The sequence below is a fragment of the Ipomoea nil genome, unplaced genomic scaffold, assembly GCF_001879475.1.
Source record: "Ipomoea nil cultivar Tokyo-kokei standard unplaced genomic scaffold, Asagao_1.1 scaffold2701, whole genome shotgun sequence".
NCBI classification, from domain to species: Eukaryota; Viridiplantae; Streptophyta; class Magnoliopsida; order Solanales; family Convolvulaceae; genus Ipomoea; species Ipomoea nil.
Genome location: NW_017619129.1, coordinates 756803 through 828891, shown reverse-complemented (window position 1 = coordinate 828891; position 72089 = coordinate 756803). Strand labels below are relative to the sequence as shown.

The window sequence follows — 72089 nt, the reverse complement described above, 5'->3', positions numbered from 1 at the left end:
CTCAGGTTCGGGTGGACGAGCGAATGGGGGCCTAGGTGGTATCTTTAAAAGAATACAGTACTTATCAACATCGTTAAGATAGTCACAACGGTAATAACTCAAAGGATCGGGAGATTCACAATCCTTATCTGTCTTGCATGGCAAACGATGAAAATTCTCTGCTTCACCACCACTCCAAATACCTGCAATCATTATATCAACATACAATATTACTGTTTTCACAAATCTTATTGTAATCTAGGACTGGCGGGCTATAATGCACATTACCCAAATCACACTAAAAGATTAAATCCAATCAATTAGACAGTCTAATCATATATATGTAGTCTTATAAACTCTCTTATATTTTTAATGTAGACTCTTAAAATATATCATTATGAAGTTGAAGATCAGATTTTACCAGAGAAATTAATTTAATGTCGGTATATGATATACCCATAGTAAAATATTTTATGGGTGAAAGCTATAAAAGATGAATGAACTTACATGAAGCAACCACCAACAGAAGGAAGAGACTTGAAAAGAGTTTGGAAGCCATGAAGAAGATGATATTGGTCTGAACAGATTGATAGTGATGATAATATATATATTGGTGAATATTTTGACTGAATTGGTAAAAAAAGATATATTTTTAATTTGGTAACAATTTAATTGGAGGAATTAATTAAAACGAAATCGTAAAGGATATATTTTTAATTTGGTAACAACTTAATTGGAGGAATTAATTAAGACGAAATATGTATTCAGGCAAAAAAAAAAACCCTAAGATAAAGAAATAAATAAATATATATATATACACGATCATCAATCCATAAAAAGGATTGACCAATACAAGCATAATAAAAGGGAGGAGGGAATCTAAGATTTTTTTCATATGTAGATGAAATTTTGAGGGATAATACTTTTGAATTATCATATATTTGAATAATATAGTGATCAAAACAAACAAAAAAAAAATTTATAATAATAATTTACAAATAATACTAAGCTAACACCCACATATATACACATATATAATTTAACATTCATATAAATATTTAATTAAAATATAATTTATAGTTAATTTAATTGTTATATGATAATTTTAATAAAATGATAATTAAAAATAGGAAAAAGATATGATAGATGTAGTTGTATGGTAAGATTGGTGGACATATTAAATATTAACGGTGTTATAACGGTGTAAGGGTGATTTTCTCCAATACAAGTGAAATGTACAACAATTAAAGCAAAATATATATATATATTTATTAGCATATAAAAAAAAAGGGATAAAAATCAAGAACATAACTTGTATTGATACATATTATGTTTATATATATATATATATATATATATATATATATATATATATATATATATATATATATATATATATATATATATATATATATATAGGCTTCGAATCCGATGCAACCCCTATGATACATGAGATCATGAGATCTCATGATATCCATTGATTCATTTTCCATGAATGATTGAGATTATAAGAGATTCTTAAAGTAATTAAGGATATATTGATATCAAAAGGATTAAATAGTAATTGTAGTTATTTGTTTAATTATGAACATAATTGAATTAGAATCTTCTGCACTTTATTAGGGAGATTATGAATGGAAATTGATATATAGAATTATTCTACCACCTCTGTTGAACATAAAAATTGTGTGAAGAATACAGTGGGGTGAAAACGAACGGGTGCGACTGCAGAAACAACCAAGAAGCACACTTCAAGAATGACTTGTGGCAACACAGGTATGTGCATATACGTGTTCAGGCGTGTGCATATGTTGAGGATATTGGGTGTGTGCGTTTTTGTATAGGTGTTTGCATTGTAGTGAAAAGTAAGAGCTTAGTAGATATAGTATTGCACATGGAAAATTTTTTATTGTACTTTCATGCGTAGGTGTGTGCATGTTAATAGTTAATGCTATTGGGGTGTGTGCACGATTTAGGTAAAAGGTATGATGGTGTGTGCATTGGTGTAGTATGGCGTGTGCAAATTACAGGGCCTGTGGACTTTGCAACATGTCGGTTTTTTGTTTTGTTTTGTTTTGGTGTGTACGTGTTTCATGTCGTTTTTTTTTGTTTTCTATTTTTTTTTAGAATCTAAAAGCACTTGGTTTGTGCACACTTCATACCGTGTGGGGGCGTGTATGGGTATATGGTTTTGTTTGTTTGGTGTGTCCGTTATTTCATCCGAGCATGTTCATAACATTGTGTTTTATGAAGGCATTGCAACATTGAGCGTGCTTTTTTTTGCTTTTAGGTTTGTGCAAGTTTATTGCAATTACGTAACCAACAAAACCCAACTATATGACTTTGAGTTTTGTATAGGCTTTTGCAATTTCGGGTTTTTTTTTTTTTTTAATTTGATGCGTAGGTGTGTGCACGAATTAGTGGTAGCGTGTGCGTTAGCCTGTCAAAGGAACTTTGCATCGTGTCGATTATTTTTTTTACGGTGGTGTGTGCATTCGTGTGGTATAACGTGTGCAAATTTCTGGCAATGGGACTTTGCATCTTGTTGTGGTCTTTTTTTTAAAAAAAAAAATTATTTCTGATGGGATGGTGGTTGCATTTATGTAGGTGGGTGTGTGCAAAGTCTAAGAGTGATTTGATGAGTTGTGAGTGTTTCGTGGGGGGCGTGTATGGGTATATGTTTTTTGTGTGTGCGTTACTTCATTCGGGCGTGTGCATAACAAAGAAAATTTCTGGAAGAAGAAGAATTGTAGCTAGTCTAATACAATTTATTAAAACCTGGAATGTTTCTGTTAATTAAACTCATCATAGCTCATGTAGCTTTTATTGAAACAGTGATCACAAATAAAATAAAATCTGCTCCATTCCAACTAATAATGTCAGTAAACCATGATATAAGGTATCCATTGCAATAAATCATAAGAGAGACAATATGTTAACAGTTTAACTTATGAATTCAGTTTTATATGCCGGGTGTCCACTGAAAGCTAAAGCTCAAGAATAACAAGTCTTGAGCATAATACTTAAATGGTGTGACATATGGAAAAAGGGGAAGCTCAGAACATATGCAAAGCCTGAGCTCAAGTTATTAACTTCATTTTACAATAGCAAGCTTCACATCACATACTGGTTCAACTCCAAAAATACAATGTTGGCCACCTAGTGAATTTGTGAAGGATTTTGTTACTGTCAGAATTGTACACAAACCATTCTATTACCCAAGAATAAATAGAAAAATGAAATTAGGAGTAATGTTACAAATGGCACAAAACCTTGGTCCACGCATACTGGTTCAACTCCAAAGTAGGGATGTCTCCAGTGGAATTTGCATAATTAATTCTCAAAGGACCTTCAACAAAACATAAACGCCAGGTTTGTTTGAGAGTTTTAATAATGTAAACATAAACGACATACCACACCTGTGCACACACCATGGTCAACATCTAACGCACTCACCTAATTCACCAATGCACCAACCGCACAACACACATGCACACACATAAGTCATTCATACTTCTACCTAAAATTAAATCCAAACATGCCTCCCCTAATTTCCACAAGATTATTCTGTATTCCTTACAAGCTCTGTATACCATAGTTTGCAGGAAAAGAAATTAAAATTAAAGCAGGAAACACATAGTTTGCATGAAAAAAAATATAGAATTAAGAATTATTTGAAGTATACTTAAGATGGAAAATAATCATGCTCAAATTAATGGGCGAAATTCCATTAATACCCTCCCATTTAATAGATTTTTAACCCCAAACCTAACGGAGGACTAAAATGGTTAACATTTTCAAAGTCGAGGACTTCATTGGATAAAAAAAATTGTCGAGGACCAAATTAGTAATTTCACAATAGTCGATGGACCATTTCGGTAATAAACTCTTTTTTTTTATTAATTGCCTTTTGCCCTTCCCCCATGAATCAAAGAAGTTAATCTATCATAAAACAATTAAATTAGTGGTATGAACTGATGCTAAACAAGAATCAAATGAAAGAACACTACCTTTTATACTCAGTCCATGTTCCATGAGCAAACATCCGAAGCAAGTCGAGGTAAATAGAATTCTCAGCTCCTTCGAGCTGCATACATAAATCAACAACTATGAATCAGAAATGAAAAAATCTAAAATCACCAAAACTAAAATGCAAAACTAAAATAATATGTTATGGATGAATAGTATGTAATTTTAAAAAAATATATAAAAAATGCAATGGGTCATATGTCGGGTTGGAAACCTCTAGAACGTTGGGAACGGAGAGAATCTCGGAGAAACCGAAAAGAGAGGGATGAGAAGTGGCATCCGCGACGACTGTGGCTAAGGCAGAACCTTCTGACACTTGCTTCACGAAGTACTCTATATGCTTCGCTTGCCTAGCTTTCTTCAATATCCATCTTCCAATTTCCAATCTTCTGCAAACAAATAAAACTAAATCTGTATACAATCGTGGATGATGACTAACAATGGCATTTCATTCTTTACTTGTTTCTTCTACAGTGTAAACCAATTTATTAAAAAAAAAACATGAACCCTAGCAACAAAATCCTACATTGGTACTCAATCAACGAAGCACAAACGACGACCACTGCCGGCGCCAGAGGCCGATAATGCCGGACTACACATCAAAGAACTACAAACCCAAGAGAAATACAAAATCCTAAAATCCAACCCAAATCCCTTCGGAACAGAGCAAACCAACAAATCTCCCAGAAAAAAAAAATCCCCCAAAACAAACAAAAAAGGGAAAAAGAAAAAATAAAGAATCGATGAAAATAGTACCGGTAGTGGAAGCAGAAGAGATGCCCCTAAGCCGCTTAGACTGTCTCCTGTTGGAACCAGACATGAAGAATACTTGGATGCCGTGTATACCGGAGGGATGAGGCGACAGGAAGAAGAGCGGGCTGCGGAAACGAAGAGACTGCACAAAAAAGCTCTAGAAACCGAGTGCAAGTGGAGAGAAACAAAAAACCACTCCTATTTTATCTCCTCACATAGGCAAATTAACGGCGCAAATAAAGACTTCTCACAATAAAGACAAAGATGAATTACAAAACAACCCCTGCCTACCTATAAACCCAGCGCACGTGTGTTTAATTACCACACCATCTGAACCGTTAAAAAAACAACATCAACGATCAGGGAGTATGCTTACGGACTCGGGTAACTAGGGGGTGTGCACCGGATTCAAAATCTATATATATATATATATATATATATATATATATATATATATATATATATATATATATATATATATATATAGGGAAGGGATCAGGTGCATTTGTGGCTTCCCGTGCGGATGTGCGGTGGATTAATGTGTGTGAGGTTTATACTTAATGTGCGTGAGATTTGTACTCAATGTGCCTGAGATTTGTACTTAATGTGTGTCATGTTAATATGCGTGAGTTTTGTACTTAATGTGCCTGAGTATTGTGTTTAATGTGCGTGAGATTTGTGCTTAATGTGCGTGAGTATTTCAGAATTACGAGCTCAGAAGGAAGCAGAACAGAAACTCACGCACATTAACGCCCAAACTTCTTGTTACTTCTTCCTTCAATTTGGTCATGGATTCTGGATTATCAGCTACCTTCAATGCAGTTGAATGTTTATATAAATGACGCACGCACAGTAAAATTTGCACAGCATCTAAGTGTGGATTTCTATTGTATTATTCCCATAATTCTGAACCACCATAGCTCGTCTCCGCATTATCATCATCAGGGAGGGGACAAATGGCTACTGGGGATGGGGAAGAAGCTGACATCAATATTTTCTGCTACATTTTACACATTCACGCACATTAAGTACAAATCTCAGGCACATTAAGCACAACACTCACGCACATTGAGTACAAATCTCACGCACATTAATCCACCGCACATCCGCACGAGAAGCATTCAACCGCACTGGAACCTTTCACTATATATATATATATATATATATATATATATATATATATATATATATATATATATATATATATATATATGTATGTATGTATGTATGTATGTATGTATGTATGTATGTATGTATGTATGTATGTATGTATGTATGTATGTATGTATGTATGTATGAAAATTAGGGGTGTATATGAGCCAAGAGGTTCGGTCAAAGCTTGGCTCGAGCGCGGTCAACTTTCGAGCCGAACTTAAGCTGGCTGGTTTCGTAATCGAACCGAGCTCAAGATCAAATATTTTTGGCTCGTGGCTCGTCGAGCCCCCCCCCCCCCCCCCACACACACAGACACACACATACAGGGACGGAGGGACATTGTAAGTCCAGGGGGCCTTGCCACCCCCCCCCCCCCTCCTCCAAAAAAAAATAGTAATAGTAGGGGCGGAGGATTTAGAGAAATATATAGTAACTGGGGGCCTTGGGCCCTTACCACCCCCGCGCTCCCCCCCCCCCCCCTTCCCCCAAATTTTTTATTTTTTTAGTTTTTCACCTCTTTGTGGAAGGAATAACAACTTTTGTGTGAATTTTGAACCTTTTGCTATATTCAAACGAGATGCATTCTGTGTTTTTATTCAGTCGTATTCACAAGATTTACAGACATATGTTCACCAAAGCGAATGCATAATCAAAGTATATATTTGGCCGCCCTATCAAAGTATTTGCCGTCTCCAAACAAAAACTTTTAGAATAAGTTTTCAAAATCTTATTTGATTTGCAACTGGCCCTTTTGCCAAAAATATAATTTCTTCTTCTTGAACATACACGATCAAATATTGTCTAAGAGGCTCAAAATATCTTCTTCTTGAAATATGTATAAGCCAACAAATTTTATACATATTTCTTATTCCTTTTTTTTTTTGTTTCCCATATTCATTTTTCTAAAATTAATGATTTTTTTTCTTATTGATCCACACTTTTGATATAAATTTGTTTAAAGGGTTTTGACAAATTAAAGTTTATATGTGAATTATCCATATTTAAGAAATGTTTGCTCTTTGGTGAATGGTGATTCTTTGTTGGCTCACGGCTCACGGCTCTTGATTATTGGTTGGTGAAAATTAGAAAATCGAACATTTATCCTCTTGTGTTCAGAGTAGTAACTTTCATTCTCACACTTTTAGTATCTACAACTACTACAGAATGATTTTTTCCTGCCATGAATATAGTAAAGACTACACTTCGTAACAAAATGGAGATGAATTTCTTAATGATTATTTGTTAGTATATATTGAAAAACAAATTGCAAAACAATTTAGTATAGATTCAATTTTATATATATATATATATATATATATATATATATATATATATATATATATATATATATATATATATGATTTTCGTGACATGAAACAAAGACATTCAAAATTTTAGTAGATTTGTAATATAATGATGTGTTTTGGAATATGTTAAATGAATGTTAATGAATTTTATTATCTCTCTCAAATTGTGATTGGCCCCCCGCACCTTCGGATCCTGGCTCCACCCCTGCACACACACACACACACACACACACACACACACACACAAACACACACACACACACACACACACACACACACACATATATATATATATATAGAAAAAAGTTCAAATGCGGCGGTGCGGCGGAATTTTTGAATACACCAACAATGTTAACATGTACCAACAGTGTAAGGAAACACACCACAATGAAATGTAAAAATACACCAAAAAATACATAACAGACCCAAAAATATACCATATAACTCACCACCCCCAATGGTGTATTTCCGAACAATCGTGTTTTTACTCACACCTAATGATGTGTTTTTGGTGATGCGTACCTAATTTGTGTGTTTTTTTTTGCGGGACCAACTGTTAGACATAAATAATCTAACTATACTGAATAATAATACGAGATACCTGACCTCGTATAAGCGGAAGCGATAGTCGTGTTGATCTCCAGTAACAGTTGATGTTCTTAATGTGTTGCCTCTTGAACGGTAGACCGTTAGCCATATGTATTTTCCTAACGTTGATGGTGTATATTTGTAGAACTATTGGTGACGCCGCACCATAAGACACCGCGGCACTTGAACCTTACTATATATATATATATATATATATATATATATATATATATATATATATATATATATATATATATATATATATATATATATATATATATATATATATATATATAGGGATGCACTCAGGTGCGAATAAGTGCTCAGGAGGGAAATGCGAACGAATCAGCGCGCGACACGTGTCCAGATCTAATAACTTAAAAAAACGCGGTGGCATTTTCGTAAATAATTGAACATCGAAGTGCAAGTAAAATCACTTACAAGTGCACCTACTTTCACCTATAAATGCATGTAATTTTGCCTTGTTAGCATTCACTTTTCGCAAACATTCATGCACCTGTGTGTGCTTATAACTATTTGTGCAACTATTTATAACTATAGGTGCAACTACTTATAACTATAGGTGCACCTACTTTCACCTATAAGTGCATGTAGTTTTGCCTTGTTAGCATTCACTTTCCGCAAACATTCATGCACCTGGATGTGCTTATAACTATATGTGCAAATATTTATAACTATAAGTGCAACTACTTATAACTATAGGTGCACCTACTTTCACCTATAAGTGCATGTAATTTTGCCTTGTTAACATTCATTGATCTGAGTTCAGTTGGTAGTAATACCCCTGAAAACCACTCGCAAACATTCATACACCTAGGTGCAACTACTTATAACTATGTGTGCAACTACTTAGAACTATAGGTGCAACTACTTAGAACTATAGGTGCAATTAAGTATTGATGCTCAGTGTAAATTTTTACTTGCACCTATAATACATTTTACATGCACTTGTAATACATTTTACTTGCACTTCGATGTTCAATTATTTACGAAAATGCCACCGCATTTTTTTTTAAAAAATCAGTGTTTCTCATCCATTAGATCTGGACACGTGGACGAACAGAATTCATTCCTATTTCGCGTCTGGGCGAAGCATTCGCACCAGAGTGCGATTCTATATATATATATATATATATATATATTTATTTATTTATTTATTTATTTATTTATAGCCGAGCAGTTCATGAGCGGCTCAGTCAAAGCTCGGCTCGAGCTCAATCAACTTCGAACTTGAGCTGAACAGGGCCGGATTTTAGGCTGTGCAAGCTGGGCTACCGCACAGGGCCCCCAGTTTTAGAGGGGCCCCAAATTTTAGAGGTCCAATATTTAATATTTACTGAGCTAGTTTAGATATAAAAATTAAAAGTTTTCAATTAAACTTAAAAGGTTCTATGAAGAGATGATAGTAATGTGTATTTATTGTATTTTTACTGGGAGGTTAAAGGTTCGAAACTTGCATATTAAAAATTATGATTTTGGAGGGCCTCAGTTATTTACCAGAACAGGGCCCCAAAAACCTAAAATCCGGCCCTGGAGCTGAACTCAAGCCGGCTCATTTCATAACCGAGTTGAGCTAAGCTCAAGCTCCAGCCTACCTATTATATTTATCAATTTTGAGCTTGAGCTTGAGCTCGGCTAGGCTTGACTTGTTTACACCTAAGGAAAATTAATCATTGAACGTACACGAAACATATCTAAGCATTGAAAACGCTGGTTTTAAGGTTAACGTTTATCTTCGGGGGTTGGGGGGTCAGAGATTTAATTTGTTCAGTTCCTTAGGAGTACAAATTGTTTTGCGGCCATTGAAAAACCTGAAAGGAATTTATAGAAATGGTAGATCAGAATATCATGCGACGCAACCATATATGGATCGGATCAGATAACACTTTTTTGATTGGGTCAGTGTTTTTATTCCATTTCTCTTACTCAACCCACTTTTCTGACCAGGTTCATGCTTGCAATTGTATTTTACCAAGTTTCTTGCTCTAAAATAGTTTTTTTTTTTTTTTTTTTTTTTTTCTGCAATTGAGAATTGAGTATATATAGCAATCCTTCCTGAATCAACTTCCCAAACCTAGAAACTAAAAACAACAAAAATCACATAAAAATACATCAAGTTTTCCATTGAGTTCCCTTGAGCACTTCAATATGCATATGCCTTACTGGAATTTACGAGAAAGGGCATATTGGTAGCCTACTGAAGTGTTTGGGGGAACTCTGTGGACTACTTGACATACACAAATGTCCTGATTGGGAAATTAACGTGTTTGTTTGCTCATATAGGCGAAATTCTCTTACTCCTGGACCCTCAATTCAACAAGATAATAGAGCGATAAATTACGATGACTTAGCAACTTATTAGATGAGAGGACTAGTGTTTAGTGTCCACAAATTAAGAGCCCATCATGTTGAGTGTAACTTTTACACTATGGCTGTTCGAGCTCGATCTTGTATCTTTATTGACAAGCTATCCTCCACGGAGATATAACAATCTTCATCAGCAGTGGGTACTAATTCCATCTTCATTGCAATTAAGTAAAACTCTAACCAAAATGGCTAAGGATACAAACTTGTAACCACAAGGTCAAGAGTTCAAATCCATATCCTAACCTTATTGGTTTGAGTCTGTCAGTTATGGACAACCTGACTGATTTAATTACCTCTTTATAGTTCTTTGCTGACTAAGATCATAAGACAGGATTTAGCTAAGCTGTGTGGTCTTTTGCCGACTAGGGCCGGGTCAGAATGCGGGGTTTACTTGAATTGAGTTTCCCTTGTCACCCAAGTAAAACCCATTACTTGTTGAAGTGTTTGGGGAACTCCTGGGCTCATTTGTTACATTGAAGAATTTTACGTATTAAAAATCTCAAGTTACTCTCTTGGTGAATTTGTCATAAAAATAACCTGAAAAATTTGATATCTTCTTGTATTTCAAAAGTTATGGTTTGATTACCATTATGTTTAGTAAGGGAAATCAGAAACTTTTAGGATTGTGTATTTTACATGCTTGAAGAAAATGATCAAGTGTTCTCTTGTTTGTACTGAGTCACAGGTTCCTTATACGAGATTCAGGTTACTAATAAGTCATACAAAGATTATTAAATTGCTTTTGGAATTGAAGAACCTTGAAATAAAATGCTAGGAAGTCGAAAATAATGTTGCAAAAGTGGTTTCAATATTTGAAAGTGAATAAAATGTGAATTTCCTACTTTACCCCTAAAATTTTAAATATTTTTTAATTTTTTCGTCTGTTTTAATGGTCGGGAACCAAATGCGCCACTTCGCTCATAACTGAGGGACTAAAAATGGAGACGGTCATAACTCAGGGACTGAGTTGTCACTACCATTATAACTCAAGGACCAGACTCGTCATTTTCCCTAAGGGAAATTATAATAATTTTGAGAATAAATGTAATACTTTTTACATGCCAAGTACCTTATGCTCAGATGGCATGTAGTGACTTTCCCATATGGGAGGTCATGAGATCGGCCTCAGTAGAGGCGGTGTTTAGAAAGTATAGATGAACATATACTACAATAGATTTTAGAAAAGTAATACTTTTTACATTTTGATGTAAAAGTATTACATTTTTTCATCAAAACTATTATATTTTCTCTTATAAGTAATATTGGTAAATGTGTGTTACTTATAAGAAAAAATGTAGTACTTTTAAATTAAAATATAAAAGTATTACATTTTTTTTTTCAAAAACATTACACTTTCTCATATAAGTAATAAACATTTTATTTCTTATTAATATTACATTTGATTTTGACGACCCAGTCCGTCTTACAAACAATGATTCGTGAAACGGCCGCACACAAGTTATGAATATTTAAAAAAAAAAATTAAATACATACATACATACACTTATGCACTATATGAATCATACAAAAATTGAATGCTACTTTTTTAATTTCTAAATGTAATTTTTTAATTATAAATCTATCAATATAAATTATAATTAATGAAATTATATTATAGAATTTTCCTATATACATATTAATAAATATTACTTATATAATTAATGAAATTATTATAGTAGTTTCCACAATATTTGGTAATTATAATTAATATAATTAATAAAATTGAGAAATATAATATTTCTTCCGTTGCAATATTTGTGACAATTTTATTAAATTATACGGAATATTTAATAAAATATGAAATATAATTAAAAAATGAAATTATAAAATTAACAAAATATGTGTTAATAAATAATTATAAATTTAATTAAATCCATACATACATACACTTATTCAATGTATTAATTATACACAATTTAAATGTTAATTTTTTAATTTCTAAATGTAATTTTTTAATTATAAATCTATCAATATAAAATATAATTAATGAAAGTATATTATAGAATTTTTCCAATATATATATTCATAAATATTGTGTGTATATACAATGTATTGTACAATTGTATAAGAAAATACGTTCAATTACAATTTAAACTTACTCATTAAAAGTTTAAAATTACATTTTTATTGATATCTAATTATAATTCTCTTAGTTATTATTCATATTTTTAGAATTATAATATATATGAAATACAATTAGGAATAAATCAACTTAATTATGTGAATTTTTACTATAAATTTATCTAAATATGTAATAGAGATTATATTAATCATATAAAATTTAAATTTAAATTTTGTATGTTATGAAAATAGATACTTACCAAATATATAGAAGTCCAATTATATTATTATATTGTACATTTTAACATCTTTTCATTTTTTTTGTTTTTAATTGTAAATTCATAATAAAAAAAATTCCGTGCAACACTCGGGTAAAACACTATAGTTTTAAAAATACAATTTGATAAACATTATAAATTAATTACTAAAATATCATTTATGTTTATAATAATTAAAGAGAAAAAAAATTCAAATATTTGAACCAATGATTTCAAAATGAAATTAATATACCGTTATAAATATATCTTGATTAGATTTACTTTAATTAGATCTAATTTCCTTAATGAAATGACTTTTCTTTATCAGGTTTTGATGATAGACTAAGAGAATGTTTGGGATGCTGAAAAATATTTTAAAAATAAAAATACTTACTGAAAAAAATAATTTTAAAATATTTTTAAGCCCTAAACATGCAACAATTTTATATTTAAAAAAAAAACACAATCTTGATAAATATCATAAATTAATTATTGTCATATCATTTATGCTTACAATGAGAATAATTAAAGAAAAAATAACCAATTCAAATATGTGAATCAATGATTTCAAAATGAAATTAATATACAGTTACAAATAAATATAGCATGATGAGATTTATTTTAATTAGTTTTAATTTTCTTAATAAAATGACTTTACTTTATCACATTTTGATGGGGGACTAAGGGAGTGTTTGGGTTGCTAAAAAATATTTTTAAAATAAAAATATTTTTAAAATATTTTTTTAACCCCTAAACATGTGAAAATTTTATATTTTAAGGATGTCACAAAGGCTGAGGTTAAATAGGCTCTTTTTGACATGTTCCTGATCAAAGCCCCAAGCTCGGACGGTTTTAATGCGTTATTTTATCAGAATTCTTGGGAAGTCGTGGGGGATAGCTTACACAAGCTGGTTCACGAGTTCTTTAATAATGGTAATATTCCAGACGGTTTGAATGACACAAATATAGTTCTCATACCAAAAGTTCCAAGCCCGGAAAATGTTACTCAATTAAGGCCTATAAGCCTTTGCAACATGGCATATAAGCTTATTACTAAAGTTATGACGAACAGGCTTAAGAGAGTTATGCCGGAGCTGACTTGCCCCAATCAAAGCAGTTTTGTGCCGAGCGTTAGATTACGGACAATATTGTAATTTATCAAGAAGTCCTTCACACGATTCGCACGGACAAGCGTCATCCCGGTTACATGTTCTTAAAATCAATCTTGAGAAGGTCTATGATCGTCTTGATTGTAACTTCATCCGTGACACCATCCAGTATATCGGTTTTAATCATGCTTGGACCAGGAACAATATGAATTGTGTTGAACCTCTTGGATGTCCATTCTGTGGGAAGGGAGGAATCTGGATAAGTTCAAACCAGAGCGGGGGGGTCCGAAAAAGAGATCTGATGTCCCCGTACCTTTTCGTTCTTTGCATTGAGAGACTGGGTCACATTATCACCGAAGCTGTTTCTCAAGGCCGATGGAGAGGAGTCTTGGCATCCAATGATGGTCCGAGCATCTCTCACATGTTCTTCGCTGATGATATGGTCCTTTTCTCAAAAGCCAAGGAGGACCAAATGCACACAGTCATCATGGATTGCTTGGAGAAATTGTGTAAGATCTCAGGTCAAAAGGTTAATAAATCTAAGTCTAACATCTTCTTTTCTAAAAATGTTTGCAGGGAAATAGTGGATAAACTCACGACTATTGCTGGCATGCCCACGACCGATGACTTAGGAAGGTACTTGGGAGTCCCGTCCTTGCATGGGCGAATCACGAGAGATCATTGCAAAGGCATTTTGGACAGAGTTCGTAGCAAACTAGAGGGTTGGAAAACCCGGTTCCTTAGCCTAGCGGGAAGGCAGGTGCTTACTCAGTCAGTCCTCAACGTGATACCTACCTACGCCATGCAGTCCATGCTCATCCCCAAAGGGGTTAGCGATGACATCGACAAGATGACTAGAAACTTTCTATGGGGTGGCGATGGGCAAACTAGGAAGACTAGTTTGGTCAATTGGGAGACAGTGATCCATTCCAAGAACGAGGGAGGGCTCGGCCTGAAATCTATGCGAAGGATGAATATCTCCCTCCTAGCAAAACTAGGATGGAGAACCCTCAAAGAGAATGACAAAACCTGGGCTCAGGTCCTGACCAACAAATATATGAAGGCTGGGGCTTGCATTGGACACATGAAGAGAAGAACGTCTGATTCGAATGCCTGGAAAGGTATATGTGCCGCAGCCCATGTCCTTGAGAAGGGTGCGGTGAAAGTGGTTAGGAATGGCAGAAATACGCTCTTCTGGATTGATCGTTGGCTCGGAGACTTTCCTATTAGAGATTGGTTAGTTGGTCCCATGAACAGAGGCGATGAGGCAATGACAGTGGCTGATGCATGGGACACTGGAAATGGGACCGAATTGATATTGGTCTCCATCATGCTAAACGAAGACAACTCATGGGGAAGGTAATCCTTAACGACGCTAGCAAACAAGATACTCTGGGCTGGAGTGTAAACGGTACGAGAGTGGACAGTTCACCACTAGCTCAACGTACAACATTTTGCAAGGCGATAGTGAGATGAACGACAAGGAGGATTGGAGTTTCATTTGGAAACTAAGAGTTAGATTGAGTTAGATCACATCCCGAGGGAGCAAAACAAGGTTGATGACTCCATTGCTAAACATGCCTTGGATGATGACAAAGTGACGAGATACTATGAGAATGTCACTAGCTTCATGGAAAGATTTGTGCGAGAGGATGAACTTGGCCTCTTGGGTCATAGCAACATAGTGAGAATCAACTAATGATTCTGGATTATCCCCTCATTTTTTCCCCAAAAAGATAATAATAAAAAAAAAGTAAATACAATTGGTGATATTATATTTTTTAAAAATGATAAAATTGCTATATATACCTAAACAACAAATATATCTTCCATACAAATGAATTAGGATAACAATTCATTTCTATAACTGAGTTTCTAGAGAACTAGCACATTTGCCTAATTTATAAAAATACTAAACACTGATAAATAAAATATCTAAAGTTACAGCACCGCATGCGTACATGTACACATTAACTATTAATTTTAGCAATTATTTGCTCAAATTCAAGCAATGATAACATCAAAACACATAAACAAACCTAACCATATATATCTTTAATTTCACTATATAATATTTAATGTTCTAATTTAAATAATTATATATCGATCCAAATATTCTTAACATATTACAACAAATTCATTCCATGTATCGCACGGGTGGAAATACTAGTAATTATTAATAATTGTAAATTTATATTACACAATTATATTAATAATAATTAATTATTAAAGTAAATATAGTTTATTTTGTATTGCAGGCACATTATTTTTAATAATTGTGATTTAAGCTATTCAAGTTTCTATATTTTTCATATACAAAAGTTATAATTCTAAATTTATAATTATAATACCTTTAAAATAATATTGAGTAAATATTAACCATATGTTTAGATTTAATAATATATTATATAAACATAATTATATATTAATCTAATATAGTGATGGTTAATACGGGTAAATCATATATAAGTATTATCTAATATAGGAAAAAATTCATTAACCATATATAACTTAGGGAATAACTAAACTTATTGAAACATAGTTATTTATAACTTCACTTTTAATATAAATATATAATTTTAATATATGAAATTAATAAGGTTTTTCTTAATGTGGATCTATATATTTTAAACAATTTTGATTTAATAATATTATACCTCAATTATAAAAATAATACCTAATAATTTTAATATTACATGGTATACAATAATTTACCATAGATAATATTAATAATTGACAATTTGTATTAGACAATAAAAATTAATAGTTAATTATAAAAACTTTTGTACTGTGAACACATTATTTTTAATTATTTCAATTTAACAATATTATTATAACTTATTAAGGCAATTAATATATTATTATAACTTCTAATTTTAAAAATTATATATTAATTCAAATATTCTTAATATATTACAACAAATCTATTTTGTGCATTGCACGGACAGAAATACTAGTAAAATAAAAAATACAAAGTTAAAATGTCGGGGCACAATGCTCAAAACCTGGGTCATTTTAGTCCATAAACCTTCTGATTTAGCGCAATAGGGTTTTGGCTGTGCAACGAATATAAACCAACATAGCGCCTCCACTCTTTCTTCTCAGTCGCATCTTCGCCATCTTCTTCGCAGTTCTCGCTCCCGTCCACGGTACTTTCTCTCTCTATATCTATCATATATTCACGCGTGTGCTTTTTAGTCTTTATGTTCTTCAATGACATATCCATCCGCAGGCAATTGTTATCAAACGGTGATCTACTAGTTAGGTTTATGTGTTTTTCATTTTGCGTTTTGATCTAAGGCATGAAAATCGATTTATATTCGCTTATTACTTGCCAATTAATCTCCACTCGACTAAAATATATGGTTTTGGGCATGTCTTCTTATTTTGTTCAATTGGCCCAAATGTGATTGTGATTTGTGAAAGATGCAGTACAATATATAAGAAATTGATAAGCCTTATTATCTCTAATGATATGTAATATTATACAAGTTAGAAGTTTTCTGTTTTCAAAATGCTTAGGTTTGGTGATTAGTTAGCTTTGGTGAAAAGGACAAATTAGTTTCAGTGTTTGGAGCTCAGTGGTTAACTTGGAATTAGCTGAATTGGTTATGTTAAAGTAGGTTCTTAAGAATGATTTATAATAAAGCTTAAGCTTTGAATTTGTGCAGTTCAAGAGCTTAAAAGCTTTTAATTTTAGGGGAATAGACACTTTGATTATATAAATTGGGTACGAAATATTGCAATACTTTTTTCAAAATTGAGGAAAATATGGAATCTGTGGTATTAGTGCATTAGGTTTGTATTTATATATCAAAGTAAATTATCTGAAACTGAATTCAAACTCCTTAATTAGAAGGGGAATACTTGTTTGCTCTTCTACTAACAGTAATTGTTTGTTGCTGTACTCAGGTGCTTTAACCTTTTAAGTTTTGCTTGTTTCAAATCACGTTGCTAAGATGCAGAACGATGAGGGACAAAATATGGATCTCTATATCCCGAGGAAGTGGTATTTATCTCTCACCTCTTTTTGATTGGATTCATATGTTCTGTTTTGACTGACATATCATGATATTAAACATAAGAAAATGTGAGAAAAGGGGGTAACTACTTGTGGCTGATTATGTCATGTGCACAAGTTAACAATATTTTGTGTCAATGCAGCTCGGCCACAAATAGGCTGATCACTTCTAAGGATCATGCATCTGTCCAGATAAATGTTGGTCATTTGAATGAGAATGGCGTATATGATGGAAAGTACACCACTTTTGCTTTGTGTGGATTTATTCGTGCGCAGGCAAGTTGATGTTGAATTTTTGTTATTCTGTAATTTATAAAGTGGGTGACACTCTAATTTCTTTCTCTTCAAGTTTGCTTGACAAAATAATTGTTGGGTGTTTAGTAGCATTTATGAGGAGTCTGATGCTATCATTTATAGGAGCCTGGTGCTGTAATTTTCCATTATAACTACACTCTCACAATTGTGAAGGCATTTCCTCTCATGAAATTTAAGGATGTCATGTAATCAATATTCCCTTGTGTTAGTCGTTATATTTTGTTGGTTGATATTTCGCACAACTTTGCTATAATACCCTAGACTAGATGCATACCAAGCCTTCATCTCTGCATCACTGCATTTTTTACACTCAAATTTCTTGATAGTTGTTTGTTGGTGCATGTGCTGCGTTCTTTTTCTCTGTGTTCATTTTATGAAGCATGCTGGATATTCTTTTAACTTTGATGAGGTAATCTTCAAGTACTGAGGCGTTAGAAGTTGTGGTGGCCTTTGACTATTTGAATTTTTGTTATGTACTGTATTTATTCTTGATCGGTTTGTTATACTATTATGCACAAAGTGTTAAATAGCACTTAACGAAATTCAGACTCCATGTCTATTAAGTTATCTAATAGCTCTTTGAATGTGATTGTGTTATTTATGCCTAATACATCCCTAAAAAATTCTAGCCTAATGAAATGCTTGAATTTGTCTTGCAGGGAGATGCAGACAGTGGTCTTGATAGGCTCTGGCAGAAGAAGAAAGTCGAAGCCCGCCAACAGTAATGTCTTTTGGTGGTTGTGTTTTATGTCTTTTACTGTTAGCTTATCTGTGCATCGTTAGGAGCTAGTATTTGGTTTTACAACGTTGTACACTCTAATCATATCCTTGATTTTGAAGTATGAGCTCCGCACAAATATTTGCCCCCTTTTGTGTTATTTTCAACTTGAGACTGTAATGCAAACTTTGAAATCCTTGTGTTTTTATCAACTCAGTAGAGCTATGGGATATTAATTAAGGTAAGTTTCCCCTAAACGAAGCAAAGAATGAGTAGAAGTATAGTGAGTCAATCATTAGAACAAGTAGAAGAGCAATTCTTTAACTAGATATGCCCTCACTACATTGTCAATTAGAAGATAATTGTAAGCCTTGGAGTTTGTAGACAGCCTCAGAAATATGGAGCTGTGAATTATTGGTTCATATTCTGGTGCAGGTGGTTCCTATGTTTGATTGGGCATACGTGAGATCAACAAGGCCTAGGAACAAGTAGTTATAATATTTCATTTACCATGCTTATTCACTTTGTAGTGACAATTTTTTGTTGCAATTAGCACTTTAGTGGTCAATATAGACACAAAATGTTTACTGAACTTTTGCTCAAGTGAATTCCAGTCCATTAATTTCTCAATAGCCTATGAGAGACATGCCCATTTTAGAAGAAAGAAATGGGACACATGCACAATAGATAGAATTCAATAGGACAATTAGAAATGGGAACATTTTGTTTGAAAATATAGTTGTTTAGTTCATATCTTGTTTCTTATGGAGACTAAGAAACTAGCCGAAGTTGAAGAAGGTTTCTTCATTTCTGGCTGGAAGTTTTTTTTTGTTTTTTTTTTTCAATAAATATTTTTTAAAATTTATTTTTTTAAAAGATAATTTAATTTGGGTTGCCTGTTGAAAACTGTAAATGGGAGGAATTGTGTAAAATTGGTTAGTTTAGGGATCCAATTGTAAGTTTTTTTTAGGTTCAGTGATCTAATTGCATTATTGTGTGCAGTTCAATGACCTATTTGATTCTTATTTCTTTATTTTTTTTAATGTGTGGTAAGGTCAGTCAATTCATAATAATTAATTAATATATAAAAGGAATTTTATTATTACGTCAGATTGGTGAAAGATTTTAGTGATAATTTTTTGTCTAGGTAACCTTTTATCATTTTTGTTTACCTAAATAAATGGGCGGTTAAGACTTTATGCCTTACGCAAGAATGTTTCTACTTTTGGTTCTCAATTGTCATTGTGCAGTACATACTATACAATAGAGAATGATTTGGAAGAAGAGACCAAGGTTTGAACTTCAGTAGTGTGAGAATTATGTCCAAAATGGATTTAGTCTTATCTGCTCGTTGAGCTATTGAGTCACCGTGATTTACATCCTCCTAAATATTCTGTCGAATCGGGGTGTGATGAGTCATTGGGATTGAGGATTCAACTTTTTGAGAGAAGTAGAGAATGATTTGGAAAAAAGAAACTACACCAGCAAGTATATTTCTCAAAACTTAAACCGTAAAATTAAAATTAAGCTGCTGTTCAACCATCTATTTTTACATCCTATATTTGGTTGGAAGTTGGGACTACCCTCATATCCTCGTCACCACACAATATATCTCATTATCTCCAACTTCAATCAGCTTAGGTTTGCGGGAATAGCTAAATTAGGTCACTTTTATATGACGCTAACGGCGCGTTTGGTTCGTTGAAAAATATTTGAAGAAAAATAGAATTGAAATTTCATAAAAAAATAAATGTCTATAAGTGAAAAGAGTTAACAAAATAATAATTAAAGGGTAAAAAATGATCGTAGGAAGAATTTAATGATCAAAAATGTCATTTTCTGTAAGTTTTATAAAACTTCTTTTATGTTGTAATGGTTTCATCCCATCATAAGTGAAAAGAGTAACTAAAGTAATTGAAAGATGAAAAGTCCTTATGGAAATAATACAAGAGTAAATACCCAAAATGATCCCTCGACTATAGCTAAATTCACAAATTGGTCATCGACTTTCAATTTCAACCAATTAAGTCCTTAACTTTGTAATTTTAACACAATTTGGTCATCCGTCTATTTGACAATTTGTTGACCGTGATCTTTGAGGATATATATGTAATTTCACGATTCTGCATCATTCGCCTCGATTCTGCATCATCGCCGGCGGCTGCGCCGTCATCGACAATCTCCAGAAGAACCTGCAACTCTCGTCGAGCACATGGAGGCCTCCAGGATGACGTTGCACCGTTTCGAAAACACGTCGTATTCTTCGCTCTGGTAAGAACTCAACTAGAGTGCAGTCTAAAAATGCAACCGGAACCTTAAAAAATCGACGATGGACCATGAAATTACATATATATCTTCAAAAATCACAATCAACAAATGGTCAAATAGACGGAGGATCAAATCGTGTTAAAATTGCAAAGTTAAGGACTTAATTGGTTGAAATTGAAAGTCGAAGACCAATTTGTGAATTTAGCTATAGTCGAGGGACCATTTTAGGTATTTACTCATAATACAAGAACTTGGTAAACTAGTATGAAACAATTCAAGGGTTAAACACGTCATTTTTTCTAAACATATGTATATATTTAGGTTATTAAAATAAATAATAATTGAAAAGATACTTTTCCCTAATATTAACCAAACATAAATTTAACACATTCCTATTTTTTTTTGAATACTACTAACTCTATTACAATGCAGTATCTGTTCATAACTAATTTCTCAACATACTGCATCCACTAAAACTCAAACTCATAACCTCCAATTTGAAAGTCCAACCTGAGTATCATTAAACCACAAGGTCTTGCCAACACATTCCTAATTAAATGAACTAAGGCAGGGACGGAGGCAAGTGCATGCTTAGGGGGTTGGCCCCCCTCCCCCACCCCAAATTCTTTTTAATATTATATATGTATTAAATTATTTTTAAAAATATTATATAGAATTTTAAAATTTTATTGTTTTTTAAAAATATTTGGCCCCCCTCCACTTAATTAATCTTACCGGTAAAGTTATAAATTTCTTCATCTTCTCAACTTTTTCAGTTCTCTCATATTTCAAATTATGTATTCTCTATATTGTTGACTCACATTCAAATTAAACCTCATTTAACCACTTACTAGTTTCTCTCTCTAGAACCATGCATATATGCGGCATATATGTTATAATAAGATAATTTGTCATTAACAAAATCTATGCATATTTTTCAAGTTAATTTTTGTTTTATTTTTTTTTTTGTTTTTTTTTTCCTAACTACTTGTTTGGTTAATTTTTGTTTCATATTCTATTGTTTATCTTAAATAATTGTTTTGTTTGATTCTAAATCATGGATATCAAGGTACATTTGTTTGGTCAATTATGTAAATTTGTGGTTGTGTGATAAATTTTGTATTTAATTTAAAATGCATAATAATGTAACAATTGTGTAGTATATGTATTTGAGAAAACAATTGCTATTATGTTATGTTGTGAAGAGGGTTTTTCAAGAAATAATCAATAGTCTTTTAAAACATTCATGAATGTTTTCATTCTTTCAACCGTACAAAGCAATGTGCATTGAAAAGCATATTGCAAAATAATTTAATATAGATTCAATTATAAATGATTTATTCTAAACTTTATTGAATTTGTAATGTAATGATTATTTCGAGATATGTTAACGGGATACCAATGTATTTGATTTAGTACTTCAATCGTAGTTGGCCCCCTCACTATTCTGTCCTGGCTCCGTCCCTGTGTTGAGAACTCAAGTATGGAGTGAATCAATGTTGGATGAGTTAACTGGAAAAGGGAGAGCTGAATGCATTGAACTGGAAACGTGAAGATTACAAGCAAAGCTAAAAACTGTTCTTCCAAGAAAGAAGAAACTAGTTATATACACTGTTACACGATAACTACCAAAAGTAGTTATAAGATGAGAAAATACAAGAAAGCCCTTGGCAGTTTGGTTAACAGAAAAAAAGACTTTGATGTCTATTTTATCACCCCCCCCCCCCCCCCCCCCCCCCCCCGGTAAGCTGGAGCATGAATGTCGTGAAGGCCCAGCTTAGAGTGGAAAGCATCAAACAGCAGCCTTGGTAGTCCTTTTGTGAAGCCATCAGCTACTTGTTTTTGTGAGGATATAGACATAAGTTTTATCACCTTTTCATGGACCTTTTGCTTGACAACATGGCAGTCTATTTCAATATGTTTGGTCCTCTCATGGAAGACATGATTTTCCCCTATTGCTATTGCAGATTGGCTGTCACAGAAAAGAGTAGTGGGACTGTTGGGCTTAACTTTTAGATCATCTAACAGGTATAGAAGCCATTGTATTTCACAGACTGTGGATGCTAGAGCTCTATATTCAGCTTCAGAGGATGATCTTGACACAGTGACCTGCTTCTTAGTCTTCCATGAGATCAATGACTGCCCAAGATAGATGCAAAATCCAGTTATAGACTTTCTAGAATCTGCACAGGTGGCCCAATCTGAATCAGAGAATCCCTGTAATTTAATAGCAGAATTAGCTGGGTAGAATAACCCCTTCCCTGGGGATCCTTTCAGGTATCTAAGTACCCTATGAGCAGCCATAAGATGGGTATCCCTAGGATTATCAACAAACTGGCTCAATTGCTGCACAGCATAAGTGATATCTGGCCTTGTGTTTGTTAGGTATAACAATTTTCCAACCAGTCTTCTATATACTTCTGGTTTGTCAAGGAGAGTTCCTTCAAAGTTGCTAAGCTTCTGCCCTGCACTGATGGGAGTATGAACTGGCTTTGCCCCTAGGAAACCACTCTCTTTCAAGATTTCCAAGGTGTATTTTCTTTGGCATAGGTTGAGACCATTGTCAGTTCTGAAAGCCTCAAGCCCCAAGAAGTAGTTTATATGACCAAGATCTTTTATCTTAAAAGTCTTGTCCAGAAACTCTTTCAAGTTGTTTATCTGTTGAGAATTAGAACCTGCAACTAGAATATCATCAACATAGATTAAGAGAGCCATTAAAGACTTGTCTGAAGCTTTAGTGAACAAAGATGGGTCAGCTGCTGATTGTTTAAACCCATTGTCTTGCAAGGCTGTTGTTAGCTTGGCATTCCATTGTCTACTAGCCTGCTTTAGGCCATAAAGACACCTCAATAACCTGCAAACCTTGTTCTTGTTCTCAATCTGATATCCAGGGGGTAGGACCATATAGACTTCCTCTTCAAGATCCCCATGTAGGAATGCATTGTTTATATCTAGTTGCTGAATTTCCCACCCTTTTGCAATGGCCACAGCTAGGAATGTTCTAATGGTAGTCATCCTAGCCACAGGGGAGAATCTTTCAATGTAATCTACCCCTAGTTGTTGGGTATACCCTTTAGCCACCAATCTAGCTTTGTATCTTTCCACATAGCCATCTGCTTTATGCTTCACCTTGTATACCCGCTTGCATCCAATAGGAGTTTTGCCTAAAGGTAAGTCTGTGAGAATCCAAGTGTTATTTGCAATCAAAGCATCCATTTCACTTTTCATGGCATTTCTCCATGATTCATGCTGGACTGCCTCCTTATATGACTGTGGTTCCTGTGATGAAAGAATAGAGGATGCACACAGTTTGTAGTTGAGGGGCAAGCAGTCATATGATATGACTTTGTCAAGGGAGTGAGGAGATGACATATTTTTGTCTAGAATCATTGTCTGGCAGTAATAATCTTGCAGTTTTGTAGGCACTTGCCTTATTCTTTCTGATCTTCTTGGTTCTATCTGGCATCTGTCTATCTGTGTTGGACTACTTGCTTCATCAGATTCATCTTCTAGAATGGTACTATTTGATGTGTCATTATTTGGTTCATGGATTGAGGTGTCAAATAATCCCAAGCTTTCAGTCCTGATACTCTCAGTTCTTTCTGCAACTTGGTCATCAATTTCTCTTCTATCCACCAGAGGTGATGTACTGATTTCAGTAGAGATTGGTATTGAAGGCAACACAGGATTGAACAATGCCTCAGCTTCAGTTTTGCCCCCTTTTAGAGGAAACTTGTGTTCATAGAATTGAACATCCCTGGATATAAAAATGCACCTGTCAACAAGATAAAACAGTATATACCCTTTTGTGTTGGCAGGAATTCCCAGAAATATGCATTTCTTGGCCCTTGGTTCCATCTTATTTCTCCCTTGGGGAATGGTGGATGCAAAACATAAGCAACCAAAGGTTCTGAGGTGCTGATAGTCTACATTTTTCCCAAAAAGAACTTCATAGGGGATCTTCTCATCAGATCTTGCAGGAGGCAACCTGTTAATAAGGTAAGAGGCATGCACAACACAATAACTCTAAAATTCCAGAGGCAAGTCAGCTTGAAATCTTAGGGCCCTGGCCACATTTAAAATATGTTGGTGTTTTCTTTGCAATCCCATTCTGTTGGGGAGTGTAGACACAAGATTTTTGGTGTACTATTCCTTTATCATTCAGAAAATTATTCATTAGGAATTCAGTACCATTATCTGTTCTTATGGCCTTAATCCTTGTATTAAATTGTGTCTCAACTTGTGTATAGAAGCTTTGAAATAGACTCTTAACCTCAGACTTACTTCTCATCAAGTGAAGCCATGTGAACCTACTATGATCATCCACAATTGTCAAGAAGTAGTGTTCTCCTGTTGTGGAGGCCACAGGAAAGGGACCTCATACATCCATATGCAAGAGGTCAAAGCACTTTTCAGTTCTAGAGGTACTGTTAGGGAAAGAGGACCTTTTGTGCTTTGCAAAATGACAAGTATCACAAGGAATATTCAGAGATTTTGACAGCTGAACATCTTTTATTCCATTCAAAAATTGAATTCTATTCACATGGTAATGTCCTAGTCTACAATGCCATAGATCTAGGGACAAGCTATTACAATGGATGATTTTATTAAGATGAATATTCTTTCCTTTTGCAGGGGGTTCACTGACCAAGTATAGACCATTCCTTTCTTTAGCAAAACCAACCATCAGTCCATTGGGAGCCTGAACCTTGCAAGAATCAGCCCTTAAAATCACTTCACAGTGTCCTTGTTTAGTGAGTTTGCTAACAGATATAATGTTGAATGTAAAGGAGGGGATATATAACACATTACTCAGCTGCATATTAAGATGTAACCTGACTTCCCCTATATGTGTCACACAAACAGTTTCACCATTGGGCAATTTTACAGATAATCCATGAACGATTTGACAGTTCTCAAAATAGTCTAGGGAGCAAGTGATGTGATCAGTTGCTCCTGAGTCTAATATCCAAGCATCATTAGAAGAAATAGCATTGACAGTATGAAGGTTGGAAATAAACCTGCCTTCATTGGTATTTGGCTTCAAGCCCTGGCTATTGGTTGTGATTGCACTTGTGGAGGGTTGATTCTCATGGTTCTGGCACTGCAGAAGAGCTATCAGCCTCTGAAATTGTTCTGCAGTCATGCCTATATCCCCAACTTGGTTTATGGAGGCATTCTGAGCTTCTTAGCCTTGTTTGTTCTTGGACTTGTACCCAGCTACCCATCCAGGGGGGGTAGCCATGCTTTTTATAGCATTTTTCCACAGTGTGAACATTCATGTTACAAAAGGTACACCTAGGTACATTTTTGCCACCATAGCTGTTAAACTTCTTCTTGTTGGTATTAGAAGCTGAGAAAGCCACAGTGATCCCTTCTGCAAACAGCCCCTCTGTAAACTGTGCCTGATTGTTTTGTATGGCATTAGATTGGATCACCTCAACAGATTTCTGGTGATTAACAGATCCATTGATCTTTCTCTCTATCTTCAAGGCCATGTTAAGAACTTTCTCCATGGTTGGAATGGGATCCATAACAAGGATCCCTGACTTTATGGTCTCGAATTCATCATTTAATCCTTCTAGGAATCTAATCACTCGATCATCTTCTTTCTCTTTCTGAATTTTACTAAGCAAAGTACAGGAGCGTCTAGGGTTGCATTCACAAATTGGCAGAGGTCTCATTGCGTTCAGCTGTTCCCACAGGGCATTACACTTGGTAAAGTATTCATTGATGGTTTTGTTACCTTGTGTGTTTCTGAATATCTCATTCTGAAGCTCAGCTATCTTGTGAGGATCTGTTTGTGAATACCTCTCCTTGAGCTTATCCCAGATGTCCTGAGCCTTCTCGCAATAAAGCACACTCTCTGCAATGGTGGAATTTAGGGATTTCAGAATCCACGAACACACTATGTTGTTGCATCTCCTCCACACAGCATATCTGGCATCGAGGCGACTTGGACAAGGAATTGAACCATCAACGAGTCCGAATTTGTTCTTCACCTCAAGAGCTATCTTCATGGACCTGCTCCACGATGAGTAATTAAGCTCTGTTAGAGGAGGAGAAACCAAGATCAGATTCGGATTCTCAGTTATGTGAAGGTAGAGGGGGTCGTCGAATTCATCATTTCGACCATTAGGGTTCAAATTCGTGGCACTCTGATGATTGATCAAAGCATTCGCATCTCCGGCTGACGTTCCTTCGCCGGAAGCTATGTTCGTCGTCACCGCTGCGGCGTAACTCCGGTAGAGCTCTGATACCATGTTGAGAACTCAAGTATGGAGTGAATCAATGTTGGATGAGTTAACTGGAAAAGGGAGAGCTGAATGCATTGAACTGGAAACGTGAAGATTACAAGCAAAGCTAAAAACTGTTCTTCCAAGAAGGAAGAAACTAGTTATATACACTGTTACACGATAACTACCAAAAGTAGTTATAAGATGAGAAAATACAAGAAAGCCCTTGGCAGTTTGGTTAACAGAAAAAAAAAAACTAGCTAAGGTAATATGATAACTTAAGATCGGACAACCCCAACCAAGTTAATCGGACGGATAGCTTGGTAACCATAAGGTTCCAAATTTGACTCTTAGTGAAAGCGATCTATTGACCTTCTTGGTTGGCTAGGGTCATAATACAATGTTTATCCAATACACACCTTTAAATAGTGGCTGCATGTTTGCTTTGTTACCCAAACCCAAACTTCTCTTAAAAAATATTTAATTCAGGCTATTACACTTCTAATTTCACATTCTTAAAAATCTCTATCACACATGTAATATCACATTTTTAAAATCTTGTATCATCTCAGAATTTAAAAGGTGGAGTCGAATCTAAATGATATGAGGAAAATAATTTATTAAATTAGTTCTTCCAATCTCATATATTCAAGAATCAAATGAGAAATGACATTTTTCTTTAAGGGATAAAGGTTAAATAGGCCCTCAAAGTATATTCAATCTATAAAAAACTCCAATTGAACCCCTCAACTCGTCAAATTAGTGAAATTCACTCATTTTACCTATAACCTTCCGATTAATGCTGACATAAGTAGTCACGTGGACTAAAAAAACAAAAAAAAAAACAAAAAAAAAAACTACCTATAACCACACTGGAGACCACTCCGGCAGTCTGAGCAGCACCTATCCGAGAGCGATCATGGCTGGTCGGGTATAGAAGCAGACAACGGAGTCTCCATGGCTACAATGTCCACATCTGTGGAGCAAAACCCGACAGCAAGACTGACTCCACCAAGGCGTTTGTGGGTGCATGAGTGGCGGTGTGTGCCTCAACCACTCTGGCCACCTTTTACGTGCCGACGGGAAGGTTCTTGGTTGGGAGTGTGAGTTTTGGGGGGGCAAACATGCAAGAACAATGCCATTTCGTTTCAAATCGATGACAGGCTTGTGGCTCCACCTGACTACAATAATGTGGTTGGAAAGAGTGAAAAGTGTGGTTAGAGTTTTTTTTTTTTTTTTTAGTCCAAGTGGTTGCTTATGTCAGCAATACTCAGCAATTCAGCATTAATCGGAAGGTTACAAGTAAAATGGATGAATTGCATTAATTTGACGAGTTAAAAAGTTCAATTGAAAATTTTTATAGATTGAGGGTCTAATTGCTGTTTTGGGTATATTTTGAAGGCCTATTTGACACTTATCCCTTTCTCTAATAATGTGAAATTGCTAAGTACATAGCCAAACACCCCTTAATGCATGGGATGGATTTTGTCATAATTAATCTAATTGTTGAGATCACATGAGAAATATTTCTGTCCCTTTGTCATTTCCCATAACAATAAATTCCCATCCTCTTCCTAAGATTCAAGGGCAGTCCAACCAATTTGGACCCACCAACCAAAAACAAAGTGCAAGAAAACACAAGCACTTTTAGGTTGGTGATGACTTTTGGCTGCATATATCTTCTTCCAAACCCATTACTAATCAATCAAATTAAATTCCTAGATCATAAGAAACTTTTAAACACTCCATTTCAGCTATACAAGACATTAAAACCCAACCTCAATCTAATCATTATGTCATTTGCTAAGAAAAAGAAATTAAAAAAAAAATCTGTTAAATAATCACAAATACCCAAAAGAAAATACTATTAATAGTACTGATGAGGCAGGAGAATTAATGCAGGAGAGAAGAAATTAAAGAAGAGGACAAGAAATAAAGAAGGCCCCTCCAGAGTTCACCTAAAACTGCCATTCAGGCAGGCTCAGGGGCTCCTTGCTTGGAGTAGCTTTAAAGCCTACCTGCATTTTCTTCTTCTTCTTCTTCTTCTCCATTTTCCCTCTTACCATCTCCAAAAAGACCCCAAAAAAAATATAAAGATCTTCAAGGAAGATAAAGAAGAATTTGGAACAAAATGTAGAAGAAAAGGTGAGTGATATCTGGGCTCAAGAAATGGGAGATCATGCCATTTTCTCCATCACCATAGCCTTCTTGCTTGTATCATTCTGCAGTGCCCACTTATCCAATGTGGATGCCTCATTGCCATCTCTTTCTCCACCTCGGAGTCCATTGATTCACCCGCATTCTCCCCCGCCTTCACACAACCACAACCCAGCACCCGAGGCGACGAAGAAGAAGAAAGGAGAAGGAGCTAACAGAAGAGTTGTGACTGCAGTTCTCATCTCTGCTGGGATAACATCTTGTTTATGCGCGATTGCCATTCTCTGGGGATGCCAGAAATTCAGAACGAAACGAAAGAATTTGGTCAGAGCCTTGTTGGTGCACTGCATTGAAGGAGAAATCAGAGGTGAATCATCTCAGAAATCAGTTGAAAAGTTAAGGTTTAAACAAGATAATCCTGAAACTGCCAATGCAATCTCAAATCAAAGAACACATGATCATACATTGAGCCAGAAATCATCATCAGAAGAAGAAGAAGAAGAAGAAGAAATAATCTGTGTTCCTCATGAGAACATAGAAGCAGTAAACTCTGATGATCAATCTTTCCATTCCATATGCAATTCATTTTCATCTGATACCATCAGGTTTTCCAATGCTTCTTCTGCTAGTAGCCTCTGTGAAGCCTCCTCAGAGATCATATCCAAACACCCTCAAAGTTCTGTGCCTTCAACAATCATAAATTCCAATTCAGAATCATGCTCTTCATCAACCAAACTTCCACCACCACCGCCGCCACCTCCACTTCCAAGACCGATTACTAATTCTGCAAAAGGTGGTTCACCTCCTCCTCCTCCACAGCCGTCTCAGATTCCTGCACCATTAGGCAAAGATGGAACTCCACTCCCAAAACTGAAACCGCTTCATTGGGACAAAGTCAGAGCAGCTCCAGAATGCTCAACCGTGTGGGACAAGCTCAAAGCAAGCTCTTTTGAGTAAGACCACATTAAATTCAAGAAGATATATATATATATATATGCTTTCTAGCTAGTAACCGGTGGCCTGTTTTTGATATCACTTGTTAGATAAAAGTTTACTATTACACCAAAAGCTATAGCTAGTAGCCAAAGCTCAACAGGTGCTGGACAGCCCTTCAATGGCCTCTGCCCAACAATCTCATGGCCACCAATTGATGGATTGGTCCTTTATCGGCCTCCGCTCAACAATTTCTCCTTTCAGCATCTGTCAGTCTTGGACTTGGCACTTTACTGGCCTCTGCCCAACACTTTGCATGCTATATTTTACTTCACCTCAAATTTGTCTAAATTGATAATGGATTGGTGCAGATTTGATGAGGAGATGATAGAGTCACTTTTTGGTTATAACCTACAAAACCCATTAAAGAATGAGGAGGTGAAAAGCAAATCCCAATCCCCATCTCCATCTAAGCATATTCTTGAGCCAAAAAGAATACAGAACATAACCATCCTATCCAAAGCTTTGAATGCCACTTCTGAACAAGTATGCGAAGCACTATTGAATGGTAAGCTGCCTCTATATATATATATATATATATATATATATATATATATATATATATCCCAAAACTAATGATTTCCCTCATTATATGTTAGCTAGCGGGAAAAGATGCAAGATGAATAATGTTATATACTTAACTTGTGTTATAATTTAAGATTGGGCTAAGACACTCAACTGGGCTATAATACACTTACACTCAAATAAAAATTGAATCCAACCAATTAGCTAGTTTAACCATGACCTTATAAATCCATATGTTCTCTCTTATTTTAGTCTTAACATACTTAAAAACATATATACAGGAAGTGGGCTGTGTTTGCAAGAATTAGAGGCACTGGTGAAAATGGCACCAGCAAAGGAGGAAGAGGCTAAATTGTTGAATTACAAAGGGGACATCAACGAATTAGCCTTGGCAGAAAGGTTCGTTAAGGCAATGCTAAAGGTGCCATTTGCATTCCTAAGAGTAGAAGCTATGCTTTTCAAAGAGACCTTCGAAGACGAAGTTTTTCTTCTCAGAACATCCTTCTCAACTGTAGAGGTAGGTAATCCACCTAGCAACCAGTGGCTCTCATAATCCATATGATACAAACCTGATTGGTCCCATTTCCCTGCACATATTATGGGCTTGGTGTGATCTAGGTTTAATTTTAGGTTGGGTAAGGGGTTTGTTTTCGAGTTCTAAGTTTGATTCTGGAGAGAAAAATGTTATGTGTACTCTCATTTTCTATTCTCAATTTTTACTCCTACACACAAAATCTTGATGTAGACATTTATATTAAGAAGAAAATTGAGGGAGTAAGATATGAGAGTACTAGAATTCTTATAAGAATGGTTTTGATGGACAAGGGAAAATTATTGTGTAGATCTTCACATAGTGCTGTGTGGATTCTAAAAGTACATTATTTGTGTACTTAATGATGTCATACCAAAATAATATACCTTCTATCAGTACTTAAATAATATACTTTCTCTGATGTGGGATAATAATTGCGCCACAAGTGAGATTTCACACTTGAGTGAGAAGTGCCATGATCCATGGCCGAACTCATAAGAAAACAATCTCAGTTTTCAATTTAAAAAATTCATCATAATAGGATAAACTAATCTTAACCAACAAAATAAATTGCAGGAAGCTTGCAAGGAGCTGAAGTCGAGCCGGCTCTTCCTAAAACTGCTAGAAGCCGTGCTGAAAACTGGGAACAGGATGAACAATGGAACAGTTAGAGGAGGAGCAAAAGCATTCAAGTTGGACACACTTCTTAAGCTCTCAGACATAAAGGCAAGCGATGGAAAAACCACTCTGCTCCACTTCGTCGTCCAAGAAATCACGCGACCACAATTACCATCATCTCATCTTGTTTCTGCAGCTCTAAGTAGTGAGCTGTGCAATGTGAAAAAGGCTGCAGCTCTAGACTTAGATGCTCTCGTAAGCTGTGTCTCGAATCTGTCAGGTGGGATAGCCAACATACAAAATCATCTAATGCTCGAGGATAATGATGATGATAAGTTTGTGGACGAAATGCGGGTGTTCTTGAAGCATGCAGAGAGGAGTTTGAAGGAGGTGCGCGAAGATGAGCATAGGGTTATGTTAGGTGTGAGACAAATTACAGAATACTTCCATGGAGATGATGTGAGGAAAGAGGAGCCCAACCACCCACTAAGGATTTTTGTAATTGTTAGAGATTTTTTGGGTATGTTAGATCGCTTGTAAAGAGCTTATTACTTATTGGCAACTTAACATGAGAGCTACAACAATTAAGTATACTAGTATGTACAAACCATTTATCTGTATTCTAGTAGCTAGTATTTTTTTTTTTTTTGTACATATAGATCCAGTTTATAGGACAAGATCTTGTGTTTCAATTGGTTGAGAAAGTAGTTTATGAACAGATACTACATTGTAATAGAGTCACTAGCATTCAAAAAAAGATCCAGTTTATAGGCTATGAAGGGGAGAGGATGGAGCTCTTGAGATGTAGTTAGCTAGTATTTCTAAGATTGATTACATGCAACACATTTTGCAAACTAGTTTTGTCTCACAATCTTCCAGTTTCAAAATATGTTCATTTCTTTTTAATTGACATCATATCTTAACCTAAAGTCAAAACTAGTACTATCTGGTTTGTGCTGATTGATTTGTAAATTATGGGTTTTTTCTTATTATCCTACCTGAAATACATGTAATCATTTGACCCAAAGTCAAATTTCAAATTCCTAATTTCTTCTCCCTTATGCGGAATTTCTCTTATTCGGAACTCTCCCATGTCATATCAGAAGCAAAGATCTCAGTGGAATGCGTTAAAAGAAAGTGCATAACCAGTGACAATTTTAAGGCATTCCGGCCAGCAGATCAGAGGTTTTTGGGCAATTTATTTTTTTAATTTTTTTTTTTTTCCACAATTGGAGAAGAGAAGGGATCGGTTGGAGGATAGAGAAAAAAATGAAATTAGAAAAAAATTATAATAATCAAATTCCAACTAGAAATGAGATCGAAAAGACTTGATTCAAGTCCGAGCTCGTGTGCGCGGGTACGAATGTCATTCGGAAATTGACTGGCCTTGCGGACATAAATTATGCCAATTTCTGTACAATTTTTTCTAACACTGAATAGCAACACCACAAGAGTTCGAACTCTCGTGTGCGCTACACGAGAGATCAAACTCTCGTGTGCGCTACACGAGAGATCAAACTCTCGTGCGCCAGTCATGAAGTCACACTCGTGTGCGCTACACGAGAGTTGAACTCTCGTGCTGCTGCTGAGCAGCACGAGAATTTGACTCTCGTGTTGTGAGCACACACGAGAGTTCAGTCTCGTGTGCACTGACGCACGAAAGTTCGTACGTCTCGAAAGTGGCTGCCTTGGACGAAAGTAACCGAGCTGAAACTGTGCGAATCATTCGTTGGTTCTGGACTGTTACATAATTAATCTTGTATTAATTCCAATTTTGAATTTTGAATTAAAACTCAAATAATGGTAGTTGTTTCAGGTGTTACAAATCGTGCATTAAATGCGAAAATTGAATGCTATTGATTCTTCACCTCCTATATAAGGAGTGTAGCAGCAGTGTTTCTACACGGACTTAGAACAACACACACAACACAGAAAATTTTGTTTTCCCAGCTCCAAAATCTCTGCTCCTACTCCATTCTTGAAGCTGTGTTCTGCCCGTGCTCTTGTTCGCCGGGTTCGTTCGTTTGGGTGCTCAAACGTCGAACCGTTGTACGTTTTATCCTGGGAAACCTAGGCCACAATGCTCCTAGCACTCTTGGGAGGTGGCAAATAAGGTTTTAAGGAAAAAGGCACTTCGCCGAACTCGTACCAATCTTTCTTCCTCTCTTTCTTTCTTGTTTTGGATTATGCTCTAAGCAAAAATCCTTGCTTCTTTCTTGTTGGATTGGAATTATAATCCGAGGATTATAAGTTCCAATTTTTGGTTGATATATATTGGTATATCTTTTCGTAGATATATACGTATATATAACCTTTATAGATATATATATTGGTATACCTTTTGTGTGTGTGTATATATATATATATATATATATATATATATATATATATATATATATATATATATATATATATATATATATTTCGGATATATATCCAATAATATTTTATATATATTTTTGTGTGTATGTATAAATATTATTTTTGGGATATTAAATCGATTATGTTAAAATGAAACTAGTGTGTGTGAAAAATGAAACTAAAAAAACAAAGCACATTCAACAACATATTGTCAAATATGAAACTGTAGTCTAATTAAAATGATACTTTAATGTTGTTAAAATGAAATTAGTGTGTGTGGAAAATGAAACTAAAATTCAAAACCATACAATAATATATATTGTCAAATGAACGTGGAGTGTAATTAAAATAATACTTTAGCATTATTATGGGTTTGTGAGTTGTTTGAATCAAGACCTTGTAACCAAAATACCTAACTTCAACGTCATGGATGCATGACAATTTCAAACATGCCAAAAAAGATGTGAATAGTTAGTCATAATATAATGTTGGGTGAAATGCCCCTAGAAAAGGCAACACACAAAGAAGGGAATCGCAATATCCGATCTTTCTGTAAATAGATAGAACATATATCATCTCATCTCCACCTAATTTACCACATTTAGGATTGCTGTTGGATGGCATGAGTTCATAGACCTACTAGACAATGCATAAGAATCAACATATATATGTTGAGCATATAATATATAAAATATAAATATGCATCTAACCATCAATTTAAACATTTAGTTGAGACAGAATATATCATTCAATTTCGAGAGTCAAACTAAAGCAAGGTGCATGTCACATTGTCACCTGATTAAAACAAAAAAGACTATAAACCACTCAAAAAGTAACAAGCATGTACAGCAAGGACATGTTAAGCATATAATATATAAAACATAAATATATAATTCAACTATTCGTTTAAACTTTTATTTCAAATGGGATACATTCTTTAGTCATATAGCTTTAACTACATTGTAGAAACTCATAACTACAAAGCATTAACTCCGATCCGGAGAAGCTCAATGGACAAACCCCCAATTCAACAAGGATTCATGAAATTAAATGTTGATGCAGCCTTTGACACACAAGGAGCCCGCATGGGATTTGGGTGCGTCCTTATAACGATCAAGCTAAGGTCATTTTGTGGCAGCAAGAGGATCCCAATGGCGGGGAATCTATAATGACTCCAGAGAGGCGGAGGCAGTAACAATTAGAGAATCATTCAGCTGGCTCAAATCAATGTGCTTATTGAGACAGACTCACACCAACTTGTGCAAGGTTTCAACTCTTTCAGGGGTGATTCTTCAATTCCTTTCACTTAGTATTAAAAACTTAATGAGTTTGTTTACTCATGTTAGTTTGTCATTTGTTAGGCGATCCACAAACTAGGCTGCACACTTATTAAATTAGCTAGCCAGTCTGTTTCCATGTCGAATTGCATGCTCAGAGTGGTTTTTAACCCCCTTATCATTTGTAATGTTTTATCTTTGGAGCTTATCTAATACTAGTTTTTTACGCGCATTGCGCGATTGAGATAATGCCCAATGTTTTTTTTTTAAATAAGTACTTTAAAGTATATTAAGGCAAGATTATATTGAAATTGTTCATGCATAGATAATTGAAGGTTGAATTTGCGTATTTAAATAGGTAATTCTTTTCCCAAAGGTTGAGTCCCCAACCCCAAGGGCCCCCCACACTCCGACCCGACAGAGCATTGTGGGAAGTTGCACTCCGACCCGATAGAGCATTGTGGGAAGTTGTAAATCACGGTGACTCAATGGTTCAGCAGACAGGGCCAAATGCTGATACGCACAAGGAATCTGCCCACTTTGGACATAATTCCCGCATTGCCGCCGCCGAGGTTCAAACCTTGGTCTTTTCCCCCAAATACTACATACTAAACCATTGAGCTAAGCCCGTGCGGGTTAAATAGGTAATTCTAAGTTTACAAATGCAAGATAATATAGTCGATATTGATTATAATTGTCAATAAAATAATTGTATAGGTATGGTTGAAACCAAATACGGGACATAAGGGAGAACAAATAAAAATTAGGGCATAAAATATTAAATATATACCAATATTGTTTGAGGAGATTCCGACATTAGGATCTGTGGTTAAGTTCTATTAAGACTTTAATATTAGAATTAGATTAATGGTGTAGTTATAATTCTATATTAGACTTTAATATTAGAATTAGACTAACGGTGAATGAACGGAAAAGTTAAATGGATAATCATATAATTAAGGATAAATTAGAAAATCTTAAAAGAAAAAAATTAAAACCTGAACAATATGAACCATTCATTTGATTTAATAATTTGGCGGTCATTTTTTCTACCCAATGTTAATAATTAAATAAATTCGCTAGTCAAATCCGCTAGTATAATCCGCTAACGCTAACCGCTAACTGCTGATTGTCAAACAAGGACATTGTGAGGTAGTTCTCACTTCAATTTATTGTGTGATTTGAATACTCTCTTTGTTACAAAATCTCTCAAGTAGTTAATATGGTTGGCTTTATTAATTATATTTTTTTTAAAATTTTTTCATGGTATTAATAAAATACTTGGTAAATAAATATATAGCATTATTTTATGTTATAATTTTGATATTTAATTAGAAAAATAGTGCACAAAAAAGATAATAGATAATGTAGTGAATATAATCAATTGATGAATTTGAATGTAAAAATTTTTACATTTGAGAAAAATAAAGACAATATAACTAATGAAAATATTTCTTTTAATTAATTTATTGATAATTAATAATTTTTTTTTCACTGAATAAAGACATTGTAAGGACAATGTAGCGAATATAATCAATTAATAAATTTGAATATAAAGAATTTTTATATTGAAGAAAAATAAAGACAATATAACTAATAAAATTATTTATCTTATTTAATTTATTGATAGTGAATAATTTTATTTTTTGAATAAAGACATTGTGGACACATAATTCTAAATTAAAGAAATGCATATGTATTATTTTTTGTTATAACTACTAAATTATTATTTATATAATTTAATAAGAGTAAAATAGAGTACTAATTATGCCAACTTTGATTGGGATTAGGTTCAAACCTAAGACATTTTTTTTTATTGAAATCAATGAGTAAGTTAACGGTGAACTAACGGCAATTCTTAAAATTTTAACGGAATTAGTAACGGTGTGTGGGTATTTTAGGAAATTTTAGTATAAAATTTAAATCTGATCAATCTTTTAATCAATCTGAGTCATTCGTTTGATTAAAATCTGTGACCGCCATTTTTTCTACCCATTATAGGCCTAACTCTCTTGGGCTCTTATTAGTATAGTAGATAGTAGATATTCTTCGTTTTCTATAAAAAAAAAATAATAAATAAATAAAAATAAAAAAACTCATAACTACGATGGTAACGTTTCAACACCTTAACCAAAGTACCAAACAAATCCTGATGGTCCCAAAGGATGGCTTGGCAAACTGAAACATTCTTTTAATTCTTGATGTTCACCTTCCAACAACTGTCTTAACAGTTTGCCATATTAAGTAGTTAGTCTCAAACACAAAGAGTTACCAAATATCCCAATGCCTCATTGGGTTACTGCAAATTATGTTAGTCCAGTAGCTTTTGATTGTTAGTTTGCCTAATAAGCTAAGTATGGAAGTAATTTTTCAAAATGGTATTTGTTGGTTAGAATCACGATTTCTTACTTCTACAATTACTAATAGAGTCACCAATGCAAAGTACAGGTATACATATGAATGTGAAAAATAGCTTCACAATTATATGGATTATAATGAGCTTTATTGGAATTACTAGTTTTACACGTGCATTGCGTGAATAAGTTAATGCTCAATGTTTATAATTAAATAAATATTTGAAATTAAAGTATATCAATGCAAGATTATATATGAGAAGTTCATACATATGTAATTCAATGTCGAATTTGTTTATTTAAATATGTAACTCATAGTATATGAATACAATGTAATATATGAGATTCATTATAATTGTTACTAAACTTTTTTTAAATAGTAACCAAGTATTTTTGTTGCAAAGCATTCTAATATATTTAATGAATGCACATATATACAAGATCAATGAATGAATCAACGGTATCAGTCCTTTAGGTGTTTTGCTCAATGTTCATTTAGTTTAACCATTATTGTTGAATAAATTAGGAATAAGGCTCAAATTGGCCACGGAATGTAACCTGGAAATGCAATTAGGCCACTGCATGAACGAAAAAAAATGCAATTAGGTCACTGAACACTCCAAAAAAGTGCAATTAGGCCACTGAACACTTCAAATGAATGCAATTTCACCTGATAGCAGGCTACCATCAATTCCAGCATGTTACCTGCTTACGTGGCTGTTGAGTTGGCATTTTTAATAATAAATTTTTTTAAAAAAAATAGGAAACGATCCACCACCCTCCTTTTTTATTGAAATCAATGAGTAAGTTAACGGTGAACTAACAGAAATTAACGGAGAAGATAATATTTAATGGAAAAGTTAACAGATAATCATAAAATTAAGGATAAATTAAGAAATCTCAAGGAAAATAATGTTTTCACAAAGTGGCTCACTCTATGGAAGTTAAAAATTCCACCGAAATGGAAGACCTTTCTATGGAGAGCTATAAGTGATACTCTTCCCACAACCAACAATTTGCTTATAAAGAGAGTGGATGTGAACCCGGTGTGTGCTATGTGTGGAGTTGTTAATGAGGGACACAATGCATGCATTAACATCGTGTGTTTATACTAAGTCCATATGGGCTCTATCCAACCTTCCACTCCCAAATCTAGTGACAAATATTTTTCATGAATGGTTTAGTGAATTATTAAATATTCTAGACTCTCATGGGATAATCTATGCAGCTGCGATATTATACCATATATGGAGGACACAGAATGGAGCCGTGTGGGATGCTTGTCTACCACTGCCAAGGAAGGTGATAATTATGGCTGAATCCAACATGCGAGCATGGCAACGTGTTCATGCCAATACCCAGCCATCAAGAGAAGCCGCCACTGCCACAGGTGCAGTCCAGCCGCAAGCGCCGGAATTACTGCCGCAACAGTTCGCCCAAGCTGCACACCCACATCAGGCCACGCCACCGCCGCTGCCTACAACTACAGCCCTCACGCATGTCGAAGCACCATTGGTTGCACAGCCCAGGAGATGCTATATCGATGCGGCTTACCACCATGTGGACAATACGGCTTCGGTAGGGGCATTACTCACAAATGCGGATGGAAGCTTTATCTCGGCGTACAGTGCGCCCTTACCACATTGCTTTTCCCCACTCATGGCTGAGGCATTTGCGTGTAACGAAGCACTCTCGTGGCTACGTATGCGTGGTGAGTTAACAGTTCATCTTTTTACGGATTGTCAGACTTTACAGAGGTATTTAACCGCAACAAGTGCTCCGCTCCGATCTTACGTTGGTTACGCTATTGATAGGTGTAGAGCACATGTCTTCCTTTACATCATGTTTAGTTGATTTTATTCCTAGATCACAGAATTATTTAGCTCATAGTCTAGCTTCTACGGATTTTAGTTACGATAGAGTTATGTACTGGGACGATGTCCCACCTAACTCAATTGCAGTTTATCTATGAATACAACCCATTGGTTGACCTTAAAAAATGAAATTTCAAGGAAAAATTAAAATCTAATCAATCTGAGCCATTTATTTTATTAAAAAATTTAACCGTCATTTTTTCTACCCATTTTAGTCCTAACCCTCTTTGACTGTTATTAGTATAGCATATTAGGGATTCCTCCTATTCATAGGTATGTCATGAAGGTTAATTACTACTGGTTAAAATGCATTAGTACCAAGTTACACTATTGGGAATCACTTGGATTCCTTTTTTTTCTTTTTCTTTTTTTTTTTGGTGTACTCAGAATTTTTACCGTCGGACGCATGATCAAACCCTTAACCTTTGGTTAAGGGTAGGTGTGTCCCTTCTACCCACACCTCAGGTTAAATCACTTGGATTTCTAATATACCCAAAAGTGATTGTAAAAGCTAGATTTTTTTTATTTTATTTTAGTCAAAAACAAGGTTTCTAACCACTTTTAAAATTCACAAAAATCTCTCTATAATTCCAACCACCAATGAAAGTGATATTTTATAATTAAAACAATCTTTTAGGAGTACCACAAGTCCACAAACCAAGATGACATTTGAGGTTGATGAGAATACTTAAATACATGCCAAAAAAACAAAAACAAAAACAAAAACAAAATAAAAACAAAAACAAAAAAAAACAAAAAAAAAAAACAAAAAACAAAAAAAAAACAAAACAAAACAAAAAAAAAAAAACAAAACAAAAAAAAAAAACAAAACAAAACAAAAAAAAAAACAAAAAACAAAAAACAAAAAAACTTTCATACAATCATACACAATTGTACACCACTACATTAGACCTTACTAGGGTCATGTACAATAACTTAATTTTGATTTTTTTTATAAAATAAATAACATAATATTTATTAAAATTTTGTGTCATTACTATGTTAATAGATTAATTGATTAAATCTTACTTTTTAAATAATTAAATCCTCAACCATTCAGGATTATACCATGTTGAACTTTTGAAAGTCACATTTTAGTTGTTAAAGTTCTAATTGTAAAGATTGGGAAACGTTATATAAATTGAATGGTTTTATTGTGAAACTAGATGTATCTACCTAGCTTAAATAACGATATAAGATGAAATAGAAAAAGAACATCAGAGATACAGAGAGAATCATCCATCTTTATTATTCATCATTCGATTCCAATATATACAAGATATATATACAGAATTCTAATATAACTACAATAGTATAAAGGACGAGATGTATACATTGTCATAGTTATAGTATAATACCTTTAGTAATGTCCATATATATTTATCTGCAACAGGTTCATCATTTCCTAAATTGTTTTAAAATCATCTTTTAATTTGTGTCAAAAATTTTCAAAATTTCTTTTAAATTTGATTATTATATATATTTATAAAATAAAATTTTAACCCTAAAATTTTCTTAAAACAGAGTTTATTAAAAAAAAGATTGGTGAATATTGTTGAAATGGATGAGGTAGTAGCTAGGGGTGTTAGTGAACAAAGTTTTCGGTAAACTACTCGTGTTCGTGTTTGGTAAACGTTCGTTTATTAAGGTAAACGAACATTAACAAACAAAATTTAGAGATCGAATAGAGTCTGAACAGTTATAAGCTCGTTTCCTAAGAGATCGTGAACAAGTTCGTTTTGTTAGATCTAAATATAATCTAACTATACAGAGGCTCTGTTTGGCAAATCTAGCTGAAAAGCTATAAGCTAGGAGCTGAAAGCTGAAAGCTGAAAAGCTATAAGCTAGGAGCTGAAAGCTGAAAAACTATAAGCTCGGAGCTGAAAACTGAAGAGCTCTTAAGCTAGCTATTATGATTGAAAGTGTTTGGTAAAATTAGCTTTTTGATAAGCTGATAAATGTAAAAAAGACTAAAAAGGACATCTTCAAAAAATTTAAATTAGTTTGTTTACATATTAAAATTGAGTTAATACCCAAAATCGTCCTCGACTATAGTGGTTTTTCTCAATTTCGTCCTAAACGACTTTGGTGACCTAATATCGTCCCAGACTTTTGTGTTTCGCTCAATTTAGTCCTCCATTTGTTATTCCGTCAAATTGGTGTTAAATAAAGGGACAATTCAGTAATGTCAATATTGATCTCTCTTTACTTTCAACTTGTGAAGTGCGAAATTCATCTTTCTTGTACGAATTGCACCCAGAATTACTCCCGGACCTGCAAATCAAATTTTATATTCGCAGTTTTAGGAGTAATTCTGGGAGTAATTCGTAAAAAAAAAAAGATTTTGCAGTTCACATGTCTATGAGTAAAGAGATGCCAACATTAAAATTACGGAATTGTCTATTTATTTAACACCAAATGGACAGAATAACAAATGAGGGACTAAATTGAGCCAAAACACAAAAGTCTGGGACTAAATTGAGCAAAACACAAAAGTCTGGGACGATATTAGGTCACCAAAGTCGTTTAGGACGAAATTGAGAAAAACCACTATAGTCGAGGACGATTTTGGGTATTAACTCTATTAAAATTTAACATTTTGTCTTTAAAATTAACATTTTGAAATAAAACTATTAGCATAATCATGATCTATCATCTCATAATGAAGTAGCAATACAACAACAACAACAATAATATTTGCGGTGAAAGTTGCGGATAAAAGAGAAGAGAAAAGGGTTTTAATTGGGAAGGATAAATTATGTCATTTCTTTAAAATAATAAGGATAAAGATGGAAAAAAAGTTAGGAAGCTAGGAGCTTATTTTGAAACGCTACCTAAAGTAGATTTCCAAAATAAGCTCTTATTTTAAGCTAGGAGCTTATTTTAGGAACATTACCAAACAGAGCTTATAGCTTATTAGTAGCTTAAAATAAGCTATAAGCTCCTAAATAAGTTCTGCCAAACAGAACCAGAGTATAATCTACGAAAAACCTAACCTCGTAGTAGCGGAAGCGGAAGCGTGTAGATCTCCAGCCATAGTTGATATCATGTTGTGTCACCTCTTGAGCGGTAGACCTGCCTAGCCATTTTGTCTCACCTTGACTCAGAACCCTAGATGGTGTACTGGTATTTTCTTAGCAGTATGAGTACCATAACTTTAGATGCTATATAATGAATATGTCTTGTATCCTATCAATACATGTTTTATATATAGACACTAGTTTTTTTACGCGCTTTGCGCGAATGAGATAATGCCCAATAATTATTTTTAAATAAGTATTTCAAAGTATATCAATGCAATATTATATAGGAGATGTTCATGCATAGGTAAATAAATGTTGAATTCGTTTATTTAAATCGGTAATTTAAAGTATATAAATGCAAGATAATATATGAGAGATTGATTATAATTGTCACTAAAATAAATGTTTGCAACTTTGTAATAACGCTAGTTTAAATACTTAGTCTTAAAGCGATAATCTAAATAAATACTACTTTTGATTTAAATTTCTCTAATTCTTCTTAATTCTCGTTTGGGTAGCATTTGTTTTTGTTTTCATCTTTAGTACATGTCCTCTTTTTTTTCTTTTTTTTTTTATTGGTAGTGTGTCATGTGCAATTAGGTTACTGATATAAGCATAGAGGGAATCATCATGCAATAAGATTATGGTGTAGGAAGTTTTAGATTTGCCTTGCTGTGTATATGGCTGAGATTTTAGTTGTAATATCAACTTTTTAGCGTACAAACACTTATTGATATTTAGTAATGGTAGTTTTTTCCCTACATGTTTCATGTGTTGTGAGATGTGTGTCGTAGGTTATCATGTGAAAGTATTGAACAAAATATTAATATTTATTATATTTGTATAAAATACTTGATAAATAAATAAATAAATAAAGGGAAAATGGCACTTTTTACCCCTGAGTTATATACTTATAGCACTTTTTCCCCCTCAATTATTTAGATAAGCACATTAGCCCCCTCAATTATTCTAAAAGTGGTGCTTTTTTCCCCCTGATATATTAAATTGACATTTATACCCTTAAAGTAAACATTTTATTTATTTTACTACTCCAACAAATTATTGCGTATACGTAGGGATGACCACGGTTCGATTTGAATTGAACCGGATACTAAAGCAATCGAATTAATAGTTTACGGTTATAATTCAGATCTAGAACCCAATATTTAAATGTCAATTTATTAAAATTATGTATCAAAAAATTGAATCTTGAACCGTGAACCGGCGGTTCCGGATTTGATTCGTAGTTTTGAACCGTCTTTATTTTAAAATTTTATTTTTTATTTTAAAATAGTCTAAATTCAACAATAAATGCATTTTTTTTTTTTTCGGAACATGAACCGTCCGTTCCGGTTCACGATTTTAATAAACTCTAAATATCGAATTTCGATTCTAAATTGTAATTGGAATATTTCGGTTTGGTTGCTATAGTGTTTGTTTAGTTTGAACCAAATTATGGTCATAATTTGTTGGAGAAAAAAATAAATTAAATATTTAGTTTAAGGGTAAATATGTCCATTTAACATTTCAGGGGGAAAAACAGCCACTTCAATAACTTAGGGGGAAAAAATGCTATAAGTATATAACTCAGGGGGAAAAAGTGCCATTTTCCCATAAATAAATAAATAAATAAATAAATATATATATATATATATATATATATATATATATATATATATATATATATATATATATATATATATATATATATATATATATATATATATATATATATATATATAACATGTTTTGTATTATAACTTTGATATTTAATTACAAGATAATGTAAAAAAGAAGACAATGAACAATGTAGTGAATATAATAAATTAATAATTTTGAAGGTAAGGAATCTTTGAATCGTAGAAAATAAAGATAATATAACTAATGAAATTATATTTCTTTTAAGTTACCAGGACTATGTGGTCCAATGGTACCCAGGTTGGACTTCCATTTGGAAGGTTGTAAGTTCGAGCCTCAGTGGAGGCGTTATTAGCTCTTTGTGTTTCAGTAGGTTGAGAAAGTATATGAACAGATACTACAATGTAATAGAGCTAGTAGCATTCAAAAAAAAATATTTCTTTTAAGTTTTTTTATAATGAATAATTTTTTTAAAATAAAGCATTATAGACATCTAATTCTAAATTAATTAAATGCATATGTATTTTTTTTGTTGTAACTACTAATTTATTTAATTAATAAGAGTATAAAGTGTCGTACATATTTTTCTTCAACAATAATGAAATCAATGATTGTTTTTAATTTCCATTCCTTGTTGAGATAAATTGTTTTGAGAGTTTGTCCATGACAATTGCTACAATTGCTGTCAATAGAGGATGATAATAAATAATTCAAAATATATGGTTACAATAGATATTAATATAATGATATAGTAAAAAATTAATTTACAAATTTCTTTAGAAGTTTTCATGCATTGATAAAATTTTGATGTGTAAACTTGTTCAATTGAAGCTAGTAGGATGTTAACATTGTCAATTATTTGGAAAATGATTCTACCGTTTTAGAGTCCATGTGTAATTGTATTTATGATCAACAAATTTGTAGTTAGGCCAAGCAGGTCTGACAATAATGTAAGAACAATTTTGTCTGATAAAAAAAATAATAGTATAATATTTGTAAAGTAATGTACAATTGTACCATTATAAAAAAAATACAAAAAATATTAATACCATAATAGCCTAAATCATTCCAATCATGCAAAAGCATAATTAAAATATTAAGTTTTGTTCTAAATAATCAAAAGAAGATTAATTAAACAAAAAAAAAACAAAAAAAAAAAAACAAAAAAAAAACTTAACCTAAATTTCTTTTCTTTTAAAAAAAAAAATAAAAAATTCAAGAAAATCAAATGATTTTAAAGTAGTTCCTGATTTATAATCTTTGATGCTCAACTTTGAATGCTATGTATTTAGTCGAGCTAATTATTTGACCAAAGTTTATGTTAAATTTTATATTATATATTTTTTTAATACATTTTAACATATTCATAATTCATAATATATGTTTAACAATTATGCCAACTATACTTGGGATGAGGTTCGAACCTAAGACCCTATATAAATTAAGAGTATGTTAAGAATAATAAATAGTTAACGGAATATTCATTTACTAAAGTTTAAACTAACGGAATTTAGGGTTATTTAAGGGAAGAAAATAATATAATAGAGGGTAAATAAGGAAAATCATTAAAAGATACTAAAATCAAAATAATATGAACCATTCATTTTAAGAAACAATTAGTACCGACATTTTATTTGTTCCGGTTAAGGGCCTAACATTATTCGCTCTTATTAAATTTGTAGATATTGGTGGAATATAGACTTAACCTAATGTCCTCTCCAACCAATTACTTAATGGGCCTAGTCCACTTGCACCACATAATTAAGGCACGTATGGGTAAGTCTTACACATTTGTGTTCGTTTAATAATGTTCGCGAACAAGCTCGTTTAGTGTTCGTGAACAAACTCGTTTGTGTTCGTTTAGTATTTGTTTGTATTCTCTTTGTAATTGTATTACTTGTTTGGTTATTTTTCGTGAACATATATTATTTCTTGTTCACGAACGAATTGTGATCATGAACATGTTCATATGTTTGGTTATTAAGCATTCACGAACGTGTTTATAAACGTGAATGAACATGTTCACAAATATTAATGAACATGTTCATGAACATGCTTGTTAACAAACATGTTCGTTAACGAACATGTTCGTGAACGTGTTCGCGAACATTAACAAACACTACTGAACGCTTAACAAACGAACACGAACATAATTTTTAAAAAAACCGTAATAAACGAACACAAACACTACAAAACCTTAACAAACGAGGTTTGTTAACAGCCCTAGTAGTAGCTATGCAAGGGAAGAGACCTAACACTTGACGTGCTATCCCACTAAAATTCCTATTCGGGAATTGAAGTCGTTGAACTAAGCGGCGCTTGACATCCAAAGAGTTTCAAGACTTAATTTTAGGGAGTGTTTGGCAAATGCTTTATAGCTGATTGAGTTAGTTGATAATTGATTGGGGTTGTATCTTATCAGTTATCACAGGTTTGGTTCAGCGTTGGTTGATTTATTAATTTAATCTGCCATGCAAATTTGTTGTACTTTGAATAATAAAATTTTATATACCATTAAAAAAAAAAACCTAAAAATAATATCCCATTGTTAATTGATGTTGATCCATCCAAACTATTTTCTCCTATTACACTTAGGAATAGTCTTGAAGGCAAATGGGTGTAATATACTGAAAGAATTGGTGTCATTTCTTTGCAGAGAGCTTTGCGGTTAACCTTCCTCGAACGGTATTGGTATTGGTACTGGGCAATGGTTTATGTGATTTTCTTCTTTTCTTGGGTGATTTCCATAACCGCTTTCTCTGCAAACGCTGGCGCCTGATCTCCGGATCAGCCCAACCTTTTCCCCATTCTGCAAAGCTAGAATATGGCTTGCCCTGTGCTGTGGCTCGGGCTGTGGCTGTCGATAGTAGCATATCTGCTTCAGGATATACATTAAATGCTTCTTCTCCCTCTCCCTCTCCCTCACACCTCAGAAATCGTCTTCCCAGTTCCGTTAGTTCTGGGCATCTTATCTGCACATGATTCTGCAATGTTCATTGCCAATCACACAAACACATCATAAATTATTGGTTGAAATGAGGTTTTGAATATAGACAAAAATGACACAATAAAGAGTAGAGAGCATTGGACAAAGACGAGTGTGTTTGGGGGGACACTTGGAACTGCACTCGCAACTCAAAACAACAAGTCTTACCTTGCCATCGCTCTCCCTTATAAATCCTTTTGCTTCTAAAATTCTGGCAAGACCTCGCCACCATAAGACTTCACTTGTGGTAAATTCTTGATGCTACATAAAAATAAATAAAGTGGTAGACCAAACTGGTAATGGTACAAGTTCAACAGAGCCTGCACCACCTTAGCCCAAGTGGCCAAGTGTATGTGAAGCTAGAGCCAGGATTTTCCAATTGAGTTGACCATTTAATTTAAGGACACCCGTGTGTGAGGTAAATGTAACTATAATAGAAATTCACAATAGTTACAAGAGACACGTATTATGGAATGAAACTGCAGGAAATTTTTAATGCCTACATCCAATTTCATGAAACAGAATTAAAGTTGAAAAGATTATTAGAGGGTTACTATGACAACTATTTCATTGAGGATATACCTAATAAATTATCCAAATTATAAAATTACATTTATCTTGAAAGAAACGGTGGCACATGCTTATCACGGTTCACGGCGTCCTGTCGGTGGAGAGAGGACGCCTGGAGGCTTCGTCTAGCCTGAAAATGGCCAGGCGAGCTCTGGTGTCCCAGTCAACGCCATGAATGCCGACTCGGCGTCCAAACCCAACCCATTTTTAATTTTTTTTTTTAAATGCATGACCTAATAAGAGAGAGAAGAAAAACATTTTGCATTTCTCGCTATCGCTCTTCAGACCCAGTGCGTCGACCTCCCACAGCCATCGCCCTCCCAGTCCGTGAGTCGTCTTTCTTTCCTCTCCATTTTCTTTGGTTTTCAACCAGCTGCCATTGTTCTTTTTTTCTTTGGTTTTAGGTTATAACTTATATTGATTAATGATATATAATATATTATTATTTTAAGTTATTAACTTAATAATAATACTATATTTGTTCATTTTGTTGTTGAATGCTGATTCACTGGAATTACTGGGCAGTACACTGCCAGCCTGCCACTTGTTTTTTTAAAAAAAAAAAAATTCCCTTCATTGTTTGTGCAGTAGGATATGGCTGAAAATGAAAGCTATGATCCATCTACCAATCCTAAGAGCAAAGCAAAATCCAATGATCCGGGATGGAAATACGGATTTAGGCCGGACTTGACGAACAAAGACTTGATTGAATGCTCGCTTTGTCACAAGCAAATGCATTCGGGAATAAGCGATTAAAACAACACCTTGCGGCCGGTTATGGAGATGTTGTCAAATGTCCCAAAAGAACTACGAAAATTATGAGGGAGAAGCAACAATATATTCAAAGCACATCAAGGATGAAGAAAGCAAGGGTGATCTTGGATGATGGTGAGGATGATGATGTGCAAGAATTGTCAACGAGAGAAAGACAACCATCATCTCACGATTCTGTTACTTATCCAAGTTCCGGGACGGCTAGTAAAAGAAAACAATCAACCTTAAGATTTGCAGAATTGCAACCAAGAGTGGGAAAACAAAATCAATCGTTTGCAGCATTGCTTAGAAAGATTCCTGAAACAGTTATTAAGGAGAGACATTCCAAGGGTCCTACTCAAATAACACTTGAAGCTTGTACAAGGAGCAAGGAAGAAATAGGGAACACAGCAATGCATGTAGCAAATTTCTGTGGCATACCGTTCAACGCGGCAAATTCAAGGAGTTTTGAAATTATAATTGAATCAGTTGGACAAATGGGACCCGAATGGAAGCCTCCTAGCTTTCATGGGTTATGGGTACCTCTCCTTGAGAAAGCAAGAAAAGAAATTGACAAGTTGAAAGAAAAGCATCAGCTTGCTTGGAAGCAATAGGAGGAATAGACACTTTTTTAGTACTACTGACTCTGTTACTATGCAATATTTGCGAGGAATAGACACTTGATTAACCTCTTTGTCAATAGTCTCGAGGGGACTTTCTTCTTAGAGTCAGTTGATGCATCGAGTGAGTCACACGATGCAACAATGTTAGCTACATTGCTGGAGAAAAAATTGACAAAGACAATGTTGTTCAAATAGTGACTGAAAATGAGGCTAATTATACGGCAGTCGGTAGACTTTTGGAAGAGAGGATTCCTACGTTATTTTGTACTCCTTGTACAACACATTGTCTTGATCTCATGCTAGAGGACTATTGGAATATTAAAAGTCTTGGGCAGCTCACTAGCCTTAGTAATTAAATGGGCAGCTCACTAGCCTTAGTAATTAAAGCATTGGGGAGATGACTAGATTCTTTATTTATTATTGTTTACTCTTGTAGACCTATATATAGACTTGTAACTTGAAGTTAGATGAATACAAGAACCCTTTCTAGCTTTTAACATGGTATCAGAGCCTCTTTTTTGGGGCCTGAAATTTCTCTCAAACACCCACCGCCGATGAACCGTGGTGACTGTTCATCATCCCTTTTCCGACAAAATTTCCAAATCAGTTCGTCCCTTGTCTGCGATTATATGGTGATTTTTTCATATTTTTCTGAAAGCTATGGCAAAACATGAAAGTTTAAGCAGCATGCTGAAAGTTGCCAGGACCAACTTGTCTCATACTGCTCTTGCATTAAAATCTTATTCATCTTGGATTCTTGATTCTGGAGCCACTGGTCACATTTCTGGTAATCTCTCATTTTTCTCTGATATTGAGGTCTCAGACTCTCTTCCCGATGTCACATTTGGTGATGGATCAAAAGGAAAAGCTATAGGAGTTGGAAAAGTCACCATTCATTCTTTGTCTTTATCCAATGTCCTTTACATTCCTGGTTGCCATTTCAATTTGATTTCAATTAATCAACTTACTCACTCACTTAATTGCCTTGTCACATTTTCTTTCGATTCGGTGGGGTTATTCAGAACCGTCAAACAAAAGGGACAATTGGTGTAGGATATGAATCACGAGGGTACCATCTTTCATGTTCCGCCAATACCAAAACAGCTTGCTTGGCTTCTATTTCACCCCTTCTTAACCATTGTCGTTTAGGACATCCTGACCTCAATAAATTAAAACAACTGGTTCCTGGATTCTCGAACTTAAAAACCATAGAGTGTGAATCATGTCAGCTTGGGAAGCACTCAAGAGCTTCATATCCTAGTAGAGTGAATAAGAGGGCCAATACCCCATTTTCTTTAGTTCACTCTGATGTTTGGGGACCGTGTCGAGTTTCATCCACTTTGGATTTCTTATATTTAGTTGTCTTCATTGATGATTTCTCTCGATGCACTTGGGTTTTTCTAATGAAAAACCGTTTTGAATTATTTGATGTGTTTAAAAAATTCTACAATGAAATTGTGAATCAATTTGGGGCATCTCTCAAAATCTTACGCAGTGATAATCCAAGAGAATATTTTTATGACCCTTTCACTTCTTTCTTTTCCTCAAATGGAATACTTCATGAATCGTCATGTGCTAGAACTCCTCAACAAAATGAAGTTGCTGAACGAAAAATTCGTCATCTTGTTGAAACAGCTCGTACTTTGGTTATTCATAACAAGGTACCTAAGAATTTTTGGGGGCATGCTATACTTCACTCTTGCTATCTCATAAATCGGATGCCTTCCTCTATTTTGCAAGGAAAAATTCCTCTTCATATCTTACGTCCACAGGAACCTCTCCATAAGCTTCCATTGCGAATCTTTGGGTGTACTTGCTTTGTTCATAATACTTCTCCAGGGCATGATAAACTTGATACCAAGGCAATAAAATGTGTTTTTCTTGGGTATTCTCGCATTCAAAAAAGGCTTAAGTGTTACTGTCCTAGAACACACTAGTTTTATACCTCTTCCGATGTTACCTTTTTTGAAACAACACCTTTTTTCTCTTCCACCTCCGTTGAGTCTAATTTCCTAGGGGAACCCATTGAAATCACAGAAATTCTCCCTGTTCCTACTTTCTCAGAACCTGTATCTCCCACTGTTCCTGAAAGGACCATACCTATTCATAAAAGAACTATACCAACTCCAACCATTCAAGAGGAAGGACATATTCCACCATTGTTGTACACCTACCAACGACACAATCGTCAAGATTCCCAAAAGGATAGACATCCAGTTGAGTCATGTTCTACATCATTGTTACCCATGCCCAAAACACCACGACAGACTCTCCCATTGCCAGTCGAGTAGGTAAAAGATCCACTCGAAATCCTTACCCTATCTATAATTTCCTTTCACCAAAACGTCTGTCTCCATCATATTGTGCCTTCATTGCTAGTTAGTTTGTCAACTGCTTTTGTTCCAAACAATGTCAAGAAGGCATTAACTCATCCAGGTGGACTCAAGCAATGGTTGATGAAATGAAAGCACTATATTCTTCCGGGACTTGAGAGTTAGTACCTTTACCTCCTGGTAAAACTGTGGTTGGTTGTAGATGGGTGTATAATATGAAGGTTGGTCCAGATGGACAAGTTGATAGACTCAAAGCCCGACTTGTGGTTAAAGGATACACACAGGTTTTTGACATTGACTACACGGATACCTTCTGACCGGTGGCCAAGATCACATCTATCCGCCTCTTACTCTCAATGGCAGCCAACCATCACTGGCCATTGTATCAGTTGGATATAAAGAATGCCTTCTTACATGGGGATCTGAATGAGGAGTGTATATGGAGCAGCCACCTGGATTTGTGGCTAAGACAGGAGCTAATCTTGTTTGTCGTCTTAAGCGCTCTCTCTATAGGTTGAAGCAATCTCCACATGCCTGGTTTGGGAGATTTAGAGATGTGATCCAACAATTTGGCATGATTCAAAGCAAGGTTGACCATTCTGTCTTCTATAAACATCTACTTGGAAAAAGTATATATCTTGTGGTTTATGTTGATGATATTGTCATTACAAGGAATGATGGTGAAGGAATAAATCAGCTTAAGAAACATTTGTTTCAACATTTCGAGACAAAGGATCTTGAAAAATTGAAGTATTTTCTTGGTATTGAAGTTGCTCAATCCAAACAAGGTATCTATGTGTCTCAACGAAAATATGTTTTGGATATTCTTGAAGAAACAGGAATGACAAATTGCAAACCAATTGACACGCCCATGGATCCAAATGTCAAACTTCTTCCAAGACAGAGGGAGCTCCTATCCAATCCAAGTATCGGAGATTAGTTGGCAAGCTATTGTAATTGACTATCACTGGACCAGGCATCTCCTTTGCTGTAAGTGTAGTTAGCCAATTTTTGCAAGAGCCATGTCAAAGTCAATGGGATGCAGCCGTCAGAATATTGAGATATGTGAAAAGGTCTCCAGGTACAGGGTTGCTCTATAAAGATCATGGACATACAGAAATTGTTGGCTATACAGATGCAGATTGGGCTGGATGTCCTTGGGATAGGAGATCAACATCAGGATATTGTATTCTATTTGGAGGTAATCTTGTCTCTTGGAAAAGTAAGAAACAAGATGTGGTTGCACGCTCAAGCGCAGAAGCTGAATACCGAGCAATGGCACTTGAAATATGTGAGCTAATTTGGGTTAAACAACTTCTTACAGAACTCAATTTCTATAAGCATGGTCCTATGAAATTAATTTGTGATAATCAAGCAGCGCTCCACATTGCGTCTAATCCTGTCTACCATGAAAGGACTAAACATATTGAGGTTGATTGCCACTTTATACGAGAGAAGGTCGCATCCGGAGACATTGTTACCACATTTGTTGGATCAAATGATCAACTTGCTGATGTTCTCACCAAATCTCTCTGTGGACCTAGGATTGAATACATTTGTAGTAAGCTGAGAGCTTTTGATTTATACGCTCTAGCTTGAGGGGGAGTGTGGGAATATTAAAAGTCTTGGGCAGCTCACTAGCCTTAGTAATTAAAGCCTTGGGGAGATGAATAGTTTCTTTATTTATTATTGTTTACTCTTGTAGACCGATATATAGACTTGTAACTTGAAGTTAGATGAATACAAGAACCCTTTCTAGCTTTTAACAAGGACATTGGAAAGTTGGTGGAGTTTAAATCTAAGATTGCAAGTGCTAGAAATGTAACCACTTTTTTTATAGACACGGCCGACTTCTTAATGCTATGAGAGAGCAAAGAAAGACAACTCACGAACTGGGAGGGCGACAGCGGTGGGAGGGCAACAACGCTCCAAGGGCAGTGGTTATAGGTGGTCAACGCACTGCGTCTGAAGAGCGACGGTGAGAAATGCAAAATGTTTCTTCTTCTCTCTCTTCTCTATTCTTATTGGGTCATACCTTTTTTTTTTAAATTAAATTAAAATGGCTCGGGTTTACGGGTTTGGACGCCGGGTCGGCGTCCATGGCATCGACTGGGACGCCAGAACTCGCCTCTCCATTTTCCGGCAAGGCGAAGCCTCTAGGCGACAAGGTGGTCGGTGGGCGCCACGACTTAACAGGGCTCCATGATAAGCTTGTTGTGGCATATAAAAAAAATGACGTGGAGGGAGTATTAACTTTTCATTCCATGTACTAGAGCAAGATTCCAAAGTGTTTGGCATTCCTATTATAAATAATGACAATTATCAATGAATTTTCAGTTGAAGCATTGTGAATGGAGATAATCAATTAAACAAATTACCTGTTCCCTTATTCTACTGACAAGCTCCCTGATATTTGGCTTTTCATAAAGTTTTCTTCTTTTTTCACTGTGGCGTGTGATATCACCATCATACGAGATGTCTGGATAACTGCTTTGACCCTGAGACATTATAGATCTAATAAAAACTGAAGTCCTAGGAGTACTACATATTTGGTAGAAACCATGATGTGAACATAACACAACTAAAAGAAGGGGAAAAGGTGTAAGCGGTACTCACATAATGAGCATAAACAATTTGCATGAGAATTGCAGCCTCGGCCTTCAGATTCTGCATTTCAGGAGGTCCATTAATGCAGACATCACACCTGCAAGCAAGAAGGATGATTAAGATATGTCAGAAGGAAAATGGCATTAAATGAGATTGATAACCATGAAATAATCAATGTCAACAAGCTGATAGTCAAACCCACCGGCACACCACCACCAACAAAATAAATATATATAATAATAATAATAATAATAATAATAATAATAATAATAATAATAATAATAATAATAAATAAATAAATAAAAGGATGTTGAAAGATCCAGCGTATCCAGTACACAAGCAAAGTGGCAAAGCATGATAGTTGCAATTTAATGACATACAAGAGACACTTCTGCAAGCCAAACTTCTCGCCAAAGTACTCCACAAGCATTTTGGCCCGACATTGAGAATTTTGCATTCCATATCTGTACAGAACAATCAAATAAAATTATGAGATGAAAATCAAACCACTGCTGAAAGCAGCACATCGATTAAAATGTAAACCTGAAGCAATCTGATAGCATCTTATATGCTTGTCTTGTCTGCTCTTCACTTCTTTTACTCGGTAAAAGTGTTGGTATTCTTGATAGGTTGGCATATAAAACTGTTCACATAGCAAACAAATACCCTCAGTATACAACTATACATGCATTATCTAACCTATGGCTGGATATGACTTCTGGATAATATAGGGTGCATAAATTACTACTATTAATAAAAATGTATCACTATATTGCTGTGAAAACAGAACACTCGGGTTCTAACACTTGTCTCTTTCAAATAAGATGTTTATGTATCAAGATTATGATAATAATGAACAGACCACAATCTGCCAACTTTCCATCTCGTCCAGCTCGTCCAGCCTCTTGATAATATGCCTCCAAACTCTAGACAAGATAATAATTAGGATGACGAAGTAGCACAAAAAATCAAATTGAAATTGTATCTTAGAAAACATAGAAAGAGAAGATTATGATGTGCATCAGTGCATGAAATCAGATAAGAAGTCTACCATTTAAAACATTTAAAAGAAAAATAAATGAGCTCCATTATAGGATTGAGGAATGAGAATAATATTTAAAATCACTTGCACTGCTATACAAGCAAAAGTAGAGACACGATGAGTTTTCTAAGAAATTAAAATAAATAAATAGAGGTGTAGAGTTATAAGGAAATCTATCATGAGTCATTACATGAAAGTTGTGAAATATACCTGCGGCCAACCATAATGAATGATCCTACGAACATTTGACTTGTCTATTCCCATCCCAAAGGCTATTGTTGCGACAACAACCTGGTACCAAAGAGAAAAGTGTTCTTATCTCAATGCAATAGTAAAGTGAGTAAATTAATATTCAGATATAACAATTGTATAAATTAAGGAAGATGCAGCTGTGTAATCAAGACTTAAAATGCAATATGTAAAATACGGTCCAAAAGAAACAGATTGGACAAGAAGCATCTGAAAACCCTTCCTACACTACCCTCAAATACCAATGCAAAATGCTCATCACCACTTCCATCATCTCATACATAACCATTACCTGCAAGTAGTCTTCATGAAATTCCTTGTGCACCTGTCTTAGATGTGATTTCGGCAACTGTAAAAGAGAAAAGGGAACCAAAACTGTTACACTTTGACTACCACAACATCTGTATCAAAAGAACAACCTTCTTTGTCAGTCTATATTGGTCTAGAAAAGACTAAACTTTACAGATGATAAAATGTACAATTCTAGCCTTCGAAATTCAACTATCATGGTTAAAACATATGCACCTTCCTCAAAACTAATTATATATTTTAATCCAATTTAAGGGGTTTGTGCATTCTCCAGCCTAGGATACTATGCACCATGCAGAATATTGATCATAAAATAAAGCCTTGCAGGGTATGGAAAATCCTCAAACAGAATTCTTATAAGAAAAGTGAGTAGCTCATGCATCATGCAGGGTCTCGGGAAGGAGGATACTGCAAGAATACATTTATTTTTAAAGAGGTTGTTTTTAGGGCTTAAACCTATGATGTAACCAACAAGAAGTACTTGCCCAATACACCAAACAGAACCTTCTTACATCTCAAATGATTGCATGCATAAGAAATACCTTTGCATTATAAGCAGCAGCCTTTACCCCAAACTTCAATAGAAACTTTGCTATGCTTAATGTTTCTTTCCTAGTGGGAACATATATTATTGTTGGTCCATATTCCAAGGGTTCATGTTGTAGCTTTAGTCTCTCTTCTGTTTTACTGGGTAGATCAACAGTCCTGAGTGGTACAGAAGCACAGAAGTCCTTGATTGGTTGTCCATGAAACTCACCACAGGAAACTGCAGCAATATAAAATAAACTATGTGGCCTTAGCTTTTGTATCTAAAAGGGACGCGTAGCCATAAGAGCTCTTTAAAGCCAGAAGTGGCTGAAGTCATTAACTAGGAAAGATTTATGTTTCACAAATTAGCTCAAAGGATTTAATAGTTAGAAAAGTAGGATCAGTTTCCTCCCTATTTCTCCAAACAAATAGTTAGAAATTGCCAGAAGAATTATTTTTAACACAATATGCCTCGTTAAATGTCCTATTTACTAATTTTTTTGTTAATTAGACTAAAGTTTTAATAAGTTTTGGCACCCCTGAGTTTGAATTTTGATATAAAAATTAGAAATTAAAAAAGAGAAAGAATTAATATTAAGCAATAGCATAATAAGTACTACCTGTCTCAAGAATCAGAACTCAAAATTTTAAATAAATACAATAAAATGTTGGTCACCGATTTTGTTGAGACACAAAGTGAAATTAGATAATTTGTTTGGAATAGAGGGAGTGTTTTTTCAATGCTTTGCACCTCATTTAGGTGAGGGATAAGGGATTTGTTATTGAACTTGGAAAAGTGCTCTGAGAAATACAGTCAAATCTTATATTTTAATTGAGTGTCTTGGATTCAGATTATCATGAATTCAGTGCCTTAGAAAGTACTTAGAAGTCAGATTTTACCATCTAAATCATCGACATCTTGGAAAAGATCACTTTCATCTTCTAGAAATTCAACTGATAATTCTCTTTCCTTTGAAGCAGGCAAGGAATGTCTCATGGGAAGACCTATTTCATCATCATTTTCAGAGAAAGCGTCGTCATTAATAATGTTGTCTACATCATTCTCAAGCATTGCTTCAAGTTCAGGAATGCTGCAATCTGAAGTGCTACTAGAGATCGCAGTGACATCCTCCAGATCTGGAGAAATTAAATTATTTTTTCTAAACTTTTTCATTGTTGAGTAAGTACTTATTATTTCTTGAAAGTCCTTCTGATAGGAAGCCAAGGACGATGTTCTAGAATGCTTTACCTGCAAATGTGGGAGAAAAAAAAAAACAGTTAATACCCACAGAAATCATCATGAACTTGCATTAAAGCTATGACAAGACATCATCAACAACAACAACAACAATAATAATAATAAGTACATGAATGTAAACTATAAAGTAAGTAAAGAGAAATGTAAGAATAGACAAAGAAACAAACAGATAGGGAGTGAACTAAAGAACTTACAGAGAATCGAAGGTTTGGCCGGAAAAATGAAGTGCAAACAATCTGGGTTTCATTTGACATTTTTATTGACTTAATAATGTCTTCACGAACACAATTAGTAGCAGTAGCAGTCAATGCCATTAGTGGTACATCAAACTTCAAGGACTTCAAAGTGTCAACTCGAAAGTTTTCCCTCAGAATAGACAATTGCCTGAAATGTATGAAATATTCAAATTTTCTAATTATTCATCAGACAGCTAGAAAGGAGTAATACTTCTTTTGTTTTTTTTTTTTTTTTTTAAATTGTTAAGGATTTCAAATAAATTTTGCATGAAAAATGAATTCACACATATACTACATGTGTAGTATACACAACAGCTGAACAGCTCAGAAAAGTCAATATAGAGTAAGATTGTTTTTATTAGCCCAACCTAGTGCAGGCATCATGTGCAGCATTATAAAATTCAACAATTACAAATATGAATACTTGCTATTTTAAGAAAACTGTAATAGTCTAAATTTTACAACAAAGACAAAGTTTGACCACTGAAGGCTCATTAAATTTTACAGAAACAGACAAAAAAGATAAATAAGGTTTATAAAATAAATTTAAAGAAAAAAGGTTGAATTGTTGAAAAAGAAATATATACCTATAATCTGGTCGAAAGTCATGGCCCCACTTAGAAACACAATGAACTTCATCAATCGCAAATAAAGCTATTCCACGGCTTTCAGCAAGGTTTTGGAGTGGCTTTATTAGTCTGTAAGAAGCCAAGAAATGCCAAACATTATAACTTTCAAAAAGCTTGTAAGTATTGTAAATATGAATATCAGAACATTGACAAGCCCTTTACCTTAAAATTGTCTCTGGGCATACATATATAATGCTATACAAACCATTCATTGCTTTCTTTTCAACACTTCGATCAATTTGACCAGATCCAAGAAAGCAAGCTGATATTCCATGTTTTGCTAGCTTCAAGCATTGGTCATGCATCAAGCTTATCAATGGTGAAATAACAACGACAACCTCACCAGTGAGCAATGCTGGAATCTGAAAACACAGAGATTTCCCTGTGGAAAGGTCATTATTTCAAGATGCAGAAGCTACTTATTTAAATCAGATGCTAAAATTGCTCAAATTTGAAAAGGGAATGACAGGTACCAGATCCAGTTGCTGCAAGCACAAGGCAGTCTCTGTGATTCAACCAAGCTTCCAGAGATTGCTTCTGAAAACTTTTCAAGGAAGAAAACCCAAAGTGCTTGACCAACAAAGTTTTGACCTTCTTTTCCCAATCTTGGCCAAAGACCTCTTCATCTTTGCAATTCGATGGTACAGATGTTTCATGTGCATTGCACATATCAGTATCCATCACAGGAAGAAGCTCAGTAGGACCTTCTAGGGTCCTCTGCAATGCCTCTGATTCACAGTGTGATACAGGTTCATCATTGTACTTCCTTTTTATAGGCTTGCAAGCTGATTTCAGGCATTCTTTTATATTAGACTGCCTCGTTCTATCAAAAGCAGGCAAGGCATTAGGGGCTCTTTTCTGCCTAGAATTGGTCTTGGGGGCAACACATGTACTACTAGTTGATGTCCCCTTATTTCCATGTGAACCATCCAATATATACTCAATTGCATGACTTACTGATGGACCAACTGCTTTTACAGCATCTGTAATATCAGAGAATTCAAATCCCATTCCAACCAATTCAGCAATTACCTGGTCAGAAGCCATGTTCCCGGAATAAACCTGCTCAGGGCACAGGTATAAACACAAATTTAGCGCAAAAAGCTACCAAGAAACTAAAACCAGACTAATTTGGAACATAGCAGAATACTTCATAATACCAACACAAGAACAAGTTATTTAGCTCTTTGGAAGATTTTGGGTCCAGATTAATGGTAAGCTACTCCCCTTTCCAGTCATTAAGCCTGGGTTCCAATCCCACCCCCCACTTCCCCTAAAATAAATATTAGTTTCATAGTTCACATGTCCAAAAATGATTGCCCAAAATCTGAATTTACCAATTCAGTATTGCCAGTAAAACTGAAATATAACACCAAAAGAAAATTACACAATTTTTCAAACAATGTATAGCTGTCAGCAAGCTAGAAAAACAAGAACAATACCCAAAGAATCGGCTGAAATTTTTATATGGTTAGACTTAGCCCAGAGACAATGAAATTCAAGCAATCAGACCGTAAAGCGAAATTTGTTATGCATACAATAACAACTCATTTTCGGAGAATATGGGAAATTTTTTAAATGATAATTTAAGAAAATAATAACTAAACATAATTTAGGTATTTGATGAACATTCATTTACGGAACTACAATTTACGAGGAAAATTTGAAAGAGGATTATTGATTACCTTGTGAAAACAATAGGAATTGGGGAGAGAGTGAACCCTAGAATCGAAGAACTTTAAACCCTGGCATTCGCAGTGTCCGATGCTCCGCGCCAAGAAGACTGTCTCGCCCCGCCTAATTGGGATCAGGAGAGGAGTTTAAATGCGGCGAGAAAGAAACGTCGTCGTTATTTCAGAAACGAGAGTAAAAGCATTTTTTTTTTAGTTCTTTCAATTATTTATATTTGAAAAAAGTGTCAAATTGGTCCCCTAAGTCATGTGGATAGTGCAATTGAGTCCTTTAAATAAAAAAAGTTTCATTCAAGTCTTCTAAATCGGTAAAATTGTTCAGTTAAGTCCAAATTGACTTGTTTATCAGGTTAAATGTTTGTATTTTATTAAAACTTAAAAATATTATTTTTTATAAATAATTAATTAATTTTTTTAAAAAAAAAAGCCACGACTATCCGCGTTGGACAGCCGGTGGCTGTCTTCTTTACGGATAATCGTGGCTGTCCGGTAGGACAGCCACGGTTGTCTAAGGAAGACAGTCATGGTTGTCTTCTAGATCTGGAACGAGGGCTACAGCCTTAGCCGCTGCCCTCGTTCCAGTCCCCTCTGTCTCCTCCGGGAGCGGCCGCCACGTGAAGGTGGTGGACTATCGGGGGTGACCACGTGCTCCCACACCATGCTCACGCCGTTGAAGGTGTCCATCAGGGAGTCGTTGTTGCTCAGACCGAAGGTGATGGTGGTGGAGTTGAGGTCGCGGGTGAGGTTCACGCCGTCAATCTCTGTTATGTCGTAGTAGTAGTAGTAGGCGGAGAACCAATTACATAGGCGGTGGAAGAATTTCACGGTTGCGAAACAGAGCTCCGACGGAAACACCGTTTGCAGAAAGCCCAAACACCCATTACTGAAGCGAGTGTCGTCTAAAACTCCTTCATCCTTTTTACCTTTTCTTTCACGACAATAGCATCGATGGCAACAGCTGCGGAGAGGGGAGGATCGGAGGAGGATCTAACTGATGAGATCAAAGTGTTTGAAAAGGATTAAGATTAATGGATATGGATTGATTTATAGAGGAGGTTGATGGGTTCCAGGGGACTGGTCGTTCCAGATCTAGAAGACGGACATGGTCGTCTTCCTTCGTTGGCGATGGCCATCTTCCTTAGACGGTCATGGCCGTCCTGCCAGACAACCACTTGAACTTCACTTTAAAATAAAAAGAACACATGTCAACACCACTTGAAAACACTTTTACACAATATACTTATTTTTCTATCTCTCTATTGTAACCTACCTCTCATACTACTCCTTAGTGAACTTAGAACGGTATAAGAAACACTTATACTTTTCTCTCAATACATTGAACTCTAAAGACAATATATGGGAAATTTTGTGCATTGTCGATTTTCTTGGGGAAGAGGTCCTTTTATAATCTTCTTTAATGTCTTGATCCTTGAGGTTTTGGAAATATGAATCTCACCTTGTATGAAAGATTTATTCTTTGTTTCATTCTTTGACTAATCTTCATATTCCTTGTATCCTAGCAGGATTGAGATAATGTTTTTGCCAATAATTTCATATAACACTATTTTTGGGGAAACAACGATGTTTACACTTCCGCTCGGGAAACCCATAAAAACATGTAAGCCTTCAAGCTGAGGTCTTGAGTAGTCTAATCTTCACATCGATATGATTTTTTGAGTAGCTAAGCAAGCTTAAGGAATTTCTATCTTTCTAGAACAAAGCCAAACCACTTCTTATTCCTCCTCTATTAACATAAAACACAATCAAAACCCATTTTATTTTTCAGCTTATCTGCATGAAGACACCTAACCTTGGTTTCCATTAAGTAGATGAACTTCGGTTTTTTTTTGGCTTCCATAGCCAGAATGTCTTGATCAATACATGGATCACCCAAGCCACAACAATTTCAGCATGATGTACTCGTTAGGATAGGCAAGTATGGAGCACTCCATATCTCGCCAATTGCAAGCATTTTGAGAGAGCCAGCTCAAGCTCCATAGGTTCCATCATGTATTCATTCTTTTTCATAGAATTATATGCGCGGCATCATTTATAATTAAGTAGTGTTAATTTCTCCTCACTTTCGATCACATGAGTAACTTGATATATAGAATTTGTCGTAATATGCGTTATATTATTACCCTTAAATTTAATAATTATTAAATTGATATTTAATTGGAGGACTAAATTTTGAACAAAATCATTTTTTGAAATTAACTGTAGTAATAAAGTCCATCAACATTAGTGTGGAAAGTGCGAACAAGAAGGACGTTAGGTGGAAGCTTGACTAGATTAAAGGTTGAATTAGGGATGATTCTAAAGCTTTCACCAAGGTTATGCATTCTGGAGGAGGTTGAAACAGCTTGTCTGGGAACCAAAAAATATCGTTAAACCAATAACGTCTGAAATTTTAACTGATTAATATCAATTGACTAAGGCAAATAGTCATTTATCCAACACTTATTTTAGCTTATTGATCAAATCAATGACATTTTCCAAACAGCCCATGAAAATTTACCAAACTTCACATACTCCAATACCACTATAATCAAGAAATCAAAAGTGGAATAACCTCATTATAGTGGCTACAGAAAGCAAATTGATTCAAGAGCATTTGCCAAAGACATTTATAGCAATTAGGCTAATTGCAGAAAGATAATTTATATACAGCCCCAATCTTAAGATAAAACTGACCCAAATGTCACCACTTGTATATTTACAGTTCATGTTCGTTCACAAGGTAAATAAATTAATATAATCTCAGAGCCAGGTCATAATAGTAGAAATTGTTGGCTAATATTTATGTTCCAATCTCGTGATCAGAAGCTCTCCTCAGGTTGCAAGAAATCTTGATGTTCAAGGAGGGTCATCTCCCCACCGGCTGCTGGATCGAACTGGCATCGGTAGAAACTGCAAAATTTACATGATTAGAGATGGAAACAATTCTTTGAGTAAAATTAGGTGGTTCAGCAAATTAGTAAATGAAGTAAAAGTTATCAGAGGCCTTTAACTGTCCAGATAGAGATGGCAAAGCAGAGAGAAGTATAGAACTTGTCAAATATGAACAATGTGAGTCAATTCATTCAAGTTGACAAATATGAACAAAGTGAATATATTGATCCAGTCTTTCAATTAGCTGTGATACTCAATACACCAAACTAAATTTGTTTATGCATCTTGGTTCTTTTGGCACAAAATGAAAGCAATGGACACACCAACTGCAACTATGAAGCTAAATTTCAAACGCAAACTTGCACAATATGAATGTCAGTAAATATGAATTGTCTTAGACAATAAACGAAAGCCAAAGAGTGCATGATGCCCACTGGGTTTAGCATTCGTTATGATTTTCTTTATACTCTTCCATTCGTTAAAAGTAAATCTATATGCGTTTAGCATGAAGAAATAAAGTTGATCTCACCAAAGGAAATTAGTCTAGAGTAATCCTGAATTACATCAAGGTTAAGTAAGATTTCCGAAACTGACATCTTACTAGTAGCCCAATATCTCATGATAAGTAAATTCTACGGGGAACACCAAAGATTGCACTCATTTTTTTTTTTTTTGAAATACTCATAATTCTTTACAAGGTAATATCTATTCTATACTTTCTCAAACATTTTCAGGCCAAAGAATCTAAGCCCCCACCAGGGTTTGAACTATGACCACCCATTTGGAATGGTAATTGGATGCTATCACACTACATGGTAGTTGGCAAAGAGTGCACTCCTAGTACAACTACTAACTAATAATTGAGAAAACAAAAAGATAATTTACCAAACTTCAAATGCTGCACAAAGTGGAAATGATTCAAAATATCTGGACAAACAGTTAATTACTAAACGAATGATTTGTATTATACCAAAAGAAAACTATTACCAGCAACAACAAATACTTTCATACCTGCCATCCATGCCAAGTATAAGAACTGTATTTTTTTGGTGTCCAAAGGCAACAATGTGCTGTAAACCTTCTTGCAAACGAAATTGGGCCACAGACCACTCAGAGCTGAAATATTTTGGCAGCACACCTGCATGACAAATATTGAAAAGTGAGATAGCATGAACATATATTCACTAAAAACCTACATCTAAGTAACTATGTTACAGTCTTCTCAAAATCTGTGCATTGGATACATGACATCTTTTGCTCATATGAAATACTGGAAACCCATAACTCCTAGGTCTTTGGCTTTGGCCCTAATGAATTACAGATCAAAACTTCCTGTTCTATTATCGCATTAGAAAATAGAATGTTTACCTAAAAGGTATTAGTTTTACCAAAAATGAAAGGATACAAAACTTTATAAAGAAATAAAAATTAGTGTAGTAGTAATTATTAATTAACATAAATTGTTATGGAGTATTAAATTAGATTAAACTTTTAACCACCACCACCACCACCATATTCAATTTGTGTGTGTTTTTAGTTTTATATGAGAATAAAAGCAGAGGATACTCAGCATTAAAGTCAAATTTGTAGTGACTACAATTAGGGGAGAAAATCAGCAGAATAGGATACGACATTTACAAATCACAGATCAAACTAACCTTTAATGAAGGAGAGATGTGAAACAGTTGATGGAGTTGTTGAACTTGTATCAGTTGGATCACGAGATCTCTCAACCCCTAGAGATCCTGATTCAACCTTTAGGTTGAAAACATGTACAGTTCCTTTATCACTTGAGACAGCTAGCCATTGGGCAGTGGAAGAAAAAGCAAGGCTGTAAATCTCAGCTCTGTCTGCACCTCTCCTAAGCTACATTGAATAAAAGAAGCAATAATCTTAACAAACAAGTAAATGCAACCCTGCTGTAATTACTACATTCATGCAGGTTAAAACTAGAGTTTCTACGCTATGAAACAAGTGCATATTTCTGATTACATAATATCAGATAGATGTAGAAAGGTGAAAAGTGAAAAGCCTAATTTTCTTGAATTATTGGCAAAATCAGTGCAAAAGAGGACCACTGCACCAAAACCAAACCTCATAGTAAGCAAAACTTAAAATAAATGCTACTTCATATATAATGTACCTCTTGAAGCAATGATCCATCTAAAGTATTGAACACCCTCACAAGAGTCCCTTTACTACTTGCTGTAGCAAGCAATTTCCCATCGTTTGTTAGAGCAAAAGATGATACCCTCGAATCGTGAGCCGCTATAAATTTTGTCCTCTTTGAGCCATAGTGTTCAACCCTGACCTGGCCCTTTTGCAGCCCCGGACAAACCAGCACCATAGACCCTGACACCTGCGAGACCTCACACAATCCTTTCGGGTTCACCATAGTCTCTATCTGGTGTAACAACTTCAAATCTGCGAAATTGTACACAAATATCTTCTGCGCCAAAACAACCACAATTCTATCCCTCCGATGCCGGACGGACTTCACCTCGGAGCGAAAGGATAGCTCTCCGATGCACCTGGACTGATGATCGTCCCAGATCATGACCTTATTCAAAGGATACTGTGGTTCCGGCCCTCCCCCAACCAGCGACAGAATATTACAACGGAATAGCATCTGAACAACCCCAATTCCGCCGCCCACGCCGCCATTATTGTTGGTGAAATCGCGGCGGAAAAACTCTCGGACGGGATCGCAATTGTAGATACGGAATCCTCGATCGGTGCCAGCAGCGAAACAGCTGTGGTCCTGGTTGAAGGAGAGGTGGAGGAGGGTAGGGCGAGAGGAGTCCACGATTTGAGGAACCGGATTAGGGTTAACATTCTGCGAAGTAGTGGTGGGGGAAGAAGTTTGAGAGCGGGGGTTATCGTCGTCCGCAGGAGCCGGGGAGACAACAGCGGAGATACCGGAGAGGTCGGAGAGAGAGGAGTGATCGTCGGCGTCTAAGGGCTGAGACGGAGGAGAATTGTCGTCCATGAAGATCGGTGACGGGAGGCGGCGATTGGGGCTGGGACTTGCAGGGTTAGGGGGCCAAGGAGAGGAGGAGGGTAGAGTTGAGGTCATCGGAAGGAGGAACGGCGGCGGAATACGGCGGAGGAAAGAGGGGAATTGCGTACAAGCGGTGGCAAGGGACAGAGGGTAATAAACTATAAATATTTGGGATTTGGATAAATAAGATTTCGAATCAAATTTTATAACAAGGGATAATTTCACTTACATCCCCTAATATGTACTAAAATAACAAAACCACCCCCAAATTTCAAAATATTAAACTATATCTCTTTGCCTCTTCTATATTTCTTTTTAATCCCAAAATTCTTTTGGCTCGTTGCCATTACGCTTTTATTTTTTAAAGCAATAAAGATTATGTATATTATTGCAAAAGAGAGGAAATAAAGTCAGAGGGACATATTTCTAGTACAAAAAAGTAGCCTAAAGATAGGCTTTGGAAGTTAAAGTATGAGTAACTAAATTAGTTTGTCTAGGAACTAAACGGAAAAAACGAACTAAAGCAGAAGACATAAGTTCCCTATAATCATTAATAACAATACCAACGTATGACCTGAGCCTAACTAAAGAAGACGTTAGTAGGCCTGTGCACAATCCGACCCACCTGACAAATCTGTCCGACCCGACGGCTGAAACGGCGCAACCCGTCACGCACCGAACCCGACTCTCTATACCCGATCCGCGTCTCATAACGGCGTCGGTTAAGAGGATTCGGGTGGGGGATGCTTATTTGACATCCAACCCGTCCGAATATCCGAACTATCCTAGAATTCACAAAGCTATGTACTAAACAGCGTCATTCCATCAAGGTATATATGCATGCGGATGTAGACTTGGTCTTCATTCTTCCATCTGCGCAGCTGACTTAGGGTTTGCGATCTCTCACTCTCTCAGTCTCTCATTTCTCTCTGCACTTCTGTACTCTGTAGTCTCTACTCTCTAGTCTCTAATCTCTTACTCTCTTAGACTCACTCTCTGAGTTTGAGTTCTCTCTTGTTCTTCGAATCTCCGATAGTCCGATTCTCCAATTCTGATTTATGTGGTCTCTGGTTCTCCGGTGGGCGGTGGCCGTTGAAAGTCGAGACTCTGAGTGGTGGAAATCATGGTGAACTGGTGATTAGAAACCCTTGTTCTCCGGGGATTATTTAAGAGAAATTAAGTAATTCGTAAACCTTAGTTTATTTTAAGAAATGTTTGTGACTTTGTGTTATATTATGATGATCTGTGGTGAATATTTTGCGAAAGCATTGTGAAATCGAAAACCCTAGTTTTATATATTTTGAATTCCTGATTTATGTGAGATATTGTCATACTGAGATGTATTATGTTCTGTCTCTTCTGTGACTCTGTGAGACTGTGATGAATATTTGGTGATATATTATGCCATTATTTCATTTATTGGTAGAAGCCTTTTAGAAACTAATTTCTGAGTGTTGATGTTGTGATTTCTACCTTGTAAATTTGTAATGTCCCAATCCGAGTTAAAGGTTTAAATGTGAAATCTCCAGTGTTGGAATTTCCATTTATTGGTGGAAGCCCTTAACAATTAACTCAAATCCAAATAATGATGAACTAGAGTGAGTTCCTGAATCTGGATTTGTTTGTATAATTGTATATGTTATTATGTTTATCAGTTTATGGATGTATGACCCTTAATTGCCAATTGTTAAATCTGAAAAAATGATGACATAAACTATTGTGTCTGATTCTGGATTTCTTTGTATATTTATTATGTGGCTTTTCTGTCACACAAACAGAAAAGTGGTGCCCATCCTTGTAGATGGATAGTGCCACTCAATCTGGACTTCCACCCTCAACTGAGGAGGGGCATGGAGGAGTAGCCCAAGGCACTGAGACAACTGCTCAGCAGCCTCAGGTTAATCCTGCTGTTCATGCAAAGAAGAGGAAGGAGGTTGAGTCTAGATCTAAAGTTTGGGAACATTTTGAAAAGATCCATGATTCTGGAAACAAAGTAATAAAGGGGAAATGCCTATACTGTGCTAAAGTCTATCATTGTGAGGCTAAAAAACATGACACTTCCTCTTTAAGGAATCATATGGTTGCCTGTCTAAAAAATCCACATTCTAAGGAGACTAGGCAGTCACTGCTTACTTTCAATGCTGTGACATTATTTGATACTCAGGGGGGTTCTGAAAGGGTTGTTGGGGGAATTAGGGACTTGGGTTTTTAATCAGGAAGCCATTAGGAGGGCATTATGTGAGATGATAATTATTGATGAGCTTTCATTTAGGTTTGTGGAGGGGCAAGGGTTTAAAAGGTTCATTTTGGTTGCTTGCCCTAGATTTTTGTATACCTTCTATGTGGACAATTTCAAGGGACATTTACCAGATTTACCTTGATGAAAGATTAAACCTTAAGAAGCTGTTTAGACTTAACACTCAAAGGGTTAGTTTGACTACTGATACCTGGACCTCTGTCCAGAGGATCAATTATATGTGCATTACAGCCCATTTCATAAATGATCAGTGGAAGCTGAATAAGAAAATCATATCCTTTGTCTCTATTTCTTCTCACAAGGGTGAGCATATAGCTAAGGCATTAGAGAGTTGTTTGATTGACTGGGGGATATAGCTATGGGTTTTTTTAAGTCCAAATTGTTGTCTTGGGGTACAACCAGTGTTAGGAGTAAGTACATTCACATGAGGTGCATAGCCTACATTTTAAACTTGGTGGTCCAGGATGGGTTAAAATTTGCAGATAGTTCTGTTAAGAAGATGAGGGATTCTGTTAGATGGATGAGGAACTCACCTGCAAGGCTCAAAAAATTCAGAGAGCTTGCAGAACTGCTTGGGGTGGAAGCAAAATGTCCTTTACGGCTAGATGTTTCAACAAGATGGAACAACACCTACATGATGCTTAGCACTGCCATACAATACAAGACTGTGTTTGATGCATATTCATTGAATGGGCCTTCATTTGCTGCTGATTTGGGTGATTCTGTCCCTTCTTTTCTTGACTGGACATCTGTTGAATGCTTGGTAGTTCTGTTGAAAGGATTTTATGAGATGACAGTGAGAATCTCTGGTTCTCTATATGTCACCTCTAACAGTTTATTCAGTAAGATATCTGATTTAAGTTGCATGTTGAGTAGCATGATTGTTGTTGGTAGTTCTACAGAGGTAATTTTCTGATTTTATCATTTTCAGACTATAAGTGGTTCTTATTATTTATGAATTTGTGTTTGGCTATTTGTATTTAATTCATTGTTTTCTTAGGTTATGGGATCCCAAATGAAAACTAAATTTGAAAAGTATTGGGGAGATCCTGAAAAAATGAATCCCTTGATCTTCTTTGCTAATATCTTGGACGCAAGAGATAAGTTGGAATCTATGTCATACCAGTTTGAAGAACTGTATGGTAAAGATAATGGGAAGAAATATTTGGAGAATGTCCAAGCTGCCATGGTAGAATTGTTTGGTGACTATGCAACAACCTACTCTGTCAATGTGCAATAATTATCTTCTGATTCATCTTCTGGTAGCCAACCAGATGTGCCTCCTGTCCAGTCTCATACTATAATTGGTAGACCTCAAAATATGTTAAAGAACAAACTCAAAAGGCAAAAAATGGAGGCTAGTGGAAGCTGTAAAGAAACAGAGCTTCAAGTCTATTTAAGTGAAAAAATTGTGGAGGACACTCCGGACTTTGATATCCTTAGGTGGTGGAAGCTAAACAGTGAGAGGTTTCCTAATCTCTCCAAAATAGCAAGGGAAATCCTAGCAGTTCCTATTTCCATTGTTGCCTCAAAAAGTACATTTAGTATTAGTGGGAGGGTATTAGATGCATTTAGGAGTTCTTTAACTCCTAAAATTGTGGAGGCCCTAGTATGTGCACATGACTGGATGGGTTACCAAATCAACCAGTTAAGGTTGAGGAAAATATTGATGATGTTGAAAAGCTTGAACAAGGTAATTTTTTTAAAATTTACATTCTGTTTTTACCTTTTTAAATTTGCATTCAAATTATAATTTATTTGTTTTTAATTGCACTTTGCAGACTTGGCTACTGGAGTAAGTCGAATTGGAACCACAGGATCTGGGGCTGCTGGTTTTTCCCTTCCTACCATTCCTGTTAGGCCTGAGCATCGGTCGGGTTCGGACGGATCGGATGACCAATCCGTCCATCCGATCGAATTTCGGATTGGGGAAAACTACCCCAATCCGTTCGAATTAAGAGGGAAATCCTCTCGGATTTCACCTGTTCGGATACGGTCGGGTTGAGTTCGGATTTCGGTTTGTAGTCGGATTATAAAACATACCAAAATAAAAATAAAAAAAACTTTAAAAATGTTGAAACTTAATAAGTAATATTGTAATAACCCTAAACTAAATTACCAAAGTTATGTAGGCATTTACATACATAATTACATAATTACATATTGCAGTTCAAAAAGCAAAAATGAAGTTCACAAAATGAGAAAATCAACAACACTAAACTACTAAGTACTAAATACTAATTACTAAAGTACTCAGCAGTCAGCATTCAACATTCACCAATCAGCCTTTAGCAATCAGCATTCATCCATTTCTCATCTTCCTGCTCAATTATAAAACCATTAAACGATTTAAACTTTAAAGCCAATAAAGACAAAGAGAAGTAGAGTAATAATAATTAATAAGATAGGCTCAGATTGCTTTTTTTCATATCATTTTAGAGTTGGGGGGAAATTGCTTCATGAGTTTTGTCTCAGAGTAACATACCAAACACCCAAAGTCCTTTTAATTCAGACAAATGGTGGAAGCATCATCATAGCCATAATAACTAAACAGATAGGAGAATATGAGAGGAAGGGAAGTGATATACCAGAATTCCAGAGATGTAACTGAGTAAGGGGCTAAGGCCTAAGGGCAGCAACATTTATAAAAAAGTTACCAAGCCACTTAGCAATTAGCAGTTCTGGAATCTTACCTGAGTTGCCTCAAAGAGTCCACACATTTATCAATCAAACTAAACAGAAAGTCAGAAAGCAATGTTATATAAAAGTATTACAGCAATTGTTGGAAGTGTTCCAACAGCACTTGGTAAAGAACCAGCAGCTCCAGTGGACAATTCTGCACAAAAAGGATAAACAAAAAATAGTTTAGAATAAAGGTAACAATTAACAATTTCTAAAGTTGAAACCTGAAAAGTTAGAAAAGGTACCCTTCTCTAGTCTTTCAACATCATCCAAGTTTTCCTCAACAGAGATTGGATGATTGGGTGCCCTCAACCAATCTTGTGCACATACTAGGGCTTCAACAATTTTAGGAGTTAAGGAACTCCTAAAGGGATCTAATACCCTACCACTAGTACTGAATGCACTCTCAGAGGCAACAGTTGAAATGGGAACAGCCAGCACATCCCTTGCCATTCTAGAGAGTATAGGAAATCTATCACTGTTAACCTTCCACCATCTTAGGACATCAAAGTCCACATTTTCTTCATCTTCCACTAATTTTTCACTTAGATAAATCTGGAGTTCAGTTTCTTTACTGCTTCCACCAGTCTCCATTCTCTGTTTTTTAAGCTGGCTTTTCATTCTAGCCTGAGGTTTTCCAACTGAAGTTTGAGAATGGACAGGTTCAGATTGGGTAGGTTGCACAGTAGGGGATGCAGACTGCACATGGTAGGTGGCTGTATAATCATTAAACAGCAGAACCATAGAAGATTGAATCTTTTCAAAACATGATTTTCCTTTTTCATCACCATACAACTGGGCAAATTGGGCAGGCATGTACTCAATCTTATCCCTAGGATCCAAAATATTGGCATAGAATATCAAGAAGTTCATTTTTTCAGGATCTCCCCAATATTTTTCAAATTTT

The 72089-nt window shown here is 35.1% G+C and overlaps 4 protein-coding genes and 1 long non-coding RNA gene across 6 annotated transcripts; 2 read left to right on the top strand and 3 right to left on the bottom strand.

Moving 5' to 3' along the window:
- Window positions 1-3671: 3671 nt before the first annotated feature.
- Window positions 3672-4322, bottom strand: LOC109155372. Its single transcript, XR_002049898.1, has 3 exons — window positions 4223-4322; window positions 3990-4066; window positions 3672-3685 (listed from the first exon to the last, which is right to left on the bottom strand). It is a non-coding gene; the product is annotated as an uncharacterized LOC109155372 (long non-coding RNA).
- Window positions 4323-16615: 12293 nt separating this feature from the next.
- Window positions 16616-18912, top strand: LOC109155315 (40S ribosomal protein S21-like). 2 transcript variants are annotated; one of them, XM_019303000.1, is made up of 5 exons: window positions 16663-16775; window positions 17298-17356; window positions 17539-17635; window positions 17791-17923; window positions 18622-18912. In XM_019303000.1, exons 3-5 carry the CDS (start codon window positions 17586-17588, stop codon window positions 18685-18687), a joined length of 249 nt encoding a protein of 82 aa, XP_019158545.1. In that variant the 5' UTR covers window positions 16663-16775; window positions 17298-17356; window positions 17539-17585; the 3' UTR covers window positions 18688-18912. The 2 variants fall into 2 exon arrangements, with proteins under 2 accessions (XP_019158544.1, XP_019158545.1); XM_019302999.1 differs by lacking the exon at window positions 17298-17356 and having other exon boundaries at window positions 16616-16775.
- Window positions 18913-29121: 10209 nt separating this feature from the next.
- Window positions 29122-32600, top strand: LOC109155386 (formin-like protein 11). The gene is made up of 4 exons (XM_019303080.1): window positions 29122-30294; window positions 30646-30842; window positions 31141-31376; window positions 31968-32600. Exons 1-4 carry the CDS (start codon window positions 29354-29356, stop codon window positions 32547-32549), a joined length of 1956 nt encoding a protein of 651 aa, XP_019158625.1. The 5' UTR covers window positions 29122-29353; the 3' UTR covers window positions 32550-32600.
- Window positions 32601-47028: 14428 nt separating this feature from the next.
- Window positions 47029-60484, bottom strand: LOC109155385 (ATP-dependent DNA helicase Q-like SIM). Its single transcript, XM_019303079.1, has 16 exons — window positions 60345-60484; window positions 59133-59721; window positions 58822-59041; window positions 58618-58728; window positions 57989-58178; window positions 57437-57785; window positions 56551-56774; window positions 55992-56048; window positions 55661-55741; window positions 55271-55334; window positions 54952-55051; window positions 54789-54872; window positions 54418-54505; window positions 54180-54299; window positions 47691-47783; window positions 47029-47520 (listed from the first exon to the last, which is right to left on the bottom strand). Exons 2-16 carry the CDS (start codon window positions 59704-59706, stop codon window positions 47179-47181), a joined length of 2697 nt encoding a protein of 898 aa, XP_019158624.1. The 5' UTR covers window positions 59707-59721; window positions 60345-60484; the 3' UTR covers window positions 47029-47178.
- Window positions 60485-62913: 2429 nt separating this feature from the next.
- LOC109155387 (autophagy-related protein 18a-like) lies at window positions 62914-66430 on the bottom strand. The gene is made up of 4 exons (XM_019303081.1): window positions 65386-66430; window positions 64901-65108; window positions 64254-64380; window positions 62914-63260 (listed from the first exon to the last, which is right to left on the bottom strand). Exons 1-4 carry the CDS (start codon window positions 66316-66318, stop codon window positions 63170-63172), a joined length of 1359 nt encoding a protein of 452 aa, XP_019158626.1. The 5' UTR covers window positions 66319-66430; the 3' UTR covers window positions 62914-63169.
- Between the last annotated feature and the right edge of the window lie 5659 nt (window positions 66431-72089).

Bases quoted from the DNA above. Each gene is read 5' to 3' on its own strand.
- LOC109155315 (XM_019302999.1), top strand. From the start codon at position 17,586: ATGCAGAACGATGAGGGACAAAATATGGATCTCTATATCCCGAGGAAG. The intron at 17,636-17,790 runs GTATTTATCTCT...GTGTCAATGCAG, and splicing joins CTCTATATCCCGAGGAAGTG to CTCGGCCACAAATAGGCTGA. The intron at 17,924-18,621 runs GCAAGTTGATGT...TTTGTCTTGCAG, and splicing joins GTGGATTTATTCGTGCGCAG to GGAGATGCAGACAGTGGTCT.
- LOC109155386 (XM_019303080.1), top strand. From the start codon at position 29,354: ATGGGAGATCATGCCATTTTCTCCATCACCATAGCCTTCTTGCTTGTA. The intron at 30,295-30,645 runs GTAAGACCACAT...GGATTGGTGCAG, and splicing joins CTCAAAGCAAGCTCTTTTGA to ATTTGATGAGGAGATGATAG. The intron at 31,377-31,967 runs GTAGGTAATCCA...AATAAATTGCAG, and splicing joins CATCCTTCTCAACTGTAGAG to GAAGCTTGCAAGGAGCTGAA.
- LOC109155385 (XM_019303079.1), bottom strand. From the start codon at position 59,706: ATGGCTTCTGACCAGGTAATTGCTGAATTGGTTGGAATGGGATTTGAA. The intron at 54,300-54,417 runs GTGAGTACCGCT...ATAATGTCTCAG, and splicing joins AAATTGTTTATGCTCATTAT to GGTCAAAGCAGTTATCCAGA. The intron at 47,521-47,690 runs GTAAGACTTGTT...TGAACATTGCAG, and splicing joins TAAGGGAGAGCGATGGCAAG to AATCATGTGCAGATAAGATG.
- LOC109155387 (XM_019303081.1), bottom strand. From the start codon at position 66,318: ATGACCTCAACTCTACCCTCCTCCTCTCCTTGGCCCCCTAACCCTGCA. The intron at 65,109-65,385 runs GTACATTATATA...TATTCAATGTAG, and splicing joins ATGGATCATTGCTTCAAGAG to CTTAGGAGAGGTGCAGACAG. The intron at 64,381-64,900 runs GTTAGTTTGATC...TTTGTCATGCAG, and splicing joins ACATCTCTCCTTCATTAAAG to GTGTGCTGCCAAAATATTTC.